This window comes from Lolium perenne, chromosome 2 (genome assembly GCF_019359855.2).
Source record: "Lolium perenne isolate Kyuss_39 chromosome 2, Kyuss_2.0, whole genome shotgun sequence".
Taxonomy (NCBI): domain Eukaryota; kingdom Viridiplantae; phylum Streptophyta; class Magnoliopsida; order Poales; family Poaceae; genus Lolium; species Lolium perenne.
This window is the reverse complement of record NC_067245.2, coordinates 284457843-284529931: the sequence shown is the minus strand read 5'-3', so window position 1 is coordinate 284529931 and position 72089 is coordinate 284457843. Positions and strand designations below refer to the sequence as shown.

Here is a 72089-nt window from a genome sequence, read left to right as displayed (position 1 = left end):
AAGATCTTGTCGCGTGGAGCCATACAGCAGCACCAACGCCCTCCTCGAAGTAAGTAACTTCTCTTTTGAGTTAAGTTTCTATTTGTTTGACTGCTGTCTTGCTTACTTTTCTTTTGTTTATTTTCCTTCTGCAGAACCATCAAGTCCTATCTTCTCTTCCTCCCCTTCCTGAAGGTTGAGAGGTCGATGAGCAAACTGTCGTTACCAACGATTCGCAGGCACCCTCTCGTCCTGAGAGTGAAGTCGCAGGATCACACAAATCCGCGGCTTCCTCCGAAAAAAAACAGAGTCCGAAGCTTCTGAATCAGTGAGCTCTCCCCCTTCCGCTGTTTCTCCCAAGAGCAAGAGGAAAAGAGATGACATCGAGGATTCCGGCGCCTCCAAACCTACCGAGCTCGCTCCCAAAGAATCGTCACCTGAAGAAGAGGGTGGATTTAATCCTTAGGATGATGCAGGCTCCATTAGCTCGTAATCTTCTATACCACCATTACTTGCTCCACTCTTGTTTTTTACTAGTACTTATGTTTCTGTATTGATAGTGTCGACGAGGAAGAAAAAGAAGGAACCAAGGTTCCTGGTGCAGCTCTCACGAGCACCTCCCAGACCTTGGTTCTCTCTGAAAACCGTCGTGCTGGCGAGGAATCCTCGCCTCTCCCGCAACAAGAGGAGGAAACCTCGCCTCCTAGCAGCCCCCGGCCCCCTTTGCCAAAGAGAGCAAGGATCGAGACTGGCGATGGCCGTGCGATTGTTACGGAAGGGCCTTCAACTTCTATTTTAGAAGATGTAAGTTTCCTTTCTGTACCCAATCGTGATTTTGTTTTGACAATCTTTCTTGACCATCTGCCTAGTTTTTCCTCATTCTAAACTTTTACTCTTTCCTGCATGTAGCCTTTGATGAAGCACCTCATCAAGATTGGTACCCAATTTATTGGGTTTCGTGACTCTACTAAGGATTTGAAGGCTAACATCCATTTTTACTCTGTGTGCTTCATTCTTCTCCCAACTAAACTATTTAGTATTGGAGTTGAACTTCCTCCTTCTGGTTCTCTTCTAGAATAACCTCTGTCGAGCCGAGAAACATGCGGAAGAACTCGCCGCTAAACTCGAGCGAAGTGAGAAGGCTCGCGAGAAGGCTGAACGAGTAGCCGCTACTGTTGAAGAACTTCGACAGAGACTTCACAAAGCCAAAAAGCTCTAAGCGACCAGGTCTCTCAACAGATAGCGCACGAAAATGCTATCATAACTCGCTTGGAAACCTAGAATCGGTGGTTTGTTAGTAAGTTTTCACCCTTACTTTTCAGCTTCTGAAATTTGTTTTCCGTACCTTGATGGACTCAATGTTTGCTCCAGCAGGAAAAATGGGTGAAGATTTCACCCTACATGCCGCTGAAGAGGATCTCCTTCTCGACACCCTCTCCATCCTTGAGCTGCATGGGGACTTGGCGCGCACCAATATTTCCGATGCGCGGGCTGCGTTCACGCGCCTCTTCCCCCATTTCTTCCCCAAGCAGACGCAGCCGCAAACTTTCTCCGAGCTTGCCAAGCATTTCCTTCGCGAAGAAGATCTTGCACTGGCTTATCGACAAGAAAACCTGAAGGTTGGAGTTGAAGGGACCATTGCTCTGGTTGCCGATAGCCACCAAGCTGTCGACTGGGCAAAGGTCGGCGACCCCAAAGGAATGAACTCGCAGAAGTGGAAAACTATGGTGAAAGCTGCGAAGCCTCACTCGAAGAAGGTCCTCAGCTTTCTGGTTCACAAGCCTTGAACATCCACCAACAGCGCTAAGCCGGAGGTCAAGTAGACCAACTCATCCCTCCATTCTTTTTCTTTTTCTCTTTTGGTAACTGTCGATATCTATATGATGTGCGACCACCTTTGTCGACTCACTAGGAGTCGACCTTTTGTAATGGATCCCCACTTATGTAAATGTTTCGACTTATGAATGAAAAAGAAGGAATCCTTGTTCGGTAATTGATGTTGACCTTTTCTTTCTTCCAGTTGGTGTTTGATAATTACTCTAAGACTGCAGGACCATCATCTTCTTCCCCTGCCACGTCTCGCTCCAAACGGATATCTGACGACGTTTTCTTGGACGATTCTTCATGTGCTAACTCGAATCAACTGGAATTAGCTGAACTTCGACAGCAACTCCAAGCAATGAATAAACAATCCATTATTGTCATGCATCAATCCCGCAAATCTTCCGAGCTGGAGAAGATAGCTCTTCAGCAGGCTCAAGAAGCCTTAGAATTGAAAGAAGTTGCGGCTGCCGAGGCCTTACAAGAAACCTCTCGAGAAAATTATATGCTTGAACTACTTACTAACGCAAGTCTGGATATGGCGGGTAAGTTTCGCCCTCTGTGTTCTTTTATTTATCCATGTATAATTTTGCAATCCTCATTGTATTTCCTGATATGATTAGGCTCCTTCTTGGATGCTACTGCCAAGGATCAGCGTGTTGATGCGAGATCCGAAGTTTTTATTCGACTTGCTCAGCAAAACAATGCCAGCTTTTGGTCTACCCCGGACCGGACCCGACAAATTGTACGATTCCAGGACCGTGCTGCTTAGGTTCGGGAGTATCTTGAATTCTGCACAAATACTCTGGCCATGGTTTACAACGCCATGTTTCCTCGGAATCTTCAACCCAAAACTCTTCCTGAATTGATGGACAAGTTCAAGAGCGTTCGTCGAGTCCACGGATTTTTGAAGGCCTAATTAATGGCTGGTGCCAGGTTCTCCTTAATTATGTTGCAAATCTGCTATCCAAAGTTAGACGTGTCCAACATTGTTGATCTTTGCCACTCCCGATTAAGAAACAGGGGAAGGAACCTCGACAAGATCAATGACGCAGTAACGCCTGTAGCTGAAAAAAATGATTGAGGACCTTCTTCGGATGGACGCAGATTTCTTCACTGAATGCCATTACGCTGACTCCATGGGTGCTCCCGCGGAAGTTGAAAGGATGAACATAGATGACCTGATAGGAGATGATTGACGTTTTTTTCCTTCTGTCGAGTTTTTCCTGTAATAAAGAAATATTTTATATATTGCGAGAACTATGCATCTTGCGGGAACTATGTATACTTATTTTTCTTCCTTCTCTAGCCCCCGAGTGTTTCGATAGGCATATGTACGTTTACTGCTTGCGAGGTCTTTTAACCATGGAAAATAATTTGTGTGTTATATATTGTAAAGGCCGAGTCTATTTTGATGAATCTGCGAGTTGCAAGCCCCCGAGCCTGACGAAGAAAATATATATCATCAATATTTTTACTATATTGCAGCATCACGAGCCCGCCTCATTAAAAACCTTTCATCCCCACTCGGTGCCCTAAAAGGAAAAGAGTGCGTCTGAAAACTCGCGAGCGTTTCAGTACATTGTATGTTTACATGTATGATTCTATTTTGACTTATGCGTAAAAACGCTGAAGCTGCGCCACATTCCAGGGGTTTAGTTCTGTGACCCCTGTCTTCTTGTCTTTTATTCTGTATGCTCCTCCTGCGATCACTTCGGTGATGATGTACGGGCCTACCCATGGTGATTCGAATTTTTCATGGCTATCCTGCGTAAGCCGAAGAACCAGGTCGCCAACTTGGAAAGATCTTGGTCGCAAACGTCGACTATGGTAGTTTTTCAGGTCTTGCTCATACTTAGTGACTCTTGATAGCACTTCATCTCTAGCTTCGTCGAGTGCATCGACATCGTCCTCCAGCGCTTTTTTCGAAGTTTCTTCATCATACTCCGCCACTCTCGGAGAATTGTGTTCTATTTCTATCGGGAGCACCGCCCCAGCTCCATGGACCAGAAAAAACGGAGTTTCTTGTGTTGTTGTATTGGGCGTTGTTCGTATACTCCATAACACGCAAGGCAACTCCTCTGGCCAAGTGTGTCGAGCTTTCTCTAAAGGTGTTAATAACCGTTTCTTGATGCCATTGCAGATGATGCCGTTTGCTTTCTTGACTTGACCATTGATTTGCAGGTGCGCCACTGATGCAAAGTGTAATTTGATGCCTACTTCCGCACAATATGCTTTAAATTCCTTGGAGGTAAAATTGTTGTCGTTGTCTGTGACGATATGTTAGGAACCCCAAACCAAAAAACTATGCCCTTGATGAAGCTTACCATCGATCTTGCATCTGCCGACGTTACTGGTATTGCCTCAATCCATTTAGTGAATTTATCGACAGCCACGAGCATATACACGTATCCTCCTTGCCAAGCTTTATGTAATTTCCCCACCATGTCGAGATCCCATTGTGCGAAAGGCCACGACAAAGGTATTGGCATCAGCTCTGCTGCGGGAGAATGAGGTTTTGCCGCAAATCTTTGGCACGCATCGCAAGTAAGAACTATCTATTTTGCATCTTCTACTGTGGTTATCCAATAAAATCCTGCCCTGAAAACCTTGGCTGTTATTGCTCGGCTGCATGCGTGGTGCCCGCATATTCCCTCGTGCACATCCTTCGGTATGAATCTTCCTTCTTCAGGTGTAACGCATCGCTGCAATACTCCCGATATGCTTCGCTTGTACAGCTCTCCCTTGACAACAGTAAAGACTTTAGATCGTCGAATAACTCGCCTTGCTTCTACCGGATCTTCGGGTATCTCTTTCCTTAAGATATATGCTACGTAAACTTGCATCCAAGGAACTTGCACCATCATAACCTCGTGTGACTCTTCTTCCTCCGATGTGTTTGCCTCTAAATCTGCCAGATCCCCCAAGTCCTTCTCTGGCTTCTCTTTCTTTTTTGGCTGTTTTGGTGCTTTCTTCGCCTTAGTTGATCTTTCACTTATCTCTTCCCAGAATACGCCAGGTGGTATTGCTAAACACTGTGACCCGATATTTACCAGAACATCGGCTTCATCATTGCTGAGTCAGCTGATATGGTTCACTTCACATCCATCAAAGAGTTTCTCGAGTTCATTGTATACCTCCTTGTATGCTATCATGCTATCATTGACTGCATCGTATTGGTTCATCACCTGTTGAGCCACCAATTGGGAGTCGCCAAAGATTTTCAGTCGAGTTTTTCCACATGCCTTCGCCATCTTCATCCCATGTATGAGCGCTTCATATTCTGCCTCATTATTAGATGCATTGGGGAATGTCATCCGCAATACGTATTTCATCTTATCTCGTTGGGGTGACACTAATATCACGCCAGCTCCAGCTCCTTCTACTCTCTTGGACCCGTCAAAGTTCATGGTCCAAGTACTCGACAAATCTGGGGGGGGGGGGGGGTCCGTATTTTGCAGCTCCATCCACTCTGCGACGAAGTCTAGCAGAATTTGCGACTTTATTGGTTTTCGTTTTTCATATGTGATGTCCCGAGGGGAAAGCTCTATTCCCCAAAGGGAGACACGGCCTGTAGCTTCTGGATTGTTTAACATGTTTGATAAAGGCGCCTCATTGACCACTATTATCGGATGCGCCAAAAAATAGTGTCGCAATTTACTTGCGGCTGTAAACACTCCATATGCTAACTTCTGATACTGCGGATACCGCTGTTTTGAAGGCGATAAAACTTCACTAATGAAATATACCGGCCTCTGGAATCCATGAAGTTTCCCTTCTTCTTCTCTTTCTACCACAAGTACCGTGCTGACCACCTGAGGTGTGGCCGCGATATATAACAGGAGAGGTTCCTTTTCCTTGGGCGCCACCAGTATTGGTGGTGTCGAGATTATGCGCTTGAGGTGCTCAAACGCCCTATCTGCTTCTTTGTTCCACTCGAACTTTTCTCCTTCTTTGATGAGCGCATAAAAGGGGAGCGCTTTTTCTCCTAGCCTGGCGACAAATCTGCTCAGAGCCGCGACACGTCATGTTAGCTGCTGTATCTCCTTAAGCTTCATCAGCATTCCCATTGTCACGATAGCTTCTATTTTCTCGGGGTTCGCCTCAATTCCTCTTGCTGATACTAAGTATCCGAGGAGTTCTCCTGTAGGAACGCCAAAGGAACACTTTGTTGGATTTAGCTTGAGGTACAACTTGTCGAGGTTGTCGAAGGTTTCCTTAAGATCATCGATCAAAGATAACCCCTTTTTTGTTGTAATGATGACATTGTCGATGTATACTTGAACGTTCTTGCCAATCTGCGTGGCGAGCCATTTTTGCACCATCCTCTGATAGGTGGCTCCCGCATTTTTCAACCCGAAGGACATCGTTCTATAACAGAACACGCCATTAGGGGTTATAAAAGTTGTTTCGACCTCATCTTATTCTTTTAGGCAGATCTTGTTATAACCAGAATATGTGTCCAAGAAGGAACTCGACGATAATTTGATCGATCCTCGGGAGGGAAAAGTGATCCTTTGGACAATGTTTATTGAGACACGTGAAGTCGACGCACATGCAAAGGACATCAGTGTTTTTCTTCGGGACCAGAACTGGGTTAGCCACCCATGTGGCCTCCGTGTGCATCTCCTTGATGAAATTTGCTTCTCGAAGTCGATTGATCTCTGAAAGCATAGCTTTGCGGTTTGGTTCCGAAAAATACCGCAAAGGTTGTCGAATTGGTCTAGCCATTGGATCCAAGTTAAGAGGGTGCTCGGCAAGTTCCCTCGGTACTCCTGGCATGTCAGCTAGACACCATGCAAAGATTTCCCAGCGCTCACGGAGGAACTCGACGAGCGCGCTTTCCTATGCGCTATCCATGTTTGTTGCGATAGCTGTCGTCTTCTTAGGATCTGTCGGGTGAATCTGTACTTCCTTCGAGTTCTTGGTGGTGTCAAAGGTTTGCTCCTTCAATGGCCTCCCTCCGTCAGGCAGCACATCACAATCAGTTGTTAGCCTTGACTCCATGTACTGCGCCTTGATACGTCTCCGACGTATCGATAATTTCTTATGTTCCATGCCACATTATTGATGTTATCTACATGTTTTATGCACACTTTATGTCATATTCGTGCATTTTCTGGAACTAACCTATTAACAAGATGCCGAAGTGCCGATTCTTTGTTTTCATTGTTTTTGGCTTCGTAAATCCTAGTAAGGAAATATTCTCGGAATTGGACGAAATCAACGCCCAGGCCTATTTTTCCACGAAGCTTCCTAAGTCCGAAGACGAGACGAAGAGGGGCCACGAGGCAGCCGAGCATAGGGCGGCGCGGCCCCTGCCCCCGGCCGCACGGCCCTATGGTCCGGCCCCTCGTGCCGCCTCTTGACCTACCCTTCCGCCTACTTAAAGCCTCCGTGACGAAACCCCCGGTGCGAGAGCCACGATACGGAAAACCTTCCAGAGACGCCGCCAACGCCGATCCCATCTCGGGGGATCCAGGAGATCGCCTCCGGCACCCTGCCGGAGAGGGGAATCATCTCCCGGAGGACTCTACGCCGCCATGGTCACCTCCGGTGTGATGTGTGAGTAGTCTACCCCTGGACTATGGGTCCATAGCAGTAGCTAGATGGTCGTCTTCTCCCCATTGTGCTTCATTGTCGGATCTTGTGAGCTGCCTAACATGATCAAGATCATCTATCTGTAATTCTATATGTTGCGTTTGTTGGGATCCGATGAATAGAGAATACTTGTTATGTTGATTATCAAAGTTATATCTATGTGTTGTTTATGATCTTGCATGCTTTCCGTTACTAGTAGATGCTCTGGCCAAGTAGATGCTTGTAACTCCAAGAGGGAGTATTTATGCTCGATAGTGGGTTCATGCCTGCATTGACACCTGGGACAAGGATGTAAAGTTCTAAGGTTGTGTTGTCTTGTTGCCACTAGGGATAAAACATTGATGCTATGTCTAAGGATGTAGTTGTTGATTACATTACGCACCATACTTAATGCAATTGTCTGTTGCTTTGCAACTTAATACTGGAGGGGGTTCGGATGATAACCTGAAGGTGGACTTTTTAGGCATAGATGCAGTTGGATGGCGGTCTATGTACTTTGTCGTAATGCCCAATTAAATCTCACTATACTCATCATGATATGTATGTGCATGGTCATGCTCTCTTTATTTGTCAATTGCCCAACTGTAATTTGTTCACCCAACATGCTGTTTGTCTTATGGGAGAGACACCTCTAGTGAACTGTGGACCCCGGTCCAATTCTCTTTACTGAAATACAATCTACTGCAATACTTGTTCTACTATTTTCTGCAAACAATCATCTTCCACACAATACGGTTAATCCTTTGTTACAGCAAGCCGGTGAGATTGACAACCTCACTGTTTCGTTGGGGCAAAGTACTTTGGTTGTGTTGTGCAGGTTCCACGTTGGCGCCGGAATCCCTGGTGTTGCGCCGCACTACATCCCGCCGCCATCAACCTTCAACGTGCTTCTTGACTCCTACTGGTTCGATTAAACCTTGGTTTCTTACTGAGGGAAACTTGCCGCTGTGCGCATCACACCTTCCTCTTGGGGTTCCCAACGGACGTGTCAACCACACGCATCAAGCAAATTTCTGGCGCCGTTACCGGGGAGATCAAGACACGCTGCAAGGGGAGTCTCCACTTCTCAATCTCTTTACTTTGTTTTTGTCTTGCTTAGTTTTATTTACTACTTTGTTTGCTGCACTAAATCAAAATACAAAAAAAATAGTTGCTAGTTTTACTTTACTTGCTATCTTGTTTGCTATATCAAAAACACAAAAAAAAATTAGTTACTTGTTTTACTTTATAATATCATGCATGTTTTTATTACACTAGTTTGGCATAATGGACAAGAATGATCTTCTTATTCTATTTCCTGATTTAAAACATGGATTGTTTGATGTGAAAATTAAAAAACCTATGGAATCTTATTTGCATGCTGGTAGTAATATTAGTATGAACGCTTTGAACACCATTGTTGATAATAATATAGAAAGTTCTAAGCTTGGGGAAGCTGGTTTTCATGATCTTTTTATTCCCCCAAGCATTGAGGAGAAAATTTACTTTGATGATACTTTGCCTCCTATTTATGATAATGATATTGGTCTTTTAGTACCGCCTGTTATGGAGGATAAATTTGATTATGATTACAATATGCCTCCTATATTTGATAATGAGAATAATAATGATAGCTACTTTGTTGAATTTGCTCCCACTACAACTAATAAAATTGATTATGCTTATGTGGAGAGTAATGATACTTTTATGCATGTGAATAAGAATGCCTTATGTGATACTTATATTGTTGAGTTTGTTCATGATGCCTCTGAAAATTATTATGAGAGAGGAAAATATGGTTGCAGAAATTTTCATGTTACTAAAATGCCTCTCTATGTGCTGAAATTTTTGAAGCTACACTTGTTTTATCTTCCTGATCTTGTCATTTTGCTCTTCATGAATTTATTTGTGTACAAGGTTCCTTTTCATAGGAAGCATGTTAGACTTAAATGTGTTTTGGATTTGCTTCTTGATGCTCTCTTTTGCTTCAAATACTATTTCTTGCGAGTGCATCATTAAAACTGCTGAGCCCATCTTAATGGCTATAAAGAAAGAACTTCTTGGGAGATAACCCATGTGTTATTTTACTACAGTACTTTGTTTTTATTTTGTGTCTTGGAAGTTGTTTACTACTGTAGCAACCTCTCCTTATCTTAGTTTTGTGTTTTGTTGTGTCAAGTAAAGTCTTTGATAGAAAAGTAAGTACTAGATTTGGATTACTGCGCAGTTCCAGATTTCTTTGCTGTCACGAATCTGGGTCTACCTCCCTGTAGGTAGCTCAGAAAATTAAGCCAATTTACGTGCATGATCCTCAGATATGTACGCAACTTTCATTCAATTTGAGCATTTTCATTTGAGCAAGTCTGGTGCCATTTTAAAATTCGTCAATACGAACTGTTCTGTTTTGACAGATTCTGCCTTTTATTTTGCGTTGCCTCTTTTGCTATGTTGGGTGAATTTCTTTGAGCCACTAATGTCCAGTAGCATTATGCAATGTCCAGAAGTATTAAGAATGATTGTGTCACCTCTGAATATGTTAATTTTTATTGTGCACTAATCCTCTAATGAGTTGTTTCGAGTTTGGTGTGGAGGAAGTTTTCAAGGATCAAGAGAGGAGTATGATGCAACATGATCAAGGAGAGTGAAAGCTCTAAGCTTGGGGATGCCCCGGTGGTTCACCCCTGCATATATTAAGAAGACTCAAGCGTCTAAGCTTGGGGATGCCCAAGGCATCCCCTTCTTCATCGACAACATTATCAGGTTCCTCCCCTGAAACTATATTTTTATTCCATCACATCTTATGTGCTTTGCTTGGAGCGTCGATTTGTTTTTGTTTTTGTTTTGTTTGAATAAAATGGATCCTAGCATTCACTTTATGGGAGAGAGACACGCTCCGCTGTAGCATATGGACAAGTATGTCCTTGGTTTCTACTCATAGTATTCATGGCGAAGTTTCTCCTTCGTTAAATTGTTATATGGTTGGAATTGGAAAATGGTACATGTAGTAATTGCTATAAATGTCTTGGGTAATGTGATACTTGGCAATTGTTGTGCTCATGATTAAGCTCTTGCATCATATGCTTTGCACCCATTAATGAAGAAATACATAGAGCATGCTAAAATTTGGTTTGCATATTTGGTTTCTCTAAGGTCTAGATAATTTCTAGTATTGAGTTTGAACAACAAGGAAGACGGTGTAGAGTCTTATAATGTTTTCAATATGTCTTTTATGTGAGTTTTGCTGCACCGGTTCATCCTTGTGTTTGTTTCAAATAAGCCTTGCTAGCCTAAACCTTGTATCGAGAGGGAATACTTCTCATGCATCCAAAATACTTGAGCCAACCACTATGCCATTTGTGTCCACCATACCTACCTACTACATGGTATTTTCCGCCATTCCAAAGTAAATTGCTTGAGTGCTACCTTTAAAATTCCATCATTCGCCTTACAATATATAGCTCATGGGACAAATAGCTTAAAAACTATTGTGGTATTGAATATGTAATTATGCACTTTATCTCTTAATAAGTTGCTTGTTGTGCGATAACCATGTTCACTGGGGACGCCATCAACTACTCTTTGTTGAATTTCATGTGAGTTGCTATGCATGTCCGTCTTGTCTGAAGTAAGAGAGATCTACCACCTTATGGTTAAGCATGCATATTGTTAGAGAAGAACATTGGGCCGCTAACTAAAGCCATGATCCATGGTGGAAGTTTCAGTTTTGGACATATATCCTCAATCTCGAATGAGAAAATTATTAATTGTTGTTACATGCTTATGCATAAAAGAGGAGTCCATTATCTGTTGTCTATGTTGTCCCGGTATGGATGTCTAAGTTGAAGAATAATCAATAGCGAGAAATCCAATGCGAGCTTTCTCCTTAGACCTTTGTACAGTGCGGCATAGAGGTACCCCTTTGTGACACTTGGTTAAAGCGATTGCATTGTGATGATCCGGTAGTCCAAGCTAATTAGGACAAGGTGCGGGCACTATTAGTACACTATGCATGAGGCTTGCAACTTGTAAGATATAATTTACATGATACATATGCTTTATTACTACCGTTGACAAAATTGTTTCATGTTTTCAAAATCAAAGCTCTAGCACAAATATAGCAATCGATGCTTTTCCTCTATGGAGGACCATTCTTTTACTTTCAATGTTGAGTCAGTTCACCTATTTCTCTCCACCTCAAGAAGCAAACACTTGTGTGAACTGTGCATTGATTCCTACATACTTGCATATTGCACTTATTATATTACTCTATGTTGACAATATCCATGAGATATACATGTTACAAGTTGAAAGCAACCGCTGAAACTTAATCTTCTTTTGTGTTGCTTCAATGCCTTTACTTTGAATTATTGCTTTATGAGTTAACTCTTATGCAAGACTTATTGATGCTTGTCTTGAAGTGCTATTCATGAAAAGTCTTTGCTATATGATTCACTTGTTTACTCATGTCATATACATTGTTTTGATCGCTGCATTCGCTACATATGCTTTACAAATAGTATGATCAAGATTATGATGGCATGTCACTCCAGAAATTATCTGTGTTATCGTTTTACCTGCTCGGGACGAGCAGAACTAAGCTTGGGGATGCTGATACGTCTCCGACGTATCGATAATTTCTTATGTTCCATGCCACATTATTGATGTTATCTACATGTTTTATGCACACTTTATGTCATATTCGTGCATTTTCTGGAACTAACCTATTAACAAGATGCCGAAGTGCCGATTCTTTGTTTCTGCTGTTTTTGGTTTCAGAAATCCTAGTAAGGAAATATTCTCGGAATTGGACGAAATCAACGCCCAGGGGCCTATTTTTCCACGAAGCTTCCAGAAGTCCGAAGACGAGACGAAGAGGGGCCACGAGGTAGCCAGAGCATAGGGCGGCGCGGCCCCTGCCCTGGCCGCGCGGCCCTATGGTCTGGGCCCCTCGTGCCGCCTCTTGACCTACCCTTCCGCCTACTTAAAGCCTCCGTGACGAAACCCCCAGTACCAAGAGCCACGATACGGAAAACCTTCCAGAGACGCCGCCAACGCCGATCCCATCTCGGGGGATCCAGGAGATCGCCTCCGGCACCCTGCCGGAGAGGGGAATCATCTCCCGGAGGACTCTACGCCGCCATGGTCACCTCCGGTGTGATGTGTGAGTAGTCTACCCCTGGACTATGGGTCCATAGCAGTAGCTAGATGGTCGTCTTCTCCCCATTGTGCTTCATTGTCGGATCTTGTGAGCTGCCTAACATGATCAAGATCATCTATCTATAATTCTATATGTTGCGTTTGTTGGGATCCGATGAATAGAGAATACTTGTTATGTTGATTATCAAAGTTATATCTATGTGTTGTTTATGATCTTGCATGCTTTCTGTTACTAGTAGATGCTCTGGCCAAGTAGATGCTTGTAACTCCAAGAGGGAGTATTTATGCTCGATAGTGGGTTCATGCCTGCATTGACACCTGGGACAGTGACATAAAGTTCTAAGGTTGTGTTGTGCTATTGCCACTAGGGATAAAACATTGATGCTATGTCTAAGGATGTAGTTGTTGATTACATTACGCACCCTACTTAATGCAATTGTCTGTTGCTTTGCAACTTAATACTGGAGGGGGTTCGGATGATAACCTGAAGGTGGACTTTTTAGGCATAGATGCAGTTGGATGGCGGTCTATGTACTTTGTCGTAATGCCCAATTAAATCTCACTATACTCATCATGATATGTATGTGCATGGTCATGCTCTCTTTATTTGTCAATTGCCCAACTGTAATTTGTTCACCCAACATGCTGTTTGTCTTATGGGAGAGACACCTCTAGTGAACTGTGGACCCCGGTCCAATTCTCTTTACTGAAATACAATCTACTGCAATACTTGTTCTACTGTTTTCTGCAAACAATCATCTTCCACACAATACGGTTAATCCTTTGTTACAGCAAGCCGGTGAGATTGACAACCTCACTGTTTCGTTGGGGCAAAGTACTTTGGTTGTGTTGTGCAGGTTCCACGTTGGCGCCGGAATCCCTGGTGTTGCGCCGCACTACATCCCGCCGCCATCAACCTTCAACGTGCTTCTTGACTCCTACTGGTTCGATTAAACCTTGGTTTCTTACTGAGGGAAACTTGCCGCTGTGCGCATCACACCTTCCTCTTGGGGTTCCCAACGGACGTGTCAACCACACGCATCACGCCTGCAACCCCAAAGTTTCTGACAGCCGATGAAAATCCTTGTCGCACTTATCTGCCAAGGCAAAGCTACCCTTTACTGTGATTGGGACCTTGGATCTAGGGAGCCTCCACAACAAGTACGTGTAGTGTGGTACCGCCATAAATCTGGCATAAGCGGGTCATCCTAGCAGAGCATGATACTGTGACGGGAAATCGAAAACCTCGAACTCTAGCTTCTCTCTTCTGTAATTCTCTCGGGTTCCAAACTGAACGTCGAGATTGATTTTTCCCAATGGATAACTTGGCTACTCGGGAGTGATGCCGTGGAAACGCGTGTCAGTTGGTGTCAAGTTCGCCAATGATATGTTCATATTCCACAATGTATCTGCATACATAAGGTTTAAACTGCTGCCGTCATCTATGAACACACGTGAAACGTCGAATCCTGCGATCACCGCTGGTAAGGTCAAAGCCGATTGCCCTGGTCGTGGAACTTGCTGCAGGTGGTCTGCTATGGTGAAACCGATGTCCTGTCCTGACCAATTTAGGTACTCAATCGTTGGTGGAGGCATCTTCTCTGCCATGTAGACTTGTCGCAAAATCACTTTTTGAGTCCTATTCGAAGGTCCGCCCTTCTTAATCATCGAGACTGCTCCGTTGGTGTCGATATAAGAACCGTTGTCTGGAGTTGCCACCAATTGCAACCGGTGTCGATTTTCATCTGTAATTGCGGGTGGAGGTGGGAGATGAATCTCACTCCTTGGCCCCTGGGGGTTTCTGTTTGCTGCCTGTGCGTTGGCATGACCTGCATATCTATGCAATGATAGGAAAGTTCGGCAATCCTTCTGCAGATGTCCCGACTGCCTCTTCCCATTGTTATCGAGGAAGAAGTGCATTTGGCATGGTCCATTCAGGAGATCTTCGGGTGATACATACGGCCTTTGGAACCTTGGTCCATTATTTTGCCTGCTGGGACGGGGAGCGTCCCTGTAATCGCTGCGCTGCTCGTTGTTCTTCTGATAATCATCTCGATTACTACCTCCACTAGTTACTCGGAAGCCATCCGATATTTGGCCAGGACCGTCATAATCTGAAAATTGTCGAGAAAAGCGTCGTCTATTTTGATTGTTTCGGTTGCGATCGTCCTCAGGTGACCTATGTCGTTTGTTGTGAACAACATCTTCTCCATCTGCCCAGCGATTCGCTATTTCCATGAGTGTTGCTATTGTTTTCAGATTAGTCCTTCCCAAATCCTCGACTAAGTCCTTCCTTCGGATTCCGGCAACAAACGCATCTATTGCTCTTTCGTCAGATATGTTCTCTGCCGAGTTTTTGATGTATGTCCTCATCGGCTCATCATACTTCTGTCTGCCGGCCCTCAGCTGCTGTATTGACGTGGGTTTCTTGTATGTCGATAAGAAGTTCTTCACAAACATGTCCTCAAAAGTTTCCCAGCTGTCGATGGAACCAGGTGGTAACTTTTTTTATCCATGACCACGCTCCTCCACTCAGGTGTACCTGGATACTCTGCATGGCAGTTGCTTTGGTCCCACCTGTCAATTTTACTGTCTCCAGGTAGTCGACTAGCCAATCCTCGGGATCTTGCAATCCATCGAACTTCTTGTAGTTGTCGGGTAGTTTGAACCCAGATGGGACCCGAGTTTTACGAACTCGTCGAGTGAAGCAAGGGAGCCCAGACATATCCTCCTCATCTACTTCTGGTGAATGTCGTCGTTCTCTCCTTTCTTGCCGTGCTCTATCGACCCGCGCATGTGTCGCAGTATCTCTCGCGCCACCCGATCTTGGAGGATCTTGCACTACCACAGCGGGTCGTGGACTATTTTATCTTGGAGCACCGTCGGGAGGTGCACTTGTACTTGCGAACGCTGTCCCCATGACTCCAACTCCTGCCATAGCCATGTTATACAGTGCTTCTCTTGGATCTCCGGTAGGTGGCCTAGATGCTAGTATGTAAGCCTGAGTCACCATGTATCCAGCTACCGGTGTTTTGGGAATAATGTTTCCTCTTGTGTCTATCGACATAAAAGACATGTCGAGGTTTTGAATCAGATGCTCACTCTCGCCCTCGGGTATATGCCGCAGCCGAGATCTTCCTCTATTGCGAGCTTCTCTATGGTTATCTCCCGAAGTTCCTGATTATCAACTCAGCTCAGCTCTTCGCCTACTTGACGCGAAAGCTGCAGCTTTTCTCTGCTCAAGTATCACCCTTTGTTTTTCCAACTCGCGTCCAGCACGCGCGAGTCTATATTGGTATGCTTGCAACTCCTCCGCTATAACCGTGGTAGTCATTGGATCTGTACCGTTCAGGGCTCTTGATGCTCTGTCCCAAGCTGCTTGCGAAAGTTGCACCCTCTGGCGTGGTGTAGGCCCGACATATTTGCTGCCCAAACCTCACGTAAGATCGGCGGGGTCGATGTATGGATTTCCCAAATCATCGAAAGCCTCTGATGTTTTGTCCTCTTGACGACCTTGCTCACCAATCACGCAGACTTGATGGTATGTTGTCCTTGTATGTGCTTCTTCGGGGTCGGTGACACCGTCGTAACGATCGGCAAAGACCTCCCGAATAGAGGTAGATTTGTCGATGAAGTTGAAGCTGTCGACGCTTTCTAAGTCGCTGTCCAGATCAGAATCCATGAACGACCCGAAAGACATCCCGCCGAACAGATTGGCGAGATCTCCGCCAGCGGCGGGCTTGATGCTGCTTGTCGACGAAGTTTCGCCATCACTCAACTTGGTTGACGATTATGATCCCAAGAAATCAGGATCAACCGCTAACGGTCCCGCACGAATCGGTGCCGCTAAACGATGTGAACCTTCTCTCCAGACGCAAAAGTAGAAGCTCCCGAACTTCATCTCCATTGGCTCTTCCAAGTAGGCATATGCATCCAAACGAGCGGGAGGGTGAGGAACAAAATCAACAAGACCAGTTTTTATCTGTTTACCTCCATCCATCGCATTGCTTGCCACCGAAGATGTTGACGATGTTGAACATGTCATCGAGATCAACTACTTGTCACCTCTAATTCCCACAGACGGTGCCAATTGACAAGGTATTAACTTGTCAATGCCTACAAGTTGTAGACTAGGGTTTTTGTGGAAGTAGGGGGCAAGTAGATCTCGAGGGTTTCAGCCGGAAAAGTACTCGACTGTTAGAAACTAGGGTTATGTTGACAATGAAATCGATCCTTTCTTCGTCCCTCGACTCCCCCTTATATAGGAGGCGGAGCCGAGGGTTTCGTATTACACAAGTTACAAAACTCCGGGAGACTCTTTGAGTTCGACCCGTAAAGTTACAAATCTCTTTATTCCTAAAATATCTCTTCCTGCCATAATCGATGCTTAAGTAGGCTTCTGGGCTTCGTATTCTTTTGGTTATGGGCCTTCAATAAACCCCGGGTACCATCTTCGGCAGGCCCACTGGGGATGCCTATGTCAGTGGGGGAACTGGTTCTGGAACCGTTCACCCCACGACCTCTCCTCAAATCGCACCCTGCCCAGGACGGATATTCCGGCCCTAAGTTAGTGCGGATAATCCGGCCAGGCCGGATTTTCGGGCGTGTGCTGGGGCCGGATTATCCGGTTTTCTGGAAAATTCCAGAACACCGGAAATCCTGCCTATCTGTTGTTGGTTATTTGCCTATACCCATATGTGATGCAATAAGATATCACACCACATATAAGATGCAAATTGACCAATAAGATGAGACAACCGAGATCATCCGACCGAAACCACTCAAACTCCAAGTTTTTACCAAAACATGACATAGGAGCAAGATGGAAATGGCTTATAGATGAGTTTAGGCTTGGGTTTAGAATGTTCGAACTGTTAATGGTACATGATCACTCAAGTTTGCAAGATAAGAGCACATAAAGGCCAAACTAGAGTGATTTCCCATAAGAACAAGTAGATGTCAAATAAAATCCAATTAAGATCCAAATAACCCCAACTCTTCACAAAGAAGAGTGTGGTGGCCTAGGCCACCATTTAGGAGGGTTATGGTTTGGCACAGCGAAGATATATCTTGGGCCCAAAATGATTACTCGTCATTGAAGCTCACATATCAATATGTATGATATAAAGAGAATGATTTCTTACTATTGGCATTATGGGGGGGAGGGACAGCTCAATAGTTTAAACCGCACTCCCCCTATTTCCATGCCCACATCTAAACCAAATAAAGTTTTGAGACGAAGGTGTGTTTGCAAGATGGTCAAGCTATACTCCTCGAATCAATTAGATTTAGCTCATTCCTCAAATAGCAAAGCCTTGCTTCATCAAGAGGCTTCATGAATATATCGGCAAGTTGATCTTTGGTAGGAACAAAGCATAGCTCAATATCACCACGAGCAACATGATCCCTAATAAAATGATTCCGGATCTCAATATGCTTTGTTCTTGAATGTTGCACCGGATTATAAGCAATCTTGATGGCACTTTCATTGTCACATAAAAGAGGCACTTTGTCACAAGTGACACCGTATTCCTTTTAAGTTTGCCTCATCCATAACAATTGAGTGCATCCACTTGCGGCGGCAACATATTCGGCTTCGGTGGTGGAGAGAGATATAAAATTTTGCTTCTTAGAAGACCAACACACCAAGGACCTACCAAGAAATTGGCAAGCCCCGGAGGTTGATTTCCTATCATCCTTGTCTCCCGCCCAATCCGCATCGGTGTATCCATTGAGAAAGAAACTTGAGCCTTTAGGATACCAAAGACCATATCTTGGGGTATCAACCAAATATCGAAAGATTCTTTTGAGAGCCATCATGTGACTCTCCTTAGGAGAAGCTTGATACCTTGCACACACACCAACACTCAACACTATGTCCGATCTAGATGCACAAAGGTAAAGCAAGGATCCAATCATGGAGCGATATACCTTTTGATCCACCTCTTTACCATTGGATCAAGTGCAAGATGACATTTAGTAACCATTGGAGTGGCCACACCTTTCATCTCCATCATCTTGAACCTATTGAGAATGTCTTGGAGATATTTTGCTTGATTGATGAACGTCCCTTCTTTCAATTGCTTGATCTCAAAACCAAGAAAGAACCTCATCTCTCCCATCATAGACATCTCAAACCTATCGGTCATAAGCTTTGAAAATTCATCATTGAAAGCTTTGTTAGTAGAGCCAAAGATAATATCATCAACATACAATTGGCAAACGAAAAGCTCCCCATTGACCTTCTTAGTAAAAAGAGTGGGATCGATTAGCCCAACATCAAACCCACGGTCTATCAATAATTCTTTAAGGTGCTTGTACCAAGCTCTAGGAGCTTGTTTGAGACCATAAAAATCTTTATCAAGCTTATAGACATGGTTAGGAAAGTCGGGATCCTCAAATACCGGGGGTTACTTAACATAAACCTCTTCATGCAAATGACCATTAAGAAATGCACTTTTCACATCCATTTTTTGTAACTTAAAGTTATGATGCGATGCATAAGCAAGAAGGATACGGATGGACTCAAGGCGAGCCACGGGAGCATAAGTTTCTCCAAAGTCAATTCCTTCAATTTGAGAGAAACCTTGAGCCACCAATCTTGTCTTGTTCCTCACAACATTTCAAACTCATCTTGCTTGTTCTTCAAAATCCATTTAGTGCCTATAACATTGCGGCACTCCTTTGGCTTCTCTACTAAAGACCATACTTTCACTAGTGGGAAAAGGGCTAACTGTGGCGCACCAATTGCTCTTTTTGTGGCGCACGAGGCCGTCGCCACAGTTGCCATGCGACTAGTATTAGAATTCTGTGGCGCAACACTGGGTGCGCCACAGAAGTTTGGAATTCTGTGGCGCATGCGCACCAGTGCGCCACAGAATCTTAGACAATTTTGTGGTGCACCAGCGCACATGCGCCACAGAATTTGGCTGTAGATTTTGTGGCGCATCTGCTTCCGTGCGCCACAGAATATTTATAAGTTTTTATGGAGCACTACCATTGCATGCGCCACAGAATGTTAATTTTTGGATTTTCGAATTTTTTCCATTTCTGCAGTATATACTGGTATTTGACAGGAAATATACAGGAAATACATATCACATTCCAGAAATAACAGAAATACTCACAAATGACATGATACACACAAATCTTCATCATTACATCATTTAGATCCAAATTATTACACAAGTACAAATGTGTTCATCGTCGCATACACATGCATCGTCACCGGCCACCTAGACTAAAGTAAAGTAGAGTACAACCGCGGTGGCGGTGAGTAAGAGGGGGACCAAGAACTTCAGCCGGTTCTTCTTCTTCCCCACGTGTGCCCTCCACTGTGCTACCGCCTCCTCTCTAGTCGCGTATCCCTTGTAGCTGTTCCCGCTGAACTTGTGCACCTGTTCGAGACAGTCCTGCCACTCCTCGTAGACACCTGCAACCCGACCCTTGTACACAACGTACGTCGGCATCTCTATTGACAAGGCATAATAGTATATCATATTAGTACATCACGCATATATATATATATATATATATATATATATATATATATATATATTGATAAATATTAGAGCAAAGCATATAGTAAAGTTGAACACGTCAACAATAAGTTTGCGAGACGCACACACAAGACGACGTCCATCGATACACCTTAACCGATGAACATAATACTTAGAGTTTAATTACGACCCACACAAAAGACGACGTCCATCAATATATACAAACTAACCGATGAAGATAGCTAGTACTTAGAGTTTATGATCCACACACACTAAGTCAAGGCTCGTAGGGCTCCGGGAACAACTTGTACAGATCTTTCGTATTCCACGTCCTCCTGTCACCCTGCGCTTTGAGGCGTTGTTTGATGTCCCTCTTGCATAACGCTCTACCCTGGTGTAAGAGCCCTCCCCCTGTGATGACGTCTTCAATGATGATATGTGATAACTTGACCTGGGTAGCATGGAAGTCTTCTCTGAGGTCATCATCGTTGATCCGCGCCAACTTTTCGGACCATCCTCGGAGAGCAGATGGCAGCAACAAGTTCTGGCTATCCCGGACAAACCCTTTTAGGTGATGCATGTCATAGAAGGCCTCCAGAGTGCTGTTTTCAGGCTGCTTGACACAGGGGAACTCGAACACGTGCTTGAACTTGTGTTTACCATCATCCCTGAAACATTCCGCCTTTTCTTTGAAGGCACCTCCCTTTTTGAAGTAGCCCTCGAGAGCATCATCTAGCACACCCCTTATTCTGGTGTAGTTCTTCTTTTTCGCACTTCCCGAGTCGAAATAGGTGGCAAGAGAATACTTCGGGGTGATGGAGATGAGTACGCAGTACGTGTCTCTGCGCAACACAAATTTGGAACAAGATCGATGTTGGAAATGAGCAATTGAAAAGAAATTTATTACAGGGCTAGCGGATGTGTACTTACTCGGGAAAGTAAACCAAAAGGATGTTGTCCTTCCTCTTGTTGTCCAAGAAGCACTTCTGTAGGTACAACGAAGCCCGGACCCGCACCGCTGATAAGGCCAACTGGCTTTCACGCATGTAGTAGGGATCCGCTATCGCGACGTCCGGGGTACTCTCTCTCTTGATCTTCATCGCCAGATTGAGCGTGAATAGGCGGACCAAGTTATAGTCCAGCCTTCTCGAGTGGAATAGCTTGAAGACATCCTCGTACGCTATAAAGAATATATCCGCGGGGGCATCAGTGACGAAGCCCACATCTCTTGGCACCCTGACCGTGAAGACCGGGTAATTTGGATCTTTGTCCTTAAGAAGGATACTCTCTAGGTGAAGGACACTGTCCTGCAGACGCAACATATCTCCGGAAGCGAGGTGGCGCAGCTCCAGACCCATTATTGGTTTGCCAGCTTCATGCATTCTGGTCAAGCCATCCTTGCTGGGAGGTACAATGGAGTCCCGATGATGGATCGTCGGAGGTGGCTGGCTCCCAGACTTGTCCTTGTTCTTACTAGGTCTTTTACGGGGCTTCTTCGGAGCAACGGCCCCTGACGCTTCAAACTGCTCATTGACCTTCTTGATTAGCGTATTAGGGCTGAAGATGTTTGCGGTGAATGGCTCTTGTGTATCGGCGGCCGGAGGCGTCTCTTCAGAGAAGCCGCGGAACACCAGGCGTTGTTTGGTTGCCTTGGGCGGGCCAGCTTCTTCGTCGCGAGCGCGGAATGGTTCTTCATCCGCGCCCGCCATGAACAAATCGTCTATGTCGGCGCCGGTGTTGAGGTATGCATCGACGTCGACCAGCCCATCATCATCGATGTCATCTTCCTGGGGTGGTGGGATGGGCGATAGCGGTGCAGCGGCCTTGCCTTTACGCTCCGCCGGTGGCGGTTGAGGTGTAGACGCTCCCAGCAGTTTCTTGTGGCGGCTTGTTGTGGCGGCGAGGACGGGAGGAGCTGCCCTCTGATACGTCTCCGACGTATCGATAATTTCTTATGTTCCATGCCACATTATTGATGATATCTACATGTTTTATGCATACTTTATGTCATTATTATGCGTTTTCCGGAACTAACCTATTGACGAGATGCCGAAGGGCCGATTCTTTGTTTTCTGCTGTTTTTGGTTTCAGAAATCCTAGTAAGGAAATATTCTCGGAATCGGACGAAATCAACGCCCAGCATCTTAGGATTGCATGAAGCTTCCAGAACACCCGAGAGCCGCCAGAGAGGGGCCACAGGGGGCCCACACATGGTGGTGGCGCGGCCCAGGGGGGCGCGCCGCCCTAGTGTCTGGTGGCCCTAGACCCCTTCTGACGCCGCCTCTTCGCCTATAAGAAGCCCCTCGACCTAAATCTTCGATACGGAAAAGCCACGGTACGAGAAACCTTCCAGAGCCGCCGCCATCGCGAAGCCAAGATCTGGGGGACATGAGTCTCTGTTCCGGCACGCCGCCGGGACGGGGAAGTGCCCCCGGAAGGCTCCTCCATCGAAACCACCACCATCTTCATCACCGCTGCTGTCTCCCATGAGGAGGGAGTAGTTCTCCATTGAGGCTAAGGGCTGTACCGGTAGCTATGTGGTTCATCTCTCTCCTATGTACTTCAATACAATAATCTCATGAGCTGCCTTACATGATTGAGATTCATATGATGATGCTTGTAATCTAGATGTCATTATGCTAGTCAAGTGGATTTTACTTATGTGATCTCCGGAGACTCCTTGTCCCACGTGTGTAAAGGTGACAGTGTGTGCACCGTGTGGGTCTCTTAGGCTATATTTCACAGAATACATATTCACTGTTATGAATAGCATAGTGAAGTGCTTATTTATATCCCTTTATGATTGCAATGTGTTTTGTATCACTATTCATCTATGTGCTACTCTAGTGATGTTATTAAAGTACTCTATTCCTCCTGCACGGTGTAATGGTGACAGTGTGTGCATCGTGTAGTACTTGGCGTAGGTTATGATTGTAATCTCTTGTAGATTATGAAGTTAATTATTGCTATGATAGTATTGATGTGATCTATGCCTCCTTCATAGTGCGATGGTGACAGTGTGCATGCTATGTTAGTACTTGGTTTGGTTATGTTGATCTGTTGTGCACTCTAAGGTTATTTAAATATGAACATCGAATATTGTGGAGCTTGTTAACTCCGGCATTGAGGGTTCGTGTAATCCTACACAGTTAGTGGTGTTCATCATCCAACAAGAGGGTGTAGAGTCTAGCATCTATCTATTTATTCTATTATGTGATCAATGTTGAGAGTGTCCACTAGTGAAAGTATGATCCCTAGGCCTTGTTTCCAATACTGCTATCGCTGCTTGTTTACTGTTTTACTGCATCTGTACTTCCTGCAATATTACCACCATCAACCACACGCCAGTCCTGGACAGCAAAGCACTTTTCTGGTGCCGTTACTACTGCTCATATTTATTCATACCACCTGTATTTCACTATCTCTTCGCCGAACTAGTGCACCTATTAGGTGTGTTGGGGACACAAGAGACTCCTTGCTTTGTGGTTGCAGGGTTGCATGAGAGGGATATCTTTGACCTCTTCCTCCCTGAGTTCGATAAACCTTGGGTGATCCACTTAAGGGAAACTTGCTGTTGTTCTACAAACCTCTGCTCTTGGAGGCCCAACACTGTCTACAAGAATAGAAGCACCCGTAGACCTCAAGCACTTTTCTGGCGCCGTTGCCGGGGAGGAAAGGTAAAAGGTACTCACACTCCGGTCCCAGGTAACCAAACACTTTTCTGGTACCACTGTGAGTGCTCGAAGCTATTTCCTTTAGATCCTGCAATTGCATCTTTTTGTTTCTTGTTTTACACTAGTTAGGCATAATGGACAACAATGAGCTTCTTATTCTATTTCCTGATTTAAGACATGGATGGTTTGATGCGGAAATTAAAAAACCCATGGAACATATTAGTATGAACGCTTTGAACACCATTGTTGCTAATGATATGGAAAATTCTAAGCTTGGGGAAGCTGGCTTTGATGAGCATGATATTTTTAGTCCCCCAAGCATTGAGGAGAAAATTTTCTTCGATGATACTTTGCCTCCAATTTATGATGATTATAATGATAGTAGCCTTTTGGTGCCACCTACTATGGAGGATAAAATTGATTATGATTACAATATGCCTCCTATATTTGATGATAGCTACTTTGTTGAATTTGCTCCCACTACAATTAATAAAATTGATTATGCTTATGTGGAGAGTAATGATACTTTTATGCATGAGACTCATGATAAGAATGATTTATGTGATAGTTATATTATTGAGTTTGTTCATGATGCTACTGGAAATTATTATGAGAGAGGAAAATATGGTTGTAGAAATTTTCATGTTACCAAAACACCTCTCTATATGCTGAAATTTTTGATGCTACACTTGTTTTATCTTCCTATGCTTGTCACTTTGCTCTTCATGAACTTGTTTATTTACAAGATTCCTTTTCATAGGAAGCATGTTAGGCTTAAATTTGTTTTGAATTTGCCTCTTGATGCTCTCTTTTGCTTCAAATACTATTTCTTGCGAGTGCATCATTAAAACTGCTGAGCCCATCTTAATGGCTATAAAGAAAGAACTTCTTGGGAGATAACCCATGAGTTTATTTTACTACAGTATTTTTGTTTTATATTTGTGTCTTGGAAGTTGTTACTACTGTAGCAACCTCTCCTTATCTTAGTTTTATTGCATTGTTGTGCCAAGTAAAGTCTCTAATCGAAGGATGATACTAGATTTGGATTACTGCGCAGAAACAGATTTTCTTGCTGTCACGAATTTGGGTTAAATTTTCTGTAGGTAACTCAGAAAATTATGCCAATTTACGTGCGTGATCCTCAGATATGTACGCAACTTTCATTAGTTTTGAGTTTTCTCATCTGAGCAAGTCTGGTGCCTCTAAAAAATTCGTCTTTACGTACTGTTCTGTTTTGACAGATTCTGCCTTTTATTTCGCATTGCCTGTTTTGCTATGTTAGATGGATTTCTTTGTTCCATTAACTTTCAGTAGCTTTGTGCAATGTCCAGAAGTGTTAAGAATGATTGTGTCACCTCTGAACATGTGAAATTTTTGATTATGCACTAACCCTCTAATGAGTTTGTTTCGAGTTTGGTGTGGAGGAAGTTTTCAAGGGTCAAGAGAGGAGGATGATACAATATGATCAAGGAGAGTGAAAGCTCTAAGCTTGGGGATGCCCCGGTGCTTCATCCCTGCATATTTCAAAAAGACTCAAGCATCTAAGCTTGGGGATGCCTTGGGCATCCCCTTCTTCATCAACAACTTATCAGGTCACTTCTCTTGAAACTATATTTTTATTCGGTCACATCTTATGTACTTTACTTGGAGCGTCTGTTTGTTTTTATTTTTGTTTTGTTTGAATAAATTCATGCTTGTGTGGGAGAGAGACACGTTCCGCTGGTTCATATGAACACATGTGTTCTTAGCTTTACTTTTAATGTTCATGGCGAAGGTTGAAACTGCTTCGTTCATTGTTATATGGTTGGAAACAGAAAATGCTACATGTGGTAATTGGTATAATGTCTTGAATAATTTGATACTTGGCAATTGTTGTGCTCATGTTTAAGCTCTCGCATCATGTACTTTGCACCTATTAGTGAAGAAATACTGTAGAGCTTGTAAAATTTGGTTTGCATGATTGGTCTCTCTAAGTCTAGATATTTTCTGGTAAGGGTTTGAACAACAAGGAAGACAGTGTAGAGTATTATAATGCTTGCAATATGCTTTTATGTGAGTCTTGCTGCACTAGTTCATACTTGAATTTGCTTCAAACAACCTTGCTAGCCTAAGTCTTGTATTGAGAGGGATTACTTCTCATGCATCAAAAATCCTTGAGCCAAACACTATGCCACTTGTGTCCACCATACCTACCTACTACATGGTATTTCTCCGCCATTCCAAAGTAAATTGCTTGAGTGCTACCTTTAAAATTTACATTCTTTATCTTTGCAATATATAGCTCATGGGACAAATAGCCTAAAAACTATTGTGGTATTGAATATGTACTTATGTATCTTATTTCTTATTAAGTTGCTTGTTGTGCGATAACCATGTTCCTGGGGACGCCATCAACTATTTCTTTGTTGAATATCATGTGAGTTGCTATGCATGTTCGTCTTGTCTGAAGTAAGGGTGATTTATCATGATCAAATGGTTTGAGTATGCATATTGTTAGAGAAGAACATTGGGCCGCTAACTAAAGCCATGATCCATGGTGGAAGTTTCAGTTTGGACAACAAACCTCAATCTCTTATGAGAATATTATCTGTTGTTGAATGCTTATGCATTAAAGAGGGGTCCATTATCTGTTGTCTATGTTGTCCCGGTATGGATATCTAAGTTGAGAATAATCAAAAGCGAGAAATCCAATGCGAGCTTTCTCCTTAGACCTTTCTTCATCAACGCTGCTGTCTCCCATGAGGAGGGAGTAGTTCTCCATCGAGGCTAAGGGCTGTACCGGTAGCTATGTGGTTAATCTCTCTCCTATGTACTTCAATACAATAATCTCATGAGCTGCCTTACATGATTGAGATTCATATGATGATGCTTGTAATCTAGATGTCATTATGCTAGTCAAGTGGATTTTACTTATGTGATCTCCGGAGACTCCTTGTCCCACGTGTGTAAAGGTGACAGTGTGTGCACCGTGTGGGTCTCTTAGGCTATATTTCACAGAATACTTATTCACTGTTTGAATAGCATAGTGAAGTGCTTATTTATATCTTTATGATTGCAATGTGTTTTGTATCACTATTCATCTATGTGCTACTCTAGTGATGTTATTAAAGTACTCTATTCCTCCTGCACGGTGTAATGGTGACAGTGTGTGCATCGTGTAGTACTTGGCGTAGGTTATGATTGTAATCTCTTTTAGATTATGAAGTTAATTATTGCTATGATAGTATTGATGTGATCTATGCCTCCTTCATAGTGTGATGGTGACAGTGTGCATGCTATGTTAGTACTTGGTTTGGTTATGTTGATCTGTTGTGCACTCTAAGGTTATTTAAATATGAACATCGAATATTGTGGAGCTTGTTAATTCCGGCATTGAGGGTTCGTGTAATCCTACACAGTTAGTGGTGTTCATCATCCAACAAGAGGGTGTAGAGTCTAGCATCTATCTATTTATTCTGTTATGTGATCAATGTTGAGAGTGTCCACTAGTGAAAGTATGATCCCTAGGCCTTGTTTCCATACTGTTATCGCTGCTTGTTTACTGTTCTACCGCATCTGTACTGTCCGCAATATTACCACCATCAACTACACACCAACAAGCACTTTTCTGGTGCCGTTGCTACTGCTCATACTTATTCATACCACCTGTATTTCACTATCTCTTCGCCGAACTAGTACACCTATTAGGTGTGTTGGGGACACAAGAGACTTCTTGCTTTGTGGTTGCAGGGTTGCATGAGAGGGATATCTTTGACCTCTTCCTCCCTGAGTTCGATAAACCTTGAGTGATCCACTTAAGGGAAACTTGCTGCTGTTCTACAAACCTCTGCTCTTGGAGGCCCAACACTATCTACAAGAATAGAAGCACCCGTAGACATCACCCTCCGAGGAGGCGGCCGGACGATCGGCTGTCGGACGATCGAGGAGGCGCCGGTGGAGCGACCCCCAAGACGGATCTGGGTCTTTGGCCATACCATGGTATAGCCATGGCAGTTCTCAAGTGTCAGGCGCTCGTCGGCTCCCTCGGGTTGTATTGGGGGGTCCATGTCTCCGCACCCCGGCAACACCCGACCCAAAGTGACCTTCAGGACGTTAGCGTCCATAGCCACGGTGTGCAACGTGGTGCTCTTCGGTTGTATGATCATACCCGTGGCAACATCCTTCAACTCGCCGCTGGGCGCACAATGAAGGAGCACGCATGGAGTGTCCTGAGAATGTTGGGCATCATTAATTAGATCGCCGGGTATCAAAACGCATGAAGGAGATGGCATGGAATAACTAATTAGTTAACTACCTTGGTGATGGCGTTGAGCTCTGCTAATGTCGAGACAGGGGCGGCCGGCCGATCAATCTTCTGCGGCTCGGGCACATTATGAAGCACCACCGCCACCGGTTGCCCCTTGGTAGCCTTGGCAGGAGGGGGTACCGGTTCATCCAACTCCATCGGCTGCCCCGCGGCGATGGTGGGCGGCGGGGTAACCACATCCGGAGATGGCGACACGTTGAAGGTCGAGTTGCTGCCCCCGGCGCTAGGCACTTGTATCGGTGATAAGGTATCAACTTGTCAATGCCTATGGATTGTAGGCTAGGGTTTAGTTGGAAGTAGAGGGCAAGTAGATCTCGAAGGTTTCAGCCGAAAAGTACTCGACGATTATGAAAACTAGGGTTCGTAAACAATGATTCGATGATCTCTTCGTCCCTCGACTCCCCCTTTATATAGGAGGTGGAGCCGAGGGATTTGCGTTGTACAAGTTACAGAGTCCGGGACAGTTTCTAACTCATCCCGCCAGATTACAAATAACACTTCCTATTACAACTCTAACTTTCCTTAATATATCTTGGGCTTCCGAACCTTCTTATTCTTCGGGTAGTGGGCCTTCAGTAAATCCCGGGTACTATCTTCGGCAGGCCCATTTGGGATGCCTATGTCAGTAGCCCCCGAGATTTTGCTTGAATCGTAGAGTCAGGGAAAATCTCCACTATTTATTTTTATTCGACAACTTTAACTTTCCTATATTTCTTCACATAAAATTATATATTGTACAGGGATAATGGTAGTTGGGGCTAGTTCATCTGACGGATCAGGTACTAGTTAACTGCTCTCGTGGCAATCCGCAAAAACCTACTTCAAGATCACGTCCCTGGACATGACCTCGGGATACTGGTGTAAACTTCGACAGGCGCCGCTTAAGGTCTTACCATTCTGTCGAGTCCCAGTAAAATTTATTGGGTACCTAACGCGTCCGTTAGGATTTTTCTTCGTATCTGTTGATACGGATAAAAGTAGCAGAGCGCAGTCTTCGGCGATGCCACGCCCAGCAGAACGGATCTGGGGTCTTACCTTCGCAAATTTGCGGCATTCAGAAATTGATCGCAACTTTGGCGTTCTGAGAATATATTGTCGAGTGCTTTTTCGGCTGTTGGAATGGCACATTTTATCGAGTCAAAGATGACTTATATTGCTCTCCCGATGGGAGTATATGTAGAGTTAGTTATAACTCGAAATATACTCTTTTGCTTTTCTATCTTTCTTTTTTAATTTCATCGGGTACGCGAACAGCGTTCCCGATGGGAGTAGCCCCCGAGGCTACAACCAAGGACTTGTGCTTGGTTGTAGGCTCAACATTTTAGTCCACCTTGCCGCTATATTGTCATTATTTCTCGATGTGATCTTCTTTTCATCTCTCGGGTGCGCGAACAGCGCTCCCGATGGGAGTAGCCCCCGAGGCTACAGCCAAGGACTTGTGCTTGGTTGTAGGCTCCCACAATTTCTATATTGCCATACTCGAAATTTTACTTTTGTCGAAGTAGCCCCCGAGCATTTGGGCAAAAACTTGTATTTGATCAAAGGCTCCCGAAGTATTCAACAACTTCTCCTGTCGCCAATCTTCTTTTATTTTTCTTGTCGGCATGCTTTCCTTAGTCAAATTTACTTCATCTCTGTTAATAGTCATGATTTTTCTGCCTTGTGGGTCCATTGTTTCCACCACGTTGACACATCGTGCAAGTGGGGGACACACGTCCTCCGCTTTTCCTGGCGCACGTACTGTAACGCCTGTTCTATTCCATCTTAGTAAAAATACCTTTTTACCCTTTATCTACAAGATCTTTTTTTTTACCACACGATTTCTTCATCCAACGGTGCATTGCTTCGCCCAATTCCTATATAAACCTTTCTTCAACCTCCGTTCACATCTTCGTTTGCGCCGCACCTCTGTTCCTCTTTGCAAAAACTTCCACTGCACCCAACTCTCTTTGATCTTACACACGCACGAACTTTGCTTTTCCAGTGCCGTTGATGCCACCGCGCACGCGACTCACTCGCCACAGTACTCCAGAGTCCAAGATGGCCGCTGAAGATCTTGAGTGGGAGAGATCTAAAATCTCCAATCAAGACGTCAACATGTTGAAGAGGCTAGGCCTGATGAAGAAAGAGGACGCCATCCGCTTTCCCAGCGAAGAAAGCTACCCAACCCCTCCAATGGAGTACCGGGTTAGTTTCGTTGATCACCTCATCCGCGGCCTTTCTGCCCCAATTCACGATTTCCTCCGCGGCCTTCTTTTTGTTTATGGGATTCAGCTGCACCAGTTGACCCCCAATTCCATCCTCCATGTCTCCATTTTTTTCACTCTTTGCGAGTGCTTCCTTGGAGTCCCTCCTAACTGGGCTCTGTGGAAACGCATTTTCTGCCTCCGCCGCAATGGCTCCCACAACGCCACCTATAACATAGGCGGCGTTGTTATCTGTGTCCGATCTGACGTTGATTACTTCGACGTCAAATTTCCTGTTCCTTGTTTTTTGGAAAAGGTGGCTCTACATACACGAAGAAAGTGCCAATTCTGTTGAGCACAACATAGTCCCTTTCGACGGAAGTGCCAAAATTCTGCGCCGCCGCTCCTGGGATGCTGAAGCTTCCGAAGAAGAGAAAACGGCGACAGAAGCACTTATGTCTCGTATTCATCAGCTTCAAAATACTCGAGGCAAAGAGCTGTCTGGTGTTCAAATCACTGCCTACTTCCTTAGGATTAGAGTGCAGCCTCTTCAGGCTCGCAAAAATCCCCTTTGGACGTATGCTGGTGAAAATGACGCCAATAGGCTCTCCAATGATCTTTCTGTAAAGGACTTGGAGAAGCTGATTCGAAGAATTTCCTCGCTTAACAAGAAGGATCCTATTCCCTCCTCTTGCCGCGTGGAACCATACAGCTCCGCCAATCCTCTCCCTGAGGTATTTTGTCTTCTCGAATTTTTGTCTTGTTCCGAACTTTCCCTGCATCTCATTGTATTGATATCTCTCTAATTTTTCTTTTGTCGCTATTTTCCTGCAGAACCATCCTACTGTGGCTTCCCTTCCTCCTCTTCCCGAGGATGGAGAAGTCGAAGAACTAGCTATCGTCGCCGAAGACAACCAGGGTTCTTCTCTTCCTGAAAGTGAAGTCGCAGGTTCTCACAAATCTGCGGCTTCCCATGAAAAAGAAGTTGAATCTGACGCCAGCGAGTCAACGCAATCCCTTCCTCCTGCTGTTTCCCCAAGGAACAAAAGGAAAAGGAATGACGCCGAGGATTCTGGCACCTCCAAAGCCGAAGAAGCCGATCCTTCACGCCAAAAAGCGGCTTATGATCCATATCTTGAATCCCTCATCAGCTCGTAAGTTGTCTTTTACTTCTTCTTATCGTTGTACTCGAAGTTCTTTTGTCTATCTTGTTTTTTATGCTGTCGTCTTTTGCTCGCAGTGATGATGAGGAAGAACCACCAACTCTTGACGTGGCTGCTCGAACGAGCTCGTCACGTACTCTAGTTGTTTCAGAGACACCAGCTGAAGGAGAAAAATCCTCGCCTCCTCAACGAAACGTCGTCACCACAACTCCGCCAGCAAGCCCCCTTGCGCCTTCACCAAAAAGGACAAGGATTGAAACGATTGTTGAGCCTGCCCCTCAATTAAGCGGCTCGTCTACTTTGCTCTTGGATGATGTAAGTTTGTCGATATCTATATTTCTTCTATTTTGCTTTTTCACGCCTTCACTCGTTTTTCATACCGATATTTCTCTTTCTTTGTTCTTCTTTGACAGCCCATGATCAAAGAGCTTATTCGCATCGGATCCCAATTCATTGGGTACCGTGAGTATGCCAACAGAGCTGAAGGTAATAACTTTTTTGCTGTCGTTGTTTTTGACTTCTTGCTCCTGTCCTTTGTCGCAACCTTTTTGACCTTTCTTTTTTCTTTTTTACTTCGACAGAGAAACTTGCAGAGGCCAACAAACGTGCCGACGCACTTGCTCAACAACTGGAGCAAAGTGAAGCGGCGCGCAAGAAAGCCGAACTTGTTGCTAGCGAAGCCAAAGCAGAGGCTAATGAAGCCAAAGCAAAAGCTGCTAGTGCCGAGGAACTGCAGAAGAAACTTGGAGATGCTGAAACTGCTTTAAACGAGCACAAAGCCGCACAGGCTGCTCGTGAGCAGGGAATTCTCAAGCGCCTGAAATCGCAAAGTCGACGCACTCAAAGTAATATTATCAATCCCTTCTATTTTTTAATGGACTTCCTGTTCCTTGTTTTTTGATTAATGTTTATTTCCTGTGGCAGGCCAAACAAACCAAGAGTTTGATCTGGAGAATCCCGTCAATGATCCTCTCCTCGACGCACTTTCTTATCTGGAGCTTCATGGTTCCGAAATTCGTGAGGGCGTGGCAAATGCTAGTGCAGGATTGTCGACGCTGTTCCCCTACTTCTTCCCGAAGAAAGAGGAGCCCCCGACTTTCCTTGCCCTTGCCAAGAGCTTCAATTCATCAGAGGACCTTGGACTGAAGATGCGCCAGGAAAATATGAAGATTGCTGTCGAAAGCACTGTTGCCCTGGTTGCTGACAGCCAACAAACTGTTGATTGGATGAAAGTTGGCGACACCAATCAGATAGAGCAGTCAAGATGGAGGTCGCTGATTAAGGCAGCCAAGCCCAATACGAAGAAAATTTTGGCCTATCTCGGGATCAAACCAGCTTCAACTCCTAGCTCATCAAGGCCGGAGGTCTAGTTGCATGCCTCTTTGTTTTTCTTTCTCTGTTTCTTTTGTTCTTGTCGCCAAAGTAGTTTTTTGGCGACACGTACTTCATTAGCTCCACTGTAAGGCCTTTGTAACTATTCCGAAAGATTAATGAAAACTCTATCTTTGCTTGTTGATTGATGTTGTCTTGTTTTATTAAATTTCAGTTGGTATTTGATAACTATACTCCATCTTCCGCTCCTTCCAATGTTTCGCCTTCTTCTTCTCGCTCAAGGAGAACTCTTGCTGATACTACACCTGTCGAGGATTCCTTGCCGCAAGAATTGGATGAACTTCGGCAGCAACTTCAGTATGCAAAGAAGCAAACACTTGTGATGATGGAAAAGTCTCATAAGTCATCTGAAGCCAAAAAAATTGCACTTCAGCAAGCTCGCGAGGCCGTGGCTGCTAAGGAAATCGCTGCTTCCGAGGCTGAAAAGGCGACTACTCGAGAAAATTTCATGCTCGAGTTAATGAATGAAGCCAGTGCGGATATGTCGGGTATGCTTGTTTCATCCTCCGATATTTTCCGTCTTCATGCTGCGTCTCTTAAAGTTTTCTGCTCTGTTGTTTTAATAGGTTCCTTTACTGATGCTGTTGCCGAAGAAAAGAGGGTAAATACTAGGACGAACCTCCTTGTTAACCTTGCCCTTGACCATGGTTCTCTGTTTTGGGCTACCCCAGAGAGGACCCGCCAGATTGTCAGATTTCAGGATCGCGCCTCTCAAACTCGCGACTTCCTTGACTTCTGTACCAGGACCCTGTCTATGGTTTATAACTCCATGTTTCCTCGGAACGTTCAACCACAAACTCTTCCCGAGTTAATGGGGAAATTTAAGGATGCCCAGAAGATCCATGATTTTGTCAGAGCTCAACTGGTAGCTGGCGCCAGATTTGCCCTTATCATGCTTCAGATCTGCCACTCAAAGCTTGACCTGACCCAAGTTGTTGCGAAAATTCATGAGAAGGTAAGGCGCCGAAGAGTTGGTGTCGACCGAATTAACACGAAGGTTTCGCCTATAGCCGAAGAAATGATTGAAGACCTTCTTCGGATGGATGCCGACTTTTTTGCAGATGGTCATTATGCTGATTTTCTTGGCGCTGCTCCTGAAGAAAACAGAATTACCCTTGATGACATATTGAATCATGACTAATTATTTTCCTCTGGTAGATAACTCTTCTTTGTAACCCATGATTGTGATTATATTGTGAAGCAATCATCGTATTTCTATATTTGTCTAACTCCCGAGTGTTTCGGTGGCTATTTACTGTATTTTGTGTATTGCGAGGTTTTGAACCAAGGCATTTATTCAATATGTAGTTTTGGCGAGTATCAGCCCCCGAGCTTCTTTGTTGAGTACTATTTTGTATTTTTATTGACTCGCGAGGTATTTTAATACCAAGGCGAGGCTTTTCTTTTTTCGAGGAACTATATTGAAATTCATTGGATCGGAGACTTTGAGCGTATCGATAAAGAAAAGTTATATTGACACTATCTTTATTATATTGCAGCACCGCGAGCCCGCCTCATTAAAAACCTTTCCCGGCCCCACTCGGTGCCCCGAAAAAGGAAAAGAGTGCGTCTGAAAACTCGCGGGCGTTTCAGTACATTGAAGTTTTAAAAGGACTATATTTCAGCTCTAGGCGTAGAACCGCCTGAGTTGCGCCACGTTCCAGGGGTTTTGCTCCTCCACCCCTGTTTTCTTGTCCTTTATCCTGTATGCTCCTCCTCCGATTACTTCTGTGACAATGTAAGGGCCAAGCCATGGTGACTCGAGTTTTTCATGACTTTTTTGCGTGAGCCGAAGAACTAGGTCTCCCACCTGAAAAGATCTTGGCCGCAAACGTCGACTGTGGTAATTCTTCAAGTCCTGTTGGTATTTGGTTACCCGAGACAGTACTTCGTCTCTAGCTTCATCAAGTGCATCGACGTCATCTTCTAGCGCTTTTCTCGACACCTCTTCATCATATTCCACGACTCGTGGAGAGTCATGCTCTATCTCGATTGGTAATACTGCTTCTGCTCCATGAACCAAGAAGAACGGAGTTTCTTGTGTTGCTGTGTTTGGTGTTGTTCGTATGCTCCATAATACACTGGGCAACTCCTCTGGCCAGGTGTGTCGAGCTTTCTCCAGTGGTGCTAATAAGCGTTTCTTAATGCCATTGCAGATGATTCCATTAGCTTTCTCGACTTGGCCGTTGGTCTGCGGGTGCGCAACTGACGCAAAGTGTAACTTGATACCCACTTCTTTGCAATAATCTTTGAATTCGTGGGATGTGAAGTTGCTGCCATTGTCTGTGACGATGCTATGGGGCACTCCAAATCTGAAGACGAGGCCTTTTATGAATTTTACTGCGGATGCTCCGTCTGGCGAATTTATCGGCTTTGCTTCTATCCACTTTGTAAATTTGTCGGCAGCTACTAGCATGTACTCCTTTCCTCCTGGCCAGGATTTGTGTAACTTGCCCACCATATCAAGTAAACTAACTTCATGATTTATGATATTTAGATAAAGTAAACCTGTTCGCGGAGACGCAAACCTGGCCTAAATATGCATCTCAGATGCGTCTCTGCGGACGCTGCATGGTCACGGCCCCTGACCGCTCTCTTCTGGGCAGACATTTCGCCAGGCTCGCCTGACAGCGACCCTGGCTCGATGCGTCTTCTTAGCGGCGCCAGTACTGGCGAAAAGGCGTCGCTTCGGCAGTCCGCGCCACATTAATGGTGATGCCTCGCCTGCCGAGCGGCCGCCGCCTACCTTTGCCAATGAAGTTAATGGTGATGCCATGCATGCCACGCCCCTCGGCTGCCTCCAGTGTATATAAACAGAGGCGCACGCTCGGCTGCCTCTCATCTCCTCCTCCACACAAACCCTAGACGTCGCACAACCTCCACCGTAGCGCCGCCTCACACATGTCCTACACCTTTGCCATGAGCAGTGCCGGACGCGGCCAGGCTACTACGCGTCCACCTCCGACTCCACCTCCAACTCCACCTCCCCCGGCCGATAGCTCCTACGAGGAGAACGAAGATAGCGCGGACAACATCATCGACACGGCCATGGACGCGAAGTTCATGGCTAACACGGAGCAGGAGGCAGAGGAGGAGCGGGCGGCCCACGCGGCGTTCGCCGTAGAGTAGGAACACCGTAGGAAGGCGGCGGCCGCAGAGGACGAGTTCGACGATGACGACTCCGAGTTCGACTGGAATGGGGCTGACCCGGAGGAGAAGGCGGCGTAGCAGAGAGCCTTAGTCGAGTCCTTCGAGACGCTGAAGAAGGCCGAACATGCCGCCAACGAGATGCTGCGGCAGCGCCTCCTGGTGGACGCAGCGGCCCACCGAGCTCTGGCGACCGCACGGCGGATGGAGCGGCAGGCGGTGGAGAAGCTGATGAGAAGGGAGTGAGGCAACGACGGGACCGGGCCGTCAATCGCCCCGATGGGCGACAAGTAGTCTACGGTCTTGTTCTTCCTTCTTGTTTTTATTTTGTATTTACTTCATGTATTTGAGCTGAATGAAAAATATGTTGGAAATATAATATGATCGCCCTGGAAGCACATCCAAACGCAAACGAACACGCAGTCAAAAACGATAATTTTTGAATCCGCACGCAAACGGAAGCACGAGGCCATTTTAAACGTCCGAAATACTTCCATTGGAGATACCCTAAGCAGCAATCTCGAGATAGGTAAAATAGCCTTGCCCCACGCCACTAACGTGCGCTAGCTTACAGGCGGTGATGTCACTAGTGGAAAACAGGGCTTTCGTGGGAGCCTTTTGTCGCGGGCGTAACTGCACCCGCGACAAATGGTGTGGCCACGTCACCCCGAAACCCTTTGGAGCGGGCCGAGCCTTTTGTCACGCCCTTTTGTCGCGGGTTGTATCACAACCCGCAACAAAAGGGGTCTGAGGTTTGGCGCCTCCTGCTGGCACCCCTTTTGTCGCGCGTTGTATTACGACCCGCGACAAAAGGACCATGTCTATATATACACACAGCCAGCCCCCCACCTCCATTCATTTTTTTCCTTGGTGGTGAAAGGTGGGGGTTATGCTGCCTCTTTTTTTCTTCATGTGCACAAGAGGTGTTTGATGAAATGTTTGTGAGGGATGTCACTTGATTTTATTTGATAAGATTTCTTCTCATTTTGATCCTAAAAGTTTAGCAGCTATTTTCTCGTATACATAATTCGTACAATACTAATTTTAGCAAGGTGATTGCATCTGATACATAATTGTACTTATGATGCAGATGAGTCATCCATGGATGTACGGTAACCGATGTGCTCCTGCTTTCAGAGAGGGCATGAATTCTTTCCTACTTGTGGCCGAGGCCAACAAGTCGAAGCAAGGTTTTATGTGTTATCCATGTCTGAAATGTAAGAACGAGAATGATTACTCTTGCTCAAGAGACATTAAGAGCCACCTGCTTCGGTTTGGATTCATGTCCAGCTATAATGTTTGGACCAAGCACGGATAAGAAGGGGTTATGATGGAAGACGGCGATGAAGAAGAAGATAACAATGACCAGTACCGATCTATGTTCTCTGAATGCGATGATACCGCAATGGAAGACAATGAAGAAGAAGGAGGTGAAGAACGGGCAGCAATGATCCTGGTGATGATGATCTTCGTCGGGCCATTTCTGATGCAAGAAGAGACTGTGGCACGGATAAGGAGAGGTTGCAGTTCGACAAGATGTTAGAGGATCACCACAAATTGTTGTACCCAGGTTGTGAAGATGGCAGAGAAAGTTGGGTAGCATATTGGAATTGCTGAAATAGAAGGCAGAGGTCGGTGTGACTGACTCGGGATTTGAAAAATTCATGATAATATTAAAGAAGTTGTTTCCAAGAAATAACGAATTGCCCGTCAGTACGTATGAAGCAAAGAAGCTTGTCTGCCCTCTAGGATTAGATGTGCAGAAGATACATGCATGCATTAATGACTGTATCCTCTACTGCGTTGAGAAGTACGAGAATTTGAATAAATGCCCGATATGCGGTGCATTGCGGTATAAGATCAGAAAAGATGACCCTGGTGATGTTGAGGGCGAGCCACCCAGGAAGGGGTTCCTGCGAAGGTGATGTGGTATCTCTCATAATACCACGGTTGAAACGTTTGTTCAGAAACAAAGAGCATGCCAAGTTGTTGCGATGGCACATGGAAGAACGTAAGAAAGACGCGATGTTGAGGCACCCCGCTGATGGTCGGCAGTGGAGAAACATCGGGAGAGAGTTCCCGGAATTTGCAGGTGAGGCAAGGAACTTATGGTTTGGTCAGATGGCATGAATCCTTTTGGGGAGCAGAGCTGCAGTCACAGCACCTGGCCCGTGACTCTATGTATCTACAACCTTCCTCCTTGGTTGTGGATGAAGCGGAAGTTCATTACGATGCCAGTGCTTATCCAAGGCCCAAAGCAACCCGGCAACGACATTGATGTGTACCTAAGGCCATTAGTTGATGAACTTTTGGAGTTGTGGGCCAAACCAGGTGTACGTGTGTGGGATGAGCACACCGAGCAAGAATTTGACCTACGAGCGTTGCTATTCGTAATCATCAATGATTGGCCTGCTCTTAGTAACATTTCAGGACAGACGAACAAAGGATATAATACATGCACACACTATTTAGATGAGACTAAAAGTAAATATTTGGGAAAAAGCAGAAAAGTTGGGCCAAGCAAGCGACAGCAGGCAGAAAAGGAAAGGAAGTTTTCCAGCTCGGAGCACAAGCCAAACAATCGCTCCCAACACTTAAAGTGTTGCAAGTTCCCTTGGCGTACCAGGAACTTGGTCCTTTCGATATGGACGAAGCTGCGACGCTAGCGGCTCAAATTGGCATGACCGTGGAGGACATGATGTTCTCCGATGCAGTACCTAGGGCTGATATAGCTCGTAAATTTGTCTACGGGGCCGACTTAGTCAGCAAAGAGAGTCTGCATAAACTGCCAACGCATATGCGGAATTTGCATCAGTGGTACCTTAATGCGTGCAAGGAGAACACAAGTTTCATCGTGGCGGATATCCCAGGAGATTATTACTTCCGAAGGGAGCAGATCCATATGGAGATGAATGAACTCTAGCAGTTATTCAATTTAGACGCCCTCGACAAATCTCTAATGAGTTGCTACTGCTTGTAAGTTCTTAACTACATATAAGTTCATGTTCATTCAGTTGTTCCTGTTCATTGCATATACTCATTATACCATATGTGTTCTCTTATGCAGACTGAAGATGGTTGAATGCATCCATAATAAGGTGTACAATGTTGGGTTTGTTGACCCAGATAAAGTACATCATGAAACCGTAAAGAATAAAATCGAAGAAACGGTGGAAAACCTAACGAGGTTTATAGTGGAGCAAAGCTTCTGTGATTCAATACTCTTTCCTTACAACTACAGGTGAGAGTCTTACTGATCTATTGTGCACATTCAGTTTTTCTTACTCGATGTTAAGTCTAATTCATGACGTCTATATAAACATGTGCAGTTTCCACTGGATTCTGCTAAACATTAAAGTTGATAAGGGAATTGTTGAAGTAAGCGACCCATTGAATAGAGGTCTGGACGGGTTCCGCGACTTGCAGGAGATTCTCCAGAGGTAATTTCAATCATTGTCGCGCTATATCTTTAGTGAGATATTAATTAATCATCCATTATATTAATTCTATCATTCTTTTGCCTGGCAGGGTTTGGACATCTTTCAAGGAGGTTATTACGGGTGAGCACTTCGCAGAACAGCTAACATTTACTATTGTATCGTGCGCCCAGCAGCCATAGGGGACGAATCTATGTGGATACTACGTTTGCGAATCCATTCGCATGTTAACCACTGAGCAGGACAATGATAATAGATTCAACATAAGCAATAACATTCACAACTTTAATTTATTATCGTCAATACTTCGTTATCAAGATTGATATAATCATATTCATCTCATTTTCCTATATAAGTCGACTACATGCGGGGAAACTCCAACCACAGGAACACATACTAGGAATTACGGAGGAACTGGCGGCATTTCTGTTGACAGAAGTAATAGACGACAACGGCCGGTTTAGTCCAAAGAGCCGTCGGTAGTAGGGAGCTCCATGTATATGTATTAGTTCGAATAGACGACGGGCTTTTATCCCGGTAGTAGTAAGCTCCATGTATATATGTAAGGGGAATCTACGAATAGACTTTTCCTTCCAATATTTGTTTGCTCGATCTATATATAATAAATGAACGTATACAACTTGTAGTAGCTTATAAAAGTATGCAACTTTTATTTTAAAAAGAAAAAATGAAACAAACCAGGCGCGGTGCCGGTGGCGGGGGGGGGGGGGGGGGCGGCACCCCTCAAACCCTAAAGCAGCAGCGTTCTGCGCGCGCCATGTACAGGCCTTTTTGTCGCGGGTGGTAATACCGCCCGCGACAAAAGGGGTTGTCCCCTGCGCGCCCCGCGCCTGCCACGTGGAGGACCATATGTCGCGGGTGGTAATTGACCCGCGACAAAAGAGTGGATCTTTTGTCGCGCCTCCCTTGTCGCGGCTGGCCGCCCGCGACAAAAGGGGCTTACGACCTGCGACATTAGGCCTGTTTTCCACTAGTGTGTCTTCCTCATCTTTCTCTCATGCCGTTGGCTCTCCATCCCGTCCTTCAAACATGTCACTGATGAGGTTAGCTAAAGTGTCATTCAGATTTAGGTAGGGTACGTATCACAGAGGGCAGGTGCCGGGCGAGCTCACCACTTCCTTATATTTCTTTCTCCAGGGACGGATCCATGGAGCCGCACCCGGCGACGCAAAATTCGTGGCGCGTGATGGATTTCCACGATGAGGGAGAGAGGCATGTCAAGGGTTAGGTTCAGGGGGAAGGTAAAACGGCGACGGAAGCCATGTTGGTTACCCTAACTCGAAGACTTGAGGCGCGTGCGCTGGGGCACACATTAGAATCTGCTGCAGTCTCCGGATAGAAAGCGATTTGGTTGTTGAAGGGCGCCTGTTTAGTCGTCACCAAGAACATCTAGGGTTTGTATTTTACACTTTGTGCAATCATCATGTAACTCGATCTATAGGTGCATGCATGCTGGCATGATGGAAGTACCCCCAGCAGCCACCTAGTGGTAGAGTAGCGTGCGACTCTTGCAGCAGCAGCAGCAGCTGGAAAAGATTTGTTGCAGCTCTCAACCGCTCAACCGCTATGGCGGATCTTATCAATTTATTAGTATGTTTCTTATATTGTATTAGAGTGAGATTACTTGGTGATGCTGCTAAACAAATGCTAGTCTTACAACATTGGACAATATTTGGATCCTGAGCCGTTTACTCTCCTATAATGTTTCTCAGCTGCGTCACTCAAATTAGCTGCAGGTCTCCTGCTGTCGGACATGGTGACGTGCTGCAGGACGATTCAAAGCTCTCAACCGAAAAGTGATTCGTCTTGATCTTGGAAAAATTATTGAAAAATTTAGAGACAAAGCGTGTGCAGTGCCAGCCACGATTTGTTTTCTGGACGATCGAAGCTAGCTTGCAAGCTCCTCCTTTCCATTTGTGTGAATGCCAGGCATGCCAGTCCCTTTCCAGTTATGTATGAAATTCTAACATACATATTGCGCCGAGATAATGAGCAAGATAATGTCCCCTGCTTTCTTATTCCCTTCGAACCGAAAATGAAAGACGACGTGGCACCGCTCGTATGTGTTTAGTCTATGTGCATGGAATATTGGAAGGAGGTTGGGTGGTCAGAGCACGCTTTTGCTAAAATCGGGTACCCTCCAGTTAGTCTACACACGCGAAATTACATGCGATTATCACGAAAACGTCTGCTATTTGAGGTGACAACACTACGATCAGCTCTGATGTGCATGACAATCTCTTCTTGGAGCGCCAATCGTTGTTTGCTGCACACATGGCCATTTCTTCAGTCAAATTTGGTTGGATGGACAATCAAGTGGAGTTGAAATGCAATGCAGCCCCCACTAACATTATGCGGACAAAATGTATATAGATTATCAGTTGTGGATTAGTTGGAAACTTAAAAAGCAGCATTACATAATGGGTGACTGCGCTCATCAGCTCAAGCACTTAAGTTACATCTACCAGAAATATAGTGCTCATTCCAGTTTCTCGAAAAAGTTGTACTTTTTTTGTCCTCTACTTGACGCTAGTTATCTTGTTTGTAAATTCCTATTCGGATAGCTCCATTTATTTACAAATTGTGAATCTTTTTTATCCATTTATAATTTGGAGTGATTTGTTATATATGGCCCCCGGTCTTCAGGGTACATGTACAACTTCCTAGGAGTAAAAGGAGGCCATGGGCATTCCCACCCCCTTCGGGTTTTTTTTTTTTGAACAGTACCAGGGTCTAGAAGACCCTAGGGGAGATTATATTCGAACACGTGGCGGGTACAAGTTTACAAAGAGACCCTTTACTACACTTGCCCTAATGAACCTACTATTTGAAGATAAGGCCTGTTTTTTGCAGAAAACACCCTGTAAGAGGATGAGAAAATGCAATTAAGTACATCGGGCTCTCCACCACCAGAACGCCGACGACCTCCAGGCTTTTCAGCCGAGAACAGAGAGGAGTTCGCTCGCTTGCTCTTCTTCGGCGCAAGGATCCAGCCGCAGCAACACCAAGGACGCCGGGGACGCACCACTTGGATTCCTGAGCATGGCGAGCTCCCGCGACGGATCCAGAGGCCTCCACTAGGGAGGTTGAGAAAAGGCCGCCAATACGGCCGGAGATCACGGCGACGATGACGGTCACCGTGTGTTGTGCGCAAGAAGAACTCCCGGGTAACCACCTCTGCATGCATGGTCACCAGACCAACAGACACTCGCTCCCATCCCTCGCCACCGGGGCCGGCCGAGAGGAGAAACGAAGGTGTCTGGCCTCCGTTGCAGAAGAGGTAGAGACGCTTATTGAGGGAGGGCCTCGCAGCTGTGGAGATCTTCACCGTCCCCCACCTCGGGAGCACAGGGAAGGACCCCAGCGACGATTGCCTGGCGCCGCATCGAAACGATAGGGATGAACATGACCCTAGGCTGCCTCCCGCGAGCTAGCATCCAGTTTCCTCATCCCCTCGCCTTCATGGCCGGTCAGAGGAGGAAACCAGAGCAGCAGAGCAACTTTGATCTTGAAGCAGCAGGACATGACCTTATTGTCAGAGATCCCTGAGGTGGGGGGACCTTATCGTCTCCGGTCGCCGAAGCTCGACGAAGAAGAACCACCATCCCAGGATGCACCAGATCTGGTCCAAGAGATCTCGTGCCCTACTCCCAACTACCGGCAAACTGCCGAAAGACCTAAAACTAATCATACCAACTACTATGGCGCCATCTCCTTTCCATCTCTGGCCGGCTATTCCGGCGGAGAGGAAGAAGGAGAGGCCCGGTGAGCACAAGGTGGGACTCAGGTACTGTAGACGGTTGAAAGCGGGGAGGGGGAAATGAGAATAGTCCCATTCGGTTTGGTCAAGAGCTTCGTCCTCATCATTGATTCCCCTGCGCAAAGCCACGGACAAAGCATTGTTGTGTCCAGCTTCGATACTAGCCATTGCGATTCGTCATAAGCTAGTTCATTGCCGCCAGTTTGTCGATAGCCAGTTTGTCACCACCTCTAGATCGGAAGCCCTAACCCTAGGCGTGCACAAGCGAGGCACCTACTAGGCGGTATTGGTATGTGGGATTTTGATACGACCACTTGAGTCAGGCTTCATGCATGTGGTTTAACCATATTTGTTTTTTTGTAATGGTTTGGGTGTGGATCCAAACCGGTTTAGGAATGGAAGCAATTGAGAGAAGACGAGGCCACTTGGACTTGATGGCCTAAATCCAGTTGTCGAGATGTTCTGAAACCTTCAGAAGGGTAAAACCGTTAAAAAATCATTCCATGGGATAATCAAGATGAAAAGTTGTTAAATTGGGTAGTTTTTTCTCGAGATGTTCTGAAACCTTCAGAAGGGTAAAACCGTCAAAAAATCATTTGTTGGGATAGTCAAGATGAAAAGTTGTTATCATCATATAAATGGTACAGTGGCTACAAATTTCATGGGGGGGGGGGGGGGGGGGGGGGGATAAATGAGCAGCACGCATCAGATTGCACTAATCTTCCGATTTCTACATGTATACTTTGAAAACACATAAAATTCCTTAGCGTCGCATATTCTTCTTCCATCTTTTAATGCGTTCGCTGCATATGGAATATCTTGAAAGTACGACAGCATAGCTAGCGCTCGGTGCGAATTCCGCACATTTGTTTCACATTGATCTATCTAATCCAGGTACTGTGGTGCATATTGAAATCTTCAGCGATCGCTTGCTTTAAACCCTATCATGCCCGTACGTTCGGACTTTTCTCTCTTCTCTCTTTGACTCTAACAAGCAATATAATACATTATACTCACAATTATGCGCATCAACTAAGTGTTTGTTATCAGGTTGCAGTCCACTCTCCTGCTGCCCCCCTGGTAATAATTAATAGAAAATGGATGAATTATAGATTAGACAACCAGTGTAATGAATCTTAGGTGCGAGCACTATTGATTCACCTATCAGAGCTCCCAGAACAGTGGTGACTATTTCCGATCTTACCAATAAATTTGGTTGGAAGCAAGACACTTTATTTGGCGACTGTTCCCCACCATTGAAATTGATTTGGACGAGGCACACACAAAAAGCAGAGATCTTGGTACTACTAGTTGGCCATCCCTGTCCCGTTTAACCTACTTCTTTGTGTGTCTCGATTGCCATGACCAGAAGTCCATCCCGAACATAATCCACGGCATGTTTTATTTTTAGGTAAAACGCGTGCTTTATAGATCCATCATCACAAAGTTAAGATTCCCCCTATAATTATTATGGATCGGAGAGAGTAAAAAAGATGCTGGCTCATGATTCCCGAAACTCGACACCTCCTACATAACAGCATACTTTGCATAACAATGGGCCGTCTCTTTGCTTCGCAATGTTCAATTGCAATATTAAAGGAAAGAAAATCAACACCTATACGACACTAATTTAATCTAAAACAGGTTCTGTGATCCAATTATTCCAATGTTTCAGCAACACAACAGAATCTATCTCAAAACCCACATGCTCATAAACCTTGCTCACTGAATAAATAGAAGCATACGAACAGAGCTAGATCCGCGATTATTAGAGGTTTAAAAATGTTATATTGCGATCTAAATTTACATAAAGGTCGTCATGCCACCACTATGTATACCTCTTTGTAAGCTGCCGCATGGAAGAAGTTGAATCTATGAAATTCACAGTGCTGTGTAACTCTTTTCACGATAGTGAGTTTTTGGTCTCATCATTTTTTTTTCTCTAATTGTTGGATGGGCTTTCGACGTTAAAATTCGTATGTCCGTGTGTTGGTTTCATCTATCTTCTTTCTCTGTTGCATGTGGTGATTGTAACAAGAAATACTTCTGTAGACCTTGCATACCGTACCTCGATGATTAGAGGTTCAGAATCCACGGCATGTCTGATGCCGCCGTGTCGCCGTGGAACGGGTCGCCGGCGGCAAGGAAGGACAGACGTCGTATCGTGGGGTAACCACGCGAGAACGTCCCGGGCAGACAACATTGGACATCCTACTCACACACCCAACTTGGCACGAAATGCCTCCACCGATGTAGATCGATCGTGCCCAGGCCCACGCCGGCGAGCCGCCCGTGTGGCACGCCCGTCGCGGCCAGGCGGATCCGCCGCTGTGTCACACGCAACGCCACCTCCTCGCCGGCCGGTTCTCATTCAGGAATCATGTCGTGAACCGTCACAAGGTAGGTGAGCGGAGCCCGTGCGGGGGGCGACACACAAACAAACCGCGCTGTGGCCTCTGCTTCGGTGTCAGCCGGTCGGCGTTTCCCGCGTCGGTGTCAAGGGAGACGATGGACGCGAGTCCCTACCAGCCTCAGAGTTTCACCGTGCCCGCGTACTATATATACGCCATGTCCTGGATGTGTCCAGGTTGCAGCTTGCACACGTCCGGTACAAGAGAGCAAGGGCACTACCGCAACAGCAACAACACAGACAGAGTCCAGAGGCCGTCCGTCGTCCACGACGAGCCCAGCACTCGAGCTAGTGGTTGAAGCTTTGAAGAAGATCGACGCCGGGAGGTTGCTTCGATGGGGAAAGGCCGGGCACCATGCTGCGCCAAGGTGGGGCTCAACAAGGGCTCATGGACGCCGGAGGAGGACATGCGCCTCATCGCCTACATTCACAAGTACGGCCACCCCAACTGGCGAGCCCTGCCCAAGCAAGCAGGTACGCAATGGCCTGGCCGCCGCCGGTCGATGAAACAGAGTTGTACATGTTCATGACAATTTGGTCTAGGATGTTAACATGTTTTTGACAGGTTTGCTCCGGTGCGGGAAGAGCTGCCGGCTCCGGTGGATCAACTACCTACGGCCCGACCTGAAGCGCGGCAACTTCACGGCCGAGGAGGAAGAGACTCTCATCAAACTGCACAACAAGCTCGGCAACAAGTACGTCGATTGCTTGCACACCCTGCATCAAGCTGGATTAGCTGCCGTTCTATTCAACTCGACTAACAATCAACTGAACTCGAAATTGTGTACGTCTAGGTGGTCAAAGATCGCGGCGAGCCTGCCGGGGAGGACGGACAACGAGATCAAGAACGTCTGGAACACCCACCTCAAGAAGCGGGTGGCGGCCAGCGCCGGCGAGCAGAAGAAGACGGGAGGGGCCAAGAGCAAGAAGAAGACCGCCCGCGTCGACGCGCCAGTGAAGTCAGCGTCGCCGTCTTCCTCCACGACCACGGCGACGACCCACTCCTCTACCGGCGACTCCGGCGAGAAGAGCAACACGAACAAGGAAGAACCAGAGGTCGACAAGATCGAGATCCCAGTGGTCGACCTCGGCTTCGACTTCGACATGCTGCTGGACACCGTCCCCGAGACGCACTGCCCGTCCGTTTCAGCGCCGACCTCGCCCTGCTCGTCCGCGTCCCCGCCGTGCGTGGTGGACGACGACGGGCTGCTTGATCTGCCGGAGATCGACATCGTGCCGGAGCTCTGGAGCATCATGGACGGCGTCGACGACGGCACCGGCGCGTGCACGGAAACAGAACAGGCACCATGTATCAATGCGGCGCCATGCCCCGGCAATGGAACAGAGGCGAGCGCCGCAACGACCGACGACGGACAAGAGTGGTGGTTGGAGGACCTGGAGCGAGAGCTGGGCCTATGGGGGCCCATCGAGGACTACCAGTACCAAACGAACCCACAGGCCCAGTCGGTTCTCGTGGGCCCGCCCTCTGCCAGCGTGGACGACCCAGTGTCGTGCTACTTCGAAGCTGGCCACGAAGCCTCTGCTGCAGCTCTCACGGATATCCAGATGGATTTGTGAGCATTACCCGTTCGATCCTTAGTATAGTCATGCTACTACTGATGCTAGAACAAATACACGCAAAAATGTATAAGTGCATACGTGTATGAAGACTACAGAAACTATAGTTAGGCTAGGTGCACATACAACATAAGAAGAATCATTGGGGGGAGGGTGTGTTGGCCAAAGTGGGGCAATACAAAGTTACAAAAGGAGTCAAGATTTCTGTTACAGTGGTATTATGTTAATGCGGAACCTAACTTAACTCCAGCACCCAATTGGTATACAACATTGGCTAAGGCCATCTCCGCAGACACTAAATTTGTTCGTTTTCATTCGTTCGGGCCATGCCGCTGGCATAAAATATGCTAATTTTCAGCGCATGTCTATTTGGATTGGGGCTACCCAGCGGCCATATGCATATATTTTTCCAGAAATATTTATATCAATAAAATGTAAATTGCACAGTGCAAAATAATATAAAACAACTAAAGTTAAATAGATAGAAAACCTACGTAACTACGGTTGCGACATGGCCGCCTAGTCCTCGTAACCGAGGTCGAGCTTGCCACACACACACACCCACGCACGCACGCATGCACACACACAAACACACATATATCAAAGACAATTCAATACTCCTAATCACCATGTCGAGGCTAGTGGTAGATCCGCAACTCCCTGATGTTCAAAACCGCAATGGCCCGCCGACCATTTTGTAGTGGACCCTAACAAGTCTGGTGATCACATCCTTGTTGCTGAGATGAATAGGATGAGGCCGTCCTTGGTGCAATATGAGGTGATCATTTTCACCAAAATGACCGTGGCCATGAAGGAAATTGCAGTAGCTATCAGGGACATCAATCCTGTCAATGTGTACCCTAGACTCTACACTGTATTCATGGACGCCTCTAGTTTCAACTCGTAGGACATGATAGTGGCCTTGAGCCACTTCGCGGACAACAAGGCTCAAGGTCTTGGGTATGTTGGGATGCTAGAGGACCAAAAACATCTCAAGCTTAGGAAGACCTTCCAGACTCATATAGTAGTGCTTGGCTGCTTGGTGGTGGTGGTGGCGAGGATACATGATGGTGATGGTGATGATGATGATGATGATGATGATGATAGATTGACACCATACGGGATGAAGTGGTCGTAGGATCACACCATGGTAGGTAGGTTAAACTTTTGATGCTTTTGCTGTATGATTCATGCATCTTACATTGCTCATGTTGCAAATGTTCTTGTGAACTTGGGGTTCTTGCATTTGATAGTTTGTTCTTCTATTTGATAGATGAAGGGTGTACACAAGGAAGATTCTAGTAGTCTCAACTCATGGTGGGCGTGCCATGCATGCACAAGTGAACTGTTACAACATTAGATGTTATAAAGGTTTTGCGACTAAAAAGGAGGCAGACGAAGATCACTCCAAGTTCATAGTTCAAGAGAAAAAACACTATAGAGTTGGGAAGGGTGCATGCCAGATATGATTTAGCAGATTGGATGACTTCATAATCCTCGTTCAGTTTGTCGCCATTGTGATTTAGCTATTATCCTAAATGTTATTCTAAGAGTGTGTGATCATACGATAACACACAATGCCCAACACAGCTTTTGCTAGTAACCTAACTATATACGGATGCAAGGTAACCATATTGGGCCAACGTGTGCAACGAAATACAAACGATATGCTCTAGCGCAACATAAAAAAATGGAAACACGTTCAACCGAACGTGCTCGTAATACCCCGCGGTGGCATATCGGGCCACAGATGCAAAATGCTCAAAATTCGTGGGAGCAACCAAACAAATCCTAACGAGTCTAGGCATCTAAACTATTCTAAGATGGGTATTATACTACCTACATACGAAACAGGTGGGGAGTCTTTCCCCCGGGTGAAAGTTTCAAAAAAAAAACATACGAAACAGCCTTACGAGTTTGGGCTCTATGGATGTTTGCCGGTGCGCTCATACATACCTGCCCATCTTTACAAACGTGGCCAAGTGTGTCACAGTGAAACCAAAACGTGCAGCTTCACAAGCAGAGACTTGCCTGAAAAAGTCAAAAGTTGAGGCTTCCAACTTTCTAACATCGATTTCCATCAACAGTAACAAAACCAAAACGCAGCCTTCAATTAGCCCTCCTTTTCGCTTCTGAAGTCTTGCTGAAAGAGTAGACAATGTCACTATAAGAAACGCATAAGGTGTCTATCAGTGCCCCAGCTAGTGGCCTGGTGATGGGCACTCGTTCTGAAGCCTGAAACCGTGACACCAAGTTTACGCTGGGCTTACACCAGCAGTATGCCATTTCACCCACGCACGCATCCAACCCCGCTCCCACCCCAACAAACTCGATCCGCCGATCAATCGATAGGAGAGTAAGGACAGAAAATGTCACCAAATTCGGTCACTGCGAAAGACACCTTTGACTAGTTTATTTGGTGAACCGAGAGAGTCAAGACTCCTGCTACGGCGTTACCTAATCTCAACTGAACGACTGTACTAGTGGTATGTGGTAAACACTACTACTCATAACAACTCCGACTCGGTTGAAAACCAGAGGGTCGCACGGCCGGCCCTGTTCGTGTTACCGAGGTGGAATTTTCATTAGCCTCGCCCGTCAATATAAATCTTTAGCCGTGTTGTTTTGCGCCTGCAATGGGGTCTGTAATTGTTAGTGACTGGAACGCTTTTGAATCGCCTATTAGCTGTGTTGATAGGGATCGATTGTGGTCTGAAACTTTCTACTGTATGATGATCCTCAGCTGGTACTGTCGGTCGGCCGTCGGCAATGGGCACGGCCACGGAGTAGCTAGCCACACCTAGGCGTTGCGCGATCGAGTTATATATCGAAGTCGAAGATACTGCCTTCTTTTTCACCTGAAAAGAATGTGATCTGACGAGGTGCTTTTAACATGTCGATCACTTGGACCGCATCTTACTGCAGTACACTAGACATCCGATCGATCAGTAGCTGGTATAGCACGAACCATGACCGTTCAGACCTCGGGGGTCACCGTCGAGAATCTCGCACCACAATGCTGTCTCTCTATCTCTCACCGTCGATCGGCGGTCTGCCATAAATGGACCAAGCTGATGACCGAGACCATGTCCGCAGTGACATTTTCGCAAATTTGAAGAGAAGAATACGTCGCCGAGGTAGATAGCTTACTTGCAAGACATTTTCGCAAAGTCGCGGATCTCGTCTGACGACGGAGGCGACGGCGAGCGCGTCAACGTGCGCGCACCGATGCATACAAGGAATCTCTCCAACATCGCGTCAACGTCCGGGCTGGGAAGCTGCTCGTCCATCTTGCACAGTCTCCGTCGTCGATCGCGTCGACTCGATTAGCTCGTTTACTTCCACTGTATTTAAGTTTATTCAGGTCTTGTTCGATTAATCCATCTTCCAAGTGGATCGGAGTGGTTTGGAGGATAGTAGATGGATTTTGATTTTGATGAGATTTATTCACTGCCAATACACGCCAAATCCTCTCAGGCCTTGTTCGCTTAATCCACTTCTCAAATCGATTGGAGTGTATTGGAAGGGAGTGGGGACTATGGTTTACTTTGACTTAGATTGGATTTAATTCCCTTCAATCCACCTCAACCCGGTCAATCCCTTGAAAATAAGGATTTAACTGGATAGGAGGGGACTATTTTAAATCCCTGAAAATCTCCAATAGTTTGTTACTCGGATTGGAACTTGATAATCTCGACATATCTTACAAATCCTCTTATTTGCCCCTAGATTAAAGACTCTCAACTTTACTAGTGTATTTTTCTGAAAAGATATTTGAGTGGATTGGATGAACGCCAAATCCCCTCCCAACCCAAACCCTCGATGGTAAAAAAAATCCGAGAGAAGTAAAAAGGGCTTAATAAGTATCATACAATCTTCCTCTGAATTATAGATGCTTGCAATAATGCACTTTCCACGCATTTGTGGCTTGTGGATGGATGAACTAATGCTTCAAGATATTTGTGGAGTATTTTGCCACCCTCTTTTTGCCGCTAGGTATACCTCTCCATTAGTTTAAGATCTCTCGTACTAACTGAAATAACTATTGATTTAAGTAATTAGAAGTAACCAATTAGATTTACAACAAAACCTACAAATACATCACCGATCAGTTTTAATTTTTCAAATCATGCATTTTTTTGAAATAGAAGCATCGCCCCATCCTCTGCATCAATAGCCGCACACAATTTGAAATCATGCATACCACTTAAAAGATTTTGGATGTAAAATATGAAAATGTTTTGTATAAACATTGTCCTTTTCTAAATGTAGAGTTCCTCTCTCCATCTTTTGTAAGTAGTACTACTAACATTTTTTTTTAGTTTGATCAATTCCTGAAATATGTAGCTCCTAGGTGCAATCACGAAAGTAGATGCAGAAAGTAAACGGTTTATCGGTGGTGCCAAGTCCGGCCAACTAGTTAAAGATGGCGTCCATGATTAGAAGACTGAAGCTAGTTGCGCAGAATGCGCATCATCGTGCTTCGGTACGTATGCATGTACGGAGTAGACATTAATTCAAACGTCTCCTTTTAGGAAGCTGTCGCTCCAAATTCCATTGGTTTCATATTACATGCTTGGCTGTCCAGAAATGTAAAGGCTTGGCCATAGAATTTTCGTGCTGGAAATTTGTCCTACAATTTGCAATAAATAAATAGAACCTGACGTGCTAGTGCTATGATAGTAGAACAAGATTCACAAGTCAGGTCGTCGTGTCTTTGCATTGGCATATGCACGCAAACATTTCCATAACTAATCATCTCAGTGTGAACATATGTCATTTCACATCTTCTCCGCCTATCTCTCTCCTTTACCGGCCGGGTAGAAAGAGCCAAAGAGGTAATAACTACAATATCACTGGTAATACGGAGACTCAAGTAAAAGTCAAACAAAATAAAAAGATAACTAACAAGATCGACACCATACTCTTAATGAAGGTGTAAAAAAGCATGAAGTTCACTAAGACCAAACGAAGAGTCAAGAAAATGGTATAAAACATGACAGCATCGACATCATATGCACCTACCATAACGCAAAATGAACTTCAAGAAAAAAATTAAAGACACGTACTCCCTAGGTGATACAACAATAACCGATTTTAGATCTTATGTAGTACATGAAAAACCTCAAACTTTTCGACGACATAGATAAGTTATCAAAAAATCATGTCATAAGTTTGAATTCAAAACTTTATGTATATACACTAGGGAAACAATCAAGAAAAAATCAGCTAGTAAAAAATTCCCAAATAACGGATGAAAGAGAAGACACATACTCATAACTAGATCCGCCAAAACCTGCATTCAACGTCTCTATTACCCGACATATTTTCACATAAAGCACCACGCTGGCTAGCTCTAGGCACAAACCCACACACGAAAACCGAAGGCTGCCCAGGGAGAGACCATATGACAAAATACTTCGAAAGTAGGAAATCTGACATTGTTATTGCCCACTTAGGAGCGCCCCACAATTTGCGCAGCATGTCTTGTCACACCACTCATGGGTACACCATGCCATTTGAATGTCTGCCCTAGACAACACTTCTCGGTCTTCCGTGAACATGTCACCGTTGTTGAAATACCAAAGATCCTCCATGCAGCTAAAGATAGGGGTTTGCCCCAAGGTAACCCTCACAAGCAAGGAACATGCAACCTAGATCCCTCAGTGCAACACATAGAAGGATCACCGCCTCGCTCGACCATGGAGACAAACACCAATTGTTGCAACACATAGAAGGATCACCGCCTTGCTTGACCATGGAGACAAACACCAATTGTTGAGTACCATACTAGGTCGATCGATATCTGCCTAGCCGACCTAGAGATAGTTATATAAGCTGCCATCTACTAACATTTTCGATCAAAAAATGTAACCTTGCTTGGCCATCTCCAAGCAATCATCTTCCAAACCATGCAGATAGAAGTGTATAGTAAGTGACTTGACATGGCACCAAAGAGCCATGTGTGGGCTAAGAAAGTTGTTCTCTTCCATGCACTCGATGGTATATGGGCTGGACAAAGCTCCGCCCACACCACATGACTAGATTGACGATAATGGAAACGCAAAATAAGAGGATTTTTTGCTGGCATCGACTAAGGTTTTGGATACAATCATCTTGATATTGATATATATTCTACTCCCCCCGTTCCAAAATATAAGGCGTCTAAGGTTTGATCAAAAGTCAAACTTTACAAACTTTGACCAAATATTTAGAAAAAAAAAATTTACATCTACAATATCGAATTGACATATTAATAAAATATACTTTAGGGTGAATCTGTTGATAATGATTTAGTATTGTAAATTTTCATATTTTTGTGTATAAACTTGGTAAAACTTTAAACACATTGACTTTTGCAAACCTTAGGCGCCTTATATTTTGGGACGGAGAGAGTATTTATAAAAAAAGCATGTGAATATAACTTATGCCCCTCCTCAAATTTTTCGTCCGTCTAGTATCCAATTATAGGTGGCAATGTGACTTGATGAGGACATCCCTACTACACCACTACCTCCGTTATTAATAAATGAAGATGAACCTGCTGTGAAGCTCAAGTCCAATGAAGTTCGGATTGGACCAATTACAAGGGCTCGTGTGAAGCTACTTAAACAACAGGTGAATTTGTTTCTAAACGGTACTTTGATTGATGAGAAATTTATACTGCCTAAATCCTATTACTTATGTATCATCAGGTATCAAGAGGAGACGAGCGTCGCACGAGGAGTAGAGGACCAGCTGGACATGAAGACGGACGTCAAGATGGACGTGAAGCTGGACATGGAGCTGGACATGAAGATATCTCATGGTCGCGCGAGGGAGGAGCGGGAGGCATGCGCGAGAGGAGAAGACGACGTCCAGGCCGGTCCAGCACCCGGTTAGACCGGCCTCCAGACCGGCCAGCCCGGTCCCTGGCCCGGTTGACCGGGCGCCAACTGGATGGAATGCATCGTACCGGGCAAAAACCGGAAAGTTGCGAAGTTTCCGGTTGCCGCCCGGTTGACTGGACGCCAGACAGGCCGATCCGGTCCCTGGCCCGGTTGACCGGATTCCAGACCGGATTCATCCGAGTCTGTCTCGACCAGATCTATTCTGGGTCGGTTATTTTTGTATCTTTTCGACCAGAACTCATCCCGGACGCCTATATAAGTGCCCAGGACGCCCCCTAGCTGCTTTAGACCACTTTTAAGATAAACCCTAATTCTTAGTTGTTTGCTCTAGCAAAACTATTGAATCCCTACACCATATTGCTTGATATTGTGTAGATCCTGAAAAAGTCTTGTGTGATCTGCTGTTCCATTGGGAATTAGACGGTTGCAACTTACCGCTTCGTGGTCAGCGGCTACGTGCGCAAGTGTGTGGAGTTGCGAATATCCTGTAGGGTTGAGAGTTGTTGCATTGGCGACAGGGACCAATCGAGAGATCTCGTTGCGTCATACAAGTTATCATCCACTTCATCGTCGTGTATCTCCGCTGCCATCACCCCGTTGCTTACTGAGAAGATCGGGCCACCCCATATCATCTTGGTATCAGATTTCCAGTTTTCCTCGGTAAGCCATCCACAATCCACCCCATAGTTGAGTTGTGAGTGTTTTCCTATCCAGAAAAAGCCATAAAAAGTTAGGGTTAGGGTTTGCCATAGCCTTAGATTGCACTAATTTCAAGTTTTAGTTGCTTTTCGTAGTTGTTTTTGCGTATTTTTTCTTTCCATCTAGTTTTTAGGGTTTAAGTTTACTCTATCATCTTGTTTCCTTTGTCGTCTAGTGTCAGTTTTTGTTACTCCGAGTCCACATAGCGTACAGTGTGCTTGTTCCCAACCATAGACACAGCCTTTCGATATAAAGTGACTAGGAACTTCCCCAGAAGAGACTAGTTTTACCGCTCGACAGGCTGCTCGTTAGGTTATCGGTGCTTTGCATATTTCTGTTGGCCGTGTTATCAAGGAGTTGTGTCAGAAAATCAAAAAAAAAGAAAACTGAAAAGAAGCAAAAAGAGCTACATAGCTGCGTGTGTTATACAAAAAGAAAAATCCAAAAAGAAAAGTGTAGTGCTAGTGGAATCAAGTGAAGGCCTAAAGTTTACTTTACTGCACCTGTAGTTGAGCAATCTTGTGCCTGTCTCGTTGAGCTTTGCTAGCGTCTCTCTTGTGCATTGCAACATTTCCCACATATAGTTGCATTGCCCCATTATATCGCCTTGTGTGAGTATCATTGGTTGTCTACGGTCAGCGCTAGAGCTTGTTATTGGTGCAAATAGGTAGCCTACCTACAGCCCCACATATACCCTGCTTGTCGTGTGATTAGTTCTTATACCCTTGATATTCGCTTCGCTACATCCGTGCACTAGTTGTTACTACAAGTGGTAAGCAACACTAATTTACTTTGGAACGGTAAGATCTCCTTTTCTTATCAGTTTTGAGTGAGTTGTGAGAGTACCACCATATATTTTTGATTTAGTGCACTAACCTACTAACGATGTCTGCTAGTGATCATAGAATTGTTAACCAGGAAAATAAGAGTGCTGCAGATATCATCACATGGAGGGAGTATGAGGCTCTTCGTAATGAGATGCGATGTGAATTCCGCGCTCAGGACGATGTGCTTAATGGGAAGATTGACGAGATCTCCCAAAAGCTGGATGCTACTCATGTGACCGTCACTACAATGCAAGATCAAATGACGGATGTACAATGCAATCTTGCTGATTTGCGCTTAGCTGTTGAGAATTTGACCGCGCAACAACAACAAGAAGATGACGATGATCCTGAGCTTCAAGATGACGCACACAATGCTCGTGATGCGCCACGTGGTAATCGTGCTCGCGATTGGGTTCCACTTGGCCGCAATGGTCGTGGACAAGATGAGGAAGATGGTTTGGGTAAGCCCAAATTTTCTAAACCCAAGTTTGAAGGAGGAGCTGATGTTGAAGAATACCTCACTTGGGAGCTCAAGATTGAGAAGTTGTGGAGCTTACATCCACATTATACTGAAGATCGGAAGATCAAGCTTGCTTCTTCCGAATTTGATGGCTATGCCTTGCGTTGTTGGGATGCTCTTGTTCGTAACCGTGAAGAGGATCGTGAGCAACCTATACGCACATGGCGTGCTATGAAGGAGGCGATGACTTCTCGCTTTGTGCCTACAAATTACTTGCGGAATATATATGATAAGCTGACTCTATTGAGACAAGGTGTGAAGACTGTGGATGAATACTACATGGAGATGGAGATGCTTATGCAGCGCGGCCGTGTCCGTGAGTGTCTCGAGATGACAATGCACCGTTTCCTCAACGGTTTGAAGTATGATATCAAAGGCATTGTTCGTCACTACAGCTACACCAATATGAATCAATTGTTACATCATGCAAGAGAAGCTGAATCACATTTGGCTGACGAAGCAAAGATCAAAGGTCGAGCTACAGGAGCTGGGCGTTTCACACCCCGCGCGGCCCCATCTACGGCGCCGGCGCCTTCGACGCGCTCCGCACCTTACTCTACTCCGCCTAGTAAGCCGGTCTCAAATGTGTCTAACACAAAGAAGTCTGAATCTGCTGCAAGTACGAGCGGCTCTAATGTGTCTACTGCGCGTAACCGTGATACGCTTTGTCATACATGTGGTGGCAAGGGTCACTTCAAGAGAGATTGTCCTAACCGCAAAGTCATGGTTATCAATGAGGACAATGAGTACGAGACTGGAGATGATGTTGATCCTCATGCTCCAGAAGATGATGACTATGACACTGATGGTGAAGATGCATATCCGTCTGATGCTCGCACCATTGTTGTGTCGCAGCGTGCTCTTAATGTGTTGCCTAGTGCATCTACTCAGTGCTGCAATTTGTTCCAAACAAAAGCTTTAGTTGGTCCTGACAAGGCTTGCAAGGTCATTATTGATGGCGGGAGTTGCCGCAATTTAGCAAGCAAGGAGTTGTGTACCAAGCTGAAGTTGAAGTATCTACCGCACCCGCATCCATACTATATTCAGTGGTTGAGCGATAATGGTGAGATGAAGGTAAACCACATGGTGCGTGTTGAGTTTGCTATTGGACCGTATAAGGATTGCATTGATTTTGATGTCGTTCCTATGACGGTGTGTCACCTACTATTGGGTCGGCCATGGCTCTATGACCGTTCTGTGCAACACAATGGTCGTGCCAATACATATCACTTGGAGTTCAAGGGCAAAAAAATTAATCTACAGCCTATGACACCATAGCAAATTGTCAATGAGTATCGTCAAAAAGTTGAAGTCAACCTAGAGGATGCTTCTTTAGATAGGCGAGAGAATTGTAATGTTGTGAGTGATATAACGAAAAGTGAGAGAGTGAATTCCTTAGTCTCATTAGCCACCAAAGAAGACATGAGAGAATTTAATGAGGATCCTACAGCCATGCCTCTTGTGCTCTTGTACAGGGGTACGGTTTTGGTTTCTAACGACATGACCCCTCTTCCTCTTGGTGTTTCTAATGTTTTGCAGGAATTTGGCGACGTGTTTCTGGAAGAGGTACCCGCAGGACTTCCACCATTGCGAGGTATTGAGCATCAAATCGACTTGATTCCCGGAGCTTCGCTACCCAATCGGTCACCATATAGAACGAACCCCGAAGAGACGAAGGAGATACAGAAGCAAGTACAAGCGCTACTCGACAAAGGTTACATCCGCATAAGCCTTAGTCCTTGTGATGTTCCTGTTATTCTTGTTCCTAAGAAAGATGGTACCTGGCGTATGTGCGTAGATTGTAGAGCGATAAATAACATTACTATTCGATATCGTCATCCTATTCCCCGTTTAGAGGATATGCTAGATGAATTGAGTGGTGCTGCTATTTTCACTAAAATTTATTTGCGTAGTGGTTATCATCAAATTAGGATGAAAGAAGGGGATGAGTGGAAAACCGCCTTTAAAACAAAATTTGGTTTATATGAGTGGTTAGTAATACCTTTTGGTTTGACTAATGCACCTAGCACTTTCATGAGACTGATGAACCATGTTTTGCGTGATTTTATTGCCAAGTTTGTGGTTGTGTATTTTGATGACATATTAATTTACAGCCGCAATGAATCTGATCATATTATACATATTCGACATGTTTTGCAAGTATTGCGTGATAGTAAACAATATGGTAATCTTGAGAAGTGCACATTCTGCAAAGATAAGGTCATATTTCTGGGTTATGTTGTCTCTAAGCATGGAGTAGAAGTAGACGTGTCTAAAATTGAAGCTATTCAAAATTGGCCTACTCCCATGAATGTGAGTCAAGTTCGAAGTTTTCATGGTCTAGCTGGGTTTTATCGCCGTTTTGTGCCCAATTTTTCTACTATTGCTGCACCTTTGAATGAATTGACTAAAAATGGTGTTGCCTTTGAGTGGGGCGTTGCCCAAGATCATGCTTTTGATGAACTGAAATGATTGTTAACTTCTGCACCGTTGTTTGCACTTCCTGATTTCAATAAGCAATTTGAGATTGAATGTGATGCTAGTGGTATTGGAATTGGTGGTGTGTTGATGCAAGAGGGTCGCCCAATTGCATATTTTTCTGAGAAACTTTCTGGTGCTAAGTTGAACTATCCAATATATCACTACAAGAAATCTGCCATAAGTTGACAAAATAAAGGTGTCACTGAAACGTCACTAATGGCTACTTGTGACGTTATTGTGACGACTTTCAAAACGTCGAAAGCTGGGAGTCAGCAGTGAGTGCTTAAGACGTTTCACTTGAAAATGTCGTAGAGCTTTGTGACGTTTTAAAATGTCACTGACTGCATGACGTTCCCAAAACGTCATGGGCACCTGCCCCCGAGTCCAGCGTGGCAATCCGACGTGGCAAAATTGTGACGAATTAGAAATGTCAATATCTGAATTCAGCCCGGTCCATTCAGCTCCTTATGTGGGCTGAGCCCATTAGTTCTGATTATTTTTTTCAGCTTTGTTGGGCCTTGGCCCGTAACTGGCCTAATTACCTCAGCCTTTTTAGCTTATTTTTTTTCAACGGCCTTTTTAGCTGCTGTACTTACTGGGCCTGGGCCAATTTTCATTGGGCCGTGGCCTTTTTAGGACCCATTACAGTTTTGGACCGAGAGTCAATAAGAACCAGTCAAGCTCATTATTAGTATGAACATAAAACTTAACAAATTAATCAATTACATTGCAGCAACAAGAACCAGTCAAGCTCATTATTAGTATGAACATAAAACTTTTGTCACAGTGACTTGGAGCAATAAGACTCAGTCATGCTCGTTATTACAATATAAACATAAAATTTCACTAGAGTTGTCTTCAGGATCTCCAGCATGCATCTTGCTAGAAAATGATGTTGCACAAGTTGTCTTCAGGTTCCAGATCACCTGAGCTCTCCTGGAGACACCTGATCCCACGATCGACTGGAGATACCTGATCCCCATCTCGCACACACCTGATCTGGAGCACCAGGTCTCCCAGGCCAGAGCGGAGAGGCGAGCACAGGGAGCAGCGGAGGCCGGGTTGAGGGCAGGGAGTGTCGACGGCAGCAGGGAAGGTGCGGCAGCGTTGGGGACGGCCTCGCTGTGATCCTGCAAGTAAACAAGCAGCAAGTGAACAGTATAGTGCCAGTCTGTAGTGCCAGTCTGAATATTCTGATACAAAACACACAAAACACACAGTGACGGGAGAAAACACAACACAATCCAGAAAAAATACTCCAGTATAGGACATATACTTATTGTCACATCATCTATGATACTAGTGCGAAGACCAGAATACAACGTCAGTCTCCTGAACTAGAATAAGAATACCTAGAGTAAGCTGAATTGAAATCCACTCATGTCACAGAACACCATTGCTACCAGCCTACCATGAGACAAAGTACTTGAGTTTAGAAGAGCATAATTCAAAGAAGTAAATCCACTCAAGTCACATAACACGATTGCTACCAGCCTACCATGAGACAAAGTACTTGAATTTAGAAGAGCATAATTCAAAGAAGTAAATGCAAACTGTAGATACAAAAAAGATCATCAAACTAGGACACGTTTTGTTACCATGGATACATCTTATATCTATATACGGTAATTGACCAAATAAGATCTGAGGTTGTAAACACATTAAACTTTGTTCTAGAACTAGAATAATGAATATTATCGGTAGCAATTTCAGTACTAAAGCTTAGATTGCAAATTGCAGCTCGAAGCAAGATTGGCATTGACTACTGCAAGATAGTTGGGAGGAAGCATACCCGAAGAGTCCGGTCCTCCATGCCTGGGAGACCTTCTTGCTGTCCCTGATGCGGGAGATGTTGTCGCCCAGCTGCTGTCATCCTTGTGATTAGTTTTGCTCGTGTAGTACAATACTTAAACTTTCAATACCTGATTAATTTACTGGAACTAACAAGTGGCATATTAGTGCAGATAGAAGTGGCACTTAAAAAAAGTTTAACTTTCTGAATATGAGACTACATCAATGGAACAACATTATCTAAGATGGTGTGCCAATTGGAGTACTCCAATAAATGCTTCAGGAACAAGCATAATCATCAGAAGATTTGCACAAGCAAATCAGTAACTACAGCCTAGCTTCAGTAATACTCTAATCTATTCCTGTAATAGAACTCATGAATTCGTTGCCAGTGTAGAAAAAGGTACAGAATGTTACTGGCATCCAGATAAGCAAATAAACATTGTTCTTCATCCTTGGAAATCCACATTTGAAGTTTAATCACATCTTTTAATCAAAAGACACAAACTTTGCATAAGGGCCAGTTTGGGGTTCCATACTTTTCAAGAACACCAGCTTCAGGACTAGAAACATCAATGGTGACCTGGAATACAGAAGGAAAAAAGTATGTTTAATTCTGCACGCACTCACTTTGACATATAGAGAGAGGAGAACCAGAAGTGATCAAGAGACAGCAATACCTTATCAGTTTCAATCTGAGCTATGGCCTCATCAGCCTCAACTCTATCACCGGGTTCTGTATGAAGAGTTAACAGGAGAATATGAATGAGCTTCACACAGCACAGCAGACCCACACCCAGAGAGAGAGAGAGAGAGGAGAGCATACTCTTTAAGAAGGTAGCAAGAGTTCCATCAGTTACAGATTCACCCATGAAAGGTACAACAGCTTCAAACTTTTCTCCTACAAGAAGAAACAACAAGACTCAATTAGCGCAACACCAGAAGCAGTTTTGCAGCTCTGAAACATAACCTAGAAGTCTGCTTTCATTACCACTGTCTGATGCAAATGACCTACTCCAGGGTTGGTAAGGAGAGGCATTTGGGAAGTAATAGTGCCTTCTACCAAATTTAATAGCAAACATTAGCCATTAGTGCATGTATCAACAGGTCAAAACATCTTATAACGTCTGGAATTACAAGAATAAACAATGAAGTCCACATAATACAATTAAGTACATGGTTAGCTAGTTACCTTGTCAGCTTTGAGCTTTGGGGACCAGCTGGAATAAGACCTGCGGAGAGTACAAAGATATTAGAGATGTTGGTAGCGAACCAGTGGTCAAAATCGAAATAGCACTTGTTCAGGTAAATAACCTGAAAGCTGACTGCTATAGTTCCTGACATGTGTATGGCTCCTCAGGAGGCCCAATGTCTGCAAGTAAAATTGGAATGGTGAGCAAGGGAAGATAACATAAGGAAGCAATATATGTACAAAATACAACATAACATCTTGTACACAAAGCTGCCCATTGAAAACAGAGCGAGCGCATAGCGTCTGCCGATCAACAACTAGTTGATGTCACGGTGCAGGCTGTCAGGCATCCTTGAGCCCATCTAAGATCAACCCGGCTCGACGCCTTCGTGTCAAGTTGGATCAAAGCCTGCATGTACAATTAATGTTATGTTGGTCAATATAGAATAATTATGCTTGGTTAATTGAATTGAAGAAAAATAAATTTACAACACAATCTGAGGAAAGTATAAGTGAAAAAAGAACTAAGCTTGGTCAAGTATGTCAATTCGCAAAAGGAACGAACACATAACATCTACAATTAATCATAAATTTGGGTGGCTGCATAACATCTCCAGCATAAACAACAGCAATAACCATGGTTCGCACATGCGTGTCAAGTAACAGTTTTGCAAAAGGCACATGCCTACCTATCTACAATTCAGAAATGATAACATGCAAAAGCACCGCAGCTGACTTAGAATTATCGTGTTAATGCATACACTCAGTTCTCTAAACTGCAGTAAGAACATAATTAAGTAAAAGTCAGAACTAGCATCAAAAAAATGCAGAGATTCTTGCCTCTAAAAGTTTCTACACTATATATTTCATGACTAGCCAAAATATTTCATGAGCGACCAACTAAGTGTTTTATTCGCTGCCTGAAACAATGATGATAAGCAGCAGGTGGTCTAAACCTACAGAGGCAATTTATTTGTTTGTTCTACAAAAGAGAACCGGACTAGTCTGCCTAGGTGCCTGTATAAGCAGTTACTTCTGGTGGCAGTGACAATTGGCACATCCTGCGTGTACTGAATACTGGTTCGCCACAACAATGTACAGGCCTTTACTTAGCTACTCCATCTACCACAGCAGCAATATGCAGCGACACACTTTAGCTAGTTTTTGAACTAGGCCATGCTCGCTTATGCACTTCACGATTCACCTCATTTTCTAAGCCAACACCCGATGATAGAAAATAATTCGGTACTGGCAGCAGTACGATTTAGCTTACATCTACTACTGCCCTTTATACAAGTCAATACACCACACCAGCGTCGACCCGCAGCTACTCTGTCTCTGCGAAACCCTGGTGGGTAGGACAGTGACAGAACGAAACCATGTATGCTGCTACAGGGACTCCCGACATAGATCGCAACCCGCCGCCGCCGCCAGTGAGCACCGACCAGATCGGACCTAAGCGAGCGGGCAAGCGAACAGCCTAGGGTTGTAGAGAGGGGGGGGGGGGGGCGGGGACCCACCTGGCTTGGGGAAGTCGGGGATGACGCGGATGGTGGAGGCGATCCGCTCCACGCGCCCGTCGGACGCCATCGCGACCGCCGCCGACCCTCGCCTGCGCCCTAGCCGAAGCCAAAAGAGAACCGGGAAGTGGGCGGGGAGAGGAGCGGCTTGGCCGCGGCCTCGTCGCCGCGGGTGGCGCTGTCGAGCTCGGCGGGGGCGTCGCCGTCGGGTCGATGCAGCGGGCAGCGGCGTGGATGTCCTCCTGGAGGTCCGCGGAGGCGTGGAGCTGGCGGTGGAGTTGGTTTGGCGATGGGTGGCGGTGGGGAACGAAAGGGGAATTAGGGTTAAGTCAGTCGCGATGGGATCTGAAAATTTCGATTCGGCGCGCACATATCCCGCTCGATAAAAACTTCCCTCTTCTCTTATACGCCCAATACAAACTTTCAGCGATGTGATTGAGGCGGGAGACGAAAAAATAGGCCACGTAGGCGAAAATTGATACGAGGTAGGTCCCAAATGTCTGAGTAAAAGTGATGACATGGCAGCCAACTCACAGCCTCAATTACGCGAAAAGCCTAACGACGATCTTGTTTCGTCGCAATAGGCTGCACTAGAACGTCGTAATCCATCCCGGTTAGATTATGACGTTTTCGTTTAAGCAGCTAACGACGTTTTTGCCTCAGAACGTCACTATTTTCTAAGGTTTTGCCCCCCTTCAATAGCCAACGACGGTCAAATCTAGGAACGTCATAAAGCTATGACATTTTGATTTCCAGTCATAAAAAAAACGTCATATTATGGCAGATTTCTTGTAGTGTATGATAAAGAATTGTATGCTTTAATTAGAGTTCTTGAGGTTTGGCAACATTATTTGTGACCAAAAGAATTTATCATACATTCTGATCATGAAGCTTTGAAATATCTGAAAGTCCAATCTACTTTGCATAGGCGTCTTGCTATGTGGGTTGAGTTCATTGAGTATTTTCCATACATTATTAAGCATAAGAAGGGAAAAGATAATATTGTTGCTGGTGCTCTATCTAGGAAGAATATGCTATTAACTCAACTTGATGTTAAAATTCCTGGATTAGAAGTGCTATGTGATTTGTATGCTACGGATCATGATTTTGCTGAACCATATCGCTTATGTGCTCTTGGTAAAGCATGGGAAACATATCACATACATGATGGGTTCTTGTTTCGAGCTAACAAACTATGTGTTCCAGAATCGTCTGTGCGTTTGCCCTTATTGCAGGAATCACATGCTGGAGGTTTGATGGGTCACTTTGGGCGTGAGAAGACGCTACTCATGATCGCTGATCATTTTTATTCTCCAAAGATGAGGCGGGATGTGGACAGGTATGTGAAGAGATGCATTACTTGCAACAAGTCCAAGTCCAAGCTGAAGCCTCACGGTTTGTATACTCCATTACCGGTACCTACTACACCTTGGAAAGATATTAGTATGGATTTTGTGTTGGGTTTGCCGCGTACTAAAAGAGGCCATGATTCTATATTTGTGGTAGTGGACAGAATTTCTAAATGTCACACTTTATTGCCTGCCATAAAAGCGACGATGCGTCGCATATTGCTAACCTGTTTTTCAGGGAGATTGTTCAACTACATGGAGTCTCGAAGACTATTGTTTCTGATCGTGATGTCAAGTTCATGAATTACTTCTAGAAGACACTTTGGGGAAAGCTAGGGACAAAGCTACTGTTCAGTACTACTTATCATCCCCAAACTGATGGTCAAACTGAGGTGGTGAATCGAACCTTGTCACAACTGCTGAGATCCATGATCAAGAAGAACCTGAAAGAGTGGGAAGAGTGTTTGCCACATGTAGAGTTTGCTTACAACAGAGCGGTACATTCTACCACGGAGCTATGTCCTTTTGAGGTGGTGTATGATTTCAAACCCATTACTCCACTTGACTTTTTGCCTTTGCCTATACGAGAGAGTTAATATGGAGGCATCCAAGAGGGCAGATTTTGTGCGAAAGATCCATGTGAAGACTAAAGAGTTGATAGAGAAGAAAGGCAAGAGCAATGCTGCAAGGATGAATAAGAAGCGCAAAGAGATGTTGTTCAAGCCTGGTGATATGGTCTGGGTACATTTTCGCAAGGATAGGTTCCCGAAGCTGCAGAAGTCTAAGTTGAAGCCTCGTGGTGCTGGTCCTTACAAAGTGCTTGCCAAGATCAATGATAATGCATACTCGATAGATCTTCCAGTTGATGAGTTTGGTGTCAGTAATTCAATGTTGCTGATTTGACACCATATGACGGAGAAGACCTTGGAGCGTCGAGGTCGACGCCTTTTGAAGGGGGGGGAGATGATGAGGACATCCCTACTACACCACTACCTCCGTCATTAATAAATGAAGATGAACCTGCTGTGAAGCTCAAGTCCAATGAAGTTCGGATTGGACCAATTACAAGGGCTCGTGTGAAGCTACTTAAACAACAGGTGAACTTGTTTCTAAACGGTACTTTGATTGATGAGAACTTTATACTGCCTAAGTCCTATTACTTATGTATCATCAGGTATCAAGAGGAGACGAGCGTCGCACGAGGAGTAGAGGAGCAGCTGGACATGAAGACGGACGTCAAGATGGACGTGAAGCTGGACATGGAGCTGGACATGAAGATATCTCATGGTCGCGCGAGGGAGGAGCGGGAGGCATGCGCGAGAGGAGAAGACGACGTCCAGGCCAGTCCAGCACCCGGTTAGACCGGCCTCCAGACCGGCCAGCCCGGTCCCTGGCCCGGTTGACCGGGCGCCAACCGGATGGAATGCATCGTACCGAGCAAAAACCGGAAAGGTGCGAAGTTTCCGGTTGCCGTCCGGTTGACCGGATGCCAGACCGGGCGATCCGGTCCCTGGCCCGGTTGACCGGATTCCAGACCGGATTCGTCCGAGTCTGTCTCGACCAGATCTATTCTGGGTCGGTTATTTTTGTATCTTTTTGACCAGAACTCGTCCCGGACGCCTATATAAGTGCCCAGGACGCCCCCGTAGCTGCTTTAGACCACTTTTAAGATAAACCCTAGTTCTTAGTTGTTTGCTCTAGCAAAACTATTGAATCCCTACACCATATTGCTTGATATTGTGTAGATCCTGAAAAAGTCTTGTGTGATCTGCTGTTCCATTGGGAATTAGACGGTTGCAACTTACCGCTTCGTGGTCGGCGGCTACGTGCGCAAGTGTGTGGAGTTGCGAATATCTTGCAGGGTTGAGAGCTATTGCATTGGCGACAGGGACCAATCGAGAGATCTCGTTGCGTCATACAAGTTATCATCCACTTCATCGTCGTGTATCTCCGCTGCCATCACCCCGTGATCATTATCACCACCGTTGCTTACTGAGAAGATCGGGCCACCCCATATCATGACTAACCTTAGCTTGATGGAAACGCAGATCCAAAATTGCATGCTATTTTTTCGTAGATGTGCAGCTTTTTCCACATACTATAATTTTTGTTTTAAAGACCGTCCGATTGCATTGACAAGCATTTTTATTAAAAAAAGACAGCATACATCAACCTCGTGGCCTACATATTGACCTTCACGGCAATGACAGATTGTAACAACGTAATGTTAAGAATCTTTATCATAGTCTTAGCATAGCCACTTGTGGTGGTTCTTCATGTTGCTGCTTCGGGACTCTCGTCATTTCGGCGTGGTCTTTTTCATTTTCATTTTTTTATTTTTAGTTTTTTGCCTCGGTGATATCAGTTCTTAACATTATGTTGTTGTTACATAGGCTATGTGTAATTGATATCATCTTAATATTAATATATATTCTCGTTGTAAAGTAAGCATGTGAATACAACTTATATCCCTCATCTAATTTTTCGTCCACCTAAGATCTGGTTCTAGGTGTGGCATTGTGATTAATCTTAGCTTGATCGAGACGCAAATCCCAAATTGCATAGTTTTTTTTTTTGTAGACTTGCATATTTTTCCACGGGCTGCAATATTTGTTTTAAGATTGTGCGACTGCATTGACAATCATATGAAAATAGGACAGCATACATCAACCTCGTGGCCTGATATTGACTTTGACAACAACGATAGGTTGTAACCACATAATGTTGAGAACCCACTAGTAGAAACAAGGGCTTTGGTTTTTTGCCCCAAATGTCATTTGCACCGGATTTGGCACGAACCGGTGCTAAAAGGGGTCATTAGCACCGGTTCGTGGGGAGCAGCCGGCCGAGGGACCTTTTGCACCGGTTCGTGTTACGAACCGGTGCAAATGATCTATCTTTTGCACCGGTTCGTAACACAAACCGGTGCAAAAGGTTCGTCGCCAGGCACGTGTCAGCCGAGGAACCTTTAGCACCGGTTCGTGTTACGAACCGGTGCTAAAGATAGACCATTTGCACCAGTTCGTAACACGAACCGGTGCTAAAAGGTCCCCAGCCCTATTTCAGCTCAGCTACCGGCCAAACAGCCCAGCTCACTTCATTTTTGCTAGGAGAAGGTGTGTGTGTTGAGTGCTAAGTTGCTTCTCTTTGGCATGCACATAAGGTGCTCGATGAAATGTGTGAGAGAGTGATGCCGCTTGATTTTACACCCAACAAAAATGAGATGAGGTGCCGGAGCGACACTTAAGCTTTCTCCTCTTTCTTTCCTCCTCGATCAAGGTTTAAGCAACAACTTAACCCTTTCATTTGTACGGTGCTAATTTCCACTATTTATAAATATTATGATGTTTTGTAATTGTTTATTGATAAACTTAATTAATTATTTGATGTAGATGAACCGGCGGCAATGGATGTACGTTGACCGACGTCTACCCGAGTTCAGATCGGGCCTGGAAGAATTTATCCGTGTGGCTCAGGAAAACCCACAGGCGGATGGTTTTATGTGTTGTCCATGTGTTGATTGCCATAACTTGAAGCAATACCCTGAATGGCAAGTCATTCACTCACACCTGCTTTGGAAAGGTTTCATGCCCAGCTATAATTGTTGGACCAAGCATGGAGAAAGAGGGGTTATGATGGAAGACGACGAAGAAGAAGAAGAGGATGATGATATATACCCTAACTACGGTGATACTGCAACAGGGCATGATGAAGATGAAGATGCAGGAGGAGGTGATCAAGATGAAGAGGCATCAGATGAGCCCGTTGATGATGATCTTCGTCGGGCCATCGCCGATGCACACAGAGATGCAGAAACAGAAAACGAGAAGCGAAAGTTAAAGGGCATGTTAGATGATCACAAAAGAAGTTATACCCAAATTGCGAAGATGGCAACACAAAGCTCGGTGCCACCCTGGAGTTGCTGCAATGGAAGGCGAGGCTGGTATATGTGACAAGCCATTTGAGAAGTTACCGAAAATAATGAAGAGGAGGTTTCCAAAGAATAACGAATTGCCCGACAAGACGTACGAAGCAAAGAAGGTTCTCTCGCCTCTAGGATTAGAGGTGCTGAAGATACATGCATGCATTAATGACTGCATCCTCTACCGCGCTGAGTATGAAAATTTGGAAAAATGTCCGGTATGCACTGCACTTCGGTATAAGATCAGGCGAGATGACCCTGGTGATGTTGAGGGCGAGCCCCCTAGGAAGAGGGTTCCTGCCAAGGTTATGTGGTATGCTCCTATAATACCACGGTTGAAACGTCTGCTCAGAAATAAAGAGCATGCCAGGTTGTTGCGATGGCACAAAGAAGACCGTAAGAAAGACGAGATGCTGAGACACCCCGCTGATGGGTCGCAGTGGAGGACAATCGATAGAGAGTTCCCGGATTTTGCAGATGACGCGAGGAACTTAAGGTTTGGCCTAAGTACAGATGGAATGAATCCTTTTGGGGAGCAGAGCTGCAGTCATAGCACTTGGCCTGTAACTCTATGTATCTATAACCTTCCGCCTTGGTTGTGCATGAAGCGGAAGTTCATTATGATGCCAGTGCTCATCCAAGGCCCAAAGCAACCCGGCAACGACATTGATGTGTACCTACAGCCATTATTTGAAGAACTCTTACAGTTGTGGAGCAAACCAGGTGTACATGCATGGGATGAGTACAAACAGGAGTCATTTAACCTACGAGCGTTGCTTTTCGTGACCATCAATGATTGGCCTGCTCTTAGTAACCTTTCAGGACAGACAAACAAGGGATACAATGCATGCACGCACTGTTTAGATGAGACCGAAGGTGCCTCTTTGCCTCAATGTAAGAAGGTTGTGTACACAGGGCATCGTCGATTTCTTCCAAAGAGGCACCCCGTCAGAAAGAAAGGCAATCATTTCGGAGGTGAGGCAGATCGCCGGGTGAAGCATGAACTCCGTACCGGTGATGCTTTACTTGATATGGTCAAGGACCTAAAAGTAATCTTTGGAAAGGGTCCTGGCGGCCAATCTGTTCCGAATGACGATGTTACCGGACACGCACCCATGTGGAAGAAAAAATCTATATTTTGGGATCTACCCTATTGGGAAGTCCTAGAGGTCCGCTCTTCAATCGACGTGATGCACGTGACGAAGAATCTTTGCGTGAACCTGCTAGGTTTCTTAGGCGTGTATGGGAAGACAAAAGATACACCAGAAGCATGGGAGGACCAGTATCGTATGAAAGTCCCAAAAGACAAGCAAGAACGAGGATTACAAGGATACGGGGAGTCGCTTAAGTCCCGCCAAATACGCTCTTACCAAAGCGAGAGAAGGATATCTTTTTTGAAGTCCTTTACAGTATCAAGGTCCCGTCTGGCTTCTCCTCCAATATAAAGGGAATTATAAATATGGAGAAGAAAACATTCCAGAACCTGAAGTCGCATGACTGCCACATTATTATGACGCAGTTGCTTCCGGTTGCACTGAGGGGGCTTCTGCCGGAAAATGTTCGAATACCCATTGTGAAGCTATGTGCATTCCTTAATGCGATATCTCAGAAGGTAATCGATCCACCTAGTCTTCCAAGGTTACAGAAGGATGTGGTGCAATGTCTTGTTAGCTTTGAGTTGGTGTTTCCACCATCTTTCTTCAATATTATGACACATCTCCTGGTTCACCTTGTCGAAGAGATTGCCATCCTCGGTCCTGTCTTTCTACACAATATGTTCCCCTTCGAGAGGTTCATGGGGGTCTTAAAGAAATATGTTCATAACCGTGCTAGGCCAGAAGGAAGCATCTCCAAGGGCTATGGAACAGAGGAGGTCATCGAGTTCTGTGTTGACTTCATTCCTGACCTTAAGTCGATTGGTGTTCCTGAATCGCGACATGAGGGGCGACTAAGTGGAAAAGGCACGCTAGGAAGGAAATCAATGATATGTAGGGACGGCATTTCTTTCACTCAAGCACACTACACAGTTCTACAAAGTTCCACCTTGGTGGCCCCGTATATCACTGATCACAAGAATATTGTGCGCTCAGAACATCTGGGGCAGTCTGAAGACTGGATTACGCATAAACATATGCAGACATTCGGCGGTTGGCTCCGAGAACATCTCATTAATAACAACAGTATTGTAGATCAGTTGTACATGTTGGCTGGGTCACCATCTTCGACTATAGTGACTTTCCAGGTGTACGAGATAAATGGAAATACCTTCTACACGTTCGCCCAAGATAAAAAGAGCACCAACCAAAACAGTGGTGTCCGCATTGATGCAACAAACACTAGCAGTGGCAAAAAGGACACATATTATGGTTACATAGAGGAGATATGGGAACTTGACTATGGACCTTCTTTTAAGGTCCCTTTATTTCGGTGCAAATGGTTCAAGCTGGATGGAAAAGGGGTAAAGGTAGACCAACGTACGGAATGACAACAGTGGATACCAACAATCTTGGTTACAGAGACGAACCATTCGTCCTAGCCAATGATGTGGCTCAGGTTTTCTATGTGAAGGACATGTCCTCTAGACCGAATAAAAGAAAACATAAGGAAACGAGCTCATCCGATGAGCCAAAGCGTCACATAGTTCTTTCAGGGAAAGAACCATCGTGGGGAGTCGAGGACAAGACGGACATGTCAGAAGATTATAATAAGTTTGCTGAAATTCCGCCCTTCACAGTGAACATTGATCCAACCATCGCGTTAAATGCTGAAGATACTCCATGGTTACGGTCGAAGCGATCATAATGTATTAATTATTATCATGTACCTTGAGCTCATATTGTGAAGCGTTTGTTGTGATATGTATCTGTAACATTGGTCGGAGGGGGCTATATATAGCGGTGTGTGCCTCCAGATAATCCCCTCCCCGAGATGAAACCACCCCAGATAAGGCAAATAACAGATAAGCCTCCCCCAGATTTAGCCCCCATCTTTAGCACCGGTTCCGGCCAGAACCGAGATAAAAGGATATATAAACTAATCCACCATCTTTATCACCGGTTCCGGCCCGATGCTTAGGGATAAAAGGGGTATATAAACTAATCAACCGTCTTTAGCACCGGTTCCAGCCATTAACCGGGATAAAACGACAACGACTTTATTGAAATTTAACAAGATACGTTAACTAAACTTAAACTAAAACAACGACAACACTGCTTTATTGAAATTCAAAAATAACAACTTCTACTAGTTCTTCCGCGCATCTGCTGCTGCCCTCCTGGCTGTCGCCTCCTGCCGCAGCTCCTCCTCACAACGACGCTTATGCATCTCCTCACTATCCAGATCCGCCACACGCGGCCGCTTATGCAGCTCCTGGAGACTCTGCCTCTCAAACGCTTCTATGGTAGCCGCTAGCGCCGCCTCCTCCCACTCCTCTATCTCTGCGAGCTGCGGGTCCACCTCATCCGCTGCTGCCCTCCTGGCTGCCGCCTCTGCCGCAGCTGCTGCTGCAGCTCCTCCCACTCCTCTATCTCCGCGAGCTGCGGGTCCACCTCCACCGGCGGTGGGTGCGGCTTTGGAGGCATTGTGCAATGGGCTAGGGTTCAGTGATGAGTGAAATGGGAGACACGGGGGAGTACTATTTATAGAGGGCGTTTAGGCGGGAAATCTCCGGGCTGCGCGTCGTGGAGGGAAAATGTCAAGTGCGGCGTCGTGGCGGGAACATATCCCGCGCAGCGTCGTGGCGGGAAAATGTCCAGCGCGGCGTCTTGGCGGAAACCCGCGCAGCGTCG

At 45.2% G+C, this 72089-nt stretch overlaps 2 protein-coding genes across 2 annotated transcripts; one reads left to right on the top strand and one right to left on the bottom strand.

Moving 5' to 3' along the window:
• Positions 1 to 45729: 45729 nt before the first annotated feature.
• LOC127336397 (myb-related protein Zm1) lies at positions 45730 to 47309 on the top strand. Its single transcript, XM_051363206.2, has 3 exons — positions 45730 to 46006; positions 46098 to 46227; positions 46327 to 47309. Exons 1-3 carry the CDS (start codon positions 45868 to 45870, stop codon positions 47108 to 47110), a joined length of 1053 nt encoding a protein of 350 aa, XP_051219166.1. The 5' UTR covers positions 45730 to 45867; the 3' UTR covers positions 47111 to 47309.
• A 13488-nt stretch (positions 47310 to 60797) lies between these two features.
• On the bottom strand, positions 60798 to 63100 carry LOC127329466 (dihydrolipoyllysine-residue succinyltransferase component of 2-oxoglutarate dehydrogenase complex 1, mitochondrial-like). Its single transcript, XM_051355982.2, has 10 exons — positions 63031 to 63100; positions 62889 to 62965; positions 62272 to 62286; positions 61842 to 61919; positions 61633 to 61690; positions 61511 to 61550; positions 61310 to 61377; positions 61145 to 61219; positions 60999 to 61054; positions 60798 to 60901 (listed from the first exon to the last, which is right to left on the bottom strand). The coding sequence occupies exons 1-10, from the start codon at positions 63098 to 63100 to the stop codon at positions 60812 to 60814; spliced, it is 627 nt and encodes a 208-aa protein (XP_051211942.1). The 3' UTR covers positions 60798 to 60811.
• Positions 63101 to 72089: the final 8989 nt, after the last annotated feature.

Bases quoted from the DNA above. Each gene is read 5' to 3' on its own strand.
- LOC127336397 (XM_051363206.2), top strand. From the start codon at position 45,868: ATGGGGAAAGGCCGGGCACCATGCTGCGCCAAGGTGGGGCTCAACAAG. The intron at 46,007-46,097 runs GTACGCAATGGC...TGTTTTTGACAG, and splicing joins AGCCCTGCCCAAGCAAGCAG to GTTTGCTCCGGTGCGGGAAG. The intron at 46,228-46,326 runs GTACGTCGATTG...GTGTACGTCTAG, and splicing joins CACAACAAGCTCGGCAACAA to GTGGTCAAAGATCGCGGCGA.
- LOC127329466 (XM_051355982.2), bottom strand. From the start codon at position 63,100: ATGGCGTCCGACGGGCGCGTGGAGCGGATCGCCTCCACCATCCGCGTC. The intron at 62,966-63,030 runs GTGGGTCCCCGC...CCGCTCGCTTAG, and splicing joins CCCCGACTTCCCCAAGCCAG to GTCCGATCTGGTCGGTGCTC. The intron at 61,378-61,510 runs GTAACTAGCTAA...TAAATTTGGTAG, and splicing joins CAAAGCTCAAAGCTGACAAG to AAGGCACTATTACTTCCCAA.